Consider the following 58,873-nt stretch of genomic DNA (forward strand, 5'->3'; position numbering starts at 1 on the left):
CAACATTTTGGTTTTTGCAAGAATCGTCCTTTTGGTCTTTACTGGATCACTGTGTTTGATCCAAAGTAGAGTCATGATGATCATTGAAGTCCAAAATTGGCTGCTTTTGCCAAACAAGAAAGTAATTGTTTTTTTTCGAAATAATTGAATAACTTATAATGAATTTTTTTCTTGAATATGAATTTTCTGTTAACTTCTCAAAAATAATTGGTTTTCAAAAATTGGTTAAGGCTTGGACTTTGCCTAGATAATTGCCTTGTGTACGTAACTATGAACCTAATATTATCGCGTATAACTTGGCTAATTTTGGCCCTCCAAGTTAAGCTTAAACATTCCTCTAGACTTAGCTTGCTTCTGTAGTAGACTCAATGTGATTCCATGACTGAGGGATGACAATCGTCAGGGAGCCCCAGCACTTGTGCCGCTGGTGCTGCTTCCCATCCTTGGGGAGGATGGCGACAGGGACTCCCGGTCCTGAGAAGCCAGGAATGGGCAGGGGTGATAAGGGGGCGCAACAACAGTCGCGCGCAGGTGAGAAGAACCGGTCTTGGGCGGATGTGGCGACGGGTCACTCGAAGATGCCGACCTGGTCCAACCATCAAATCTCATCCGCGGAGCTGGAGAGCCTGAAACGGCGATTCACGGACGTGGTCGACATCCCGTCGGAGAAGATGGAGCTGGCTAGGGCGGCTTGGCGTGATACCGCGGTTATCATGCATAGCCTGGGGCGCCGGGTTCCGGTGGAATGGATCAGCCGAGAGCTTCGGACGGTAGGGAAACTCGACTACGACGTCGAGGATTTCACGATGGCGGAAGAGACGTTTGCCTTCCGGTTTCGGTGCGAGAAGGACCGGGAGGCTGCCATGGAGGCCGGTCCTTGGCTGGTGGCAGGGCAACTCCTGGCGATGGAGCGATGGCAGCCTAACTTCGTGCCGGGGGCCAACAGGCTGAGGCGGGCGGTTATTTGGCTACGGCTTCCGAGCTTGCCGATGGAATATTGGAGGAAGGAACTGATTTGGAGCATTGCGGAGAAGGCAGGCCGGCCTCTGGCGCTGGACAAGGTCACCGACCAAGGCCGGAAACTGGGGTTTGCCCGTGTTAAGGTTGAAATGGATGTCGGCGAACCATTCCGGCCAGGGACCTTCATCCAGGTTGGTGCAGATTCTCATTGGCAGGCGTTTCGCTATGAGAATCTGCCTGGGTTCTGCTACAGGTGTGCCAGGCTTGGGCACGGAGAGGGTGTTTGCCCGTTTCCTCCCACAACTCCGGCGATGTCCGGCGAACAGGGAGATTCCCTCCCCCAGGATCAAGGGGCGGAGTTGAAGGAGGGGGACAGGCTGGGAGGAGTCCGGGTTGAACTCGGTGTCTGATCTAATGGGCCGAGCGGAACCTAGGCGGGTTGAGGCGGTCGGGCCGGATCCAGGCCCATCAGCGAACCCTAAGGACGGATTGGGTCAGGCGAGAGTGGGCCAGGCTAGTGCTATTGGGTTGGCCCGTGGAAAGGGGCCAAGCCCAATGAAGCGGACTCGCAGCCCGACCAAGTCGTCCAGGGGCCCGGGGGCGCGACGGAATGCACCGGATCATCTCCCTCGGTCAATATCGTCGTCTTCCTTCGACGATCCGAAGCTCCGACGAAGGGAGGAAGGAATAAGGCACTTCCGGAGTGCCTCCTTGCCGCCGGTGAGGCCCCCAAGCCGGCCGGCCACGAAGGGTGGCCCTGTAGTTGCGGAAGCTACGGGGCCAGCGGCGGTCACCTCTACGTCGATCAGCTCCGGGTCGGTGGTGGTGGAATTGGTTCCTCAGCCGAGGGAGGCTGTGGCTGGTGGCGGTGAAAAGACACCGGCTACAGGGAAGTCCCTGGAGGTTGGGTCGATGGAGGGGCTGTTGGCACCGACTGTGTAGAGTGGAGCAGCCGCGGGTCTGCTAACAGAGGGGTTGTCAGCTACGGGTGAAGTGGACTTCTCTGTGCCGATGGAGCCCTCCCTTGGTGCATCAGCGAAGGTGGTGATGAGAGGCATCCCAAGCAGCTCTGGTCAGGGCTCTGGCTCCCCGATTCATACCCACGGGATGGTGGTGGACCTGCTGCGCGCGGTGATTCAGGGTGGTGGGATGGAGTCCGTGGAAGACACAAGGGGTTCACAGAGTGAGGTTAGCCCAAGTCAGGGGCGAGCCTCATCCTTAAACCATATTGATAAATGAAAATCCTAGCTTGGAACTGTAGGGGGGCGGCCAAGCCTTCATTCTTGACGACGTTCAAGAGATTAGTTCAACTTCATTGTCCCGAGGTTTGTTTTATTTGTGAAACACGAATTTCTGGAGAAGGGTTGCGCCGGGTGTTGCGGAGGTTGGCTGTTGATTGGGAGTCCTTTGTGATCGAGTCTCAGGGCTTGTCTGGAGGTATTGTGATGCTGTGGAGACGTGGAGTAGCCTCAATTGATGTCTTTTGCAACTGCCAGCAGCAGGTTGTGATGGTCATCTTGGAACCGAATGAACCCCCATGGGTCCTATGTGGGGTCTATGCCAGTACTGATACCGTACCAGGAGAGTCCTCTGGGGTGAGCTGACATATTTGTTGGCCCAGGGGGTGCCGACTATGGTAGTGGGAGACTTCAACTGCATCCTTGGCCCCTCTGAGAAACGAGGAGGCAGAGTCTATTCTGATTCAGTGGACAGGAGGGAGTTTCGAGAGTTTCTGGATGCGTCTGGCTTAGTGGATCTTGGGTTTGCCGGACCGCGATTCACATGGTGTAACAATCAAACTGGACGACCGAGAGTATGGGAGCGGCTTGACAGGGCCATTGCCTCCCCGGACTGGATTCAGCGGTTCTCCTCCTACCAGGTTAGCCATCTTGCTCGGATTGCATCAGATCACTGTCCTCTTTTGATCTCTACAGCTTCAAGTTCTAGTTATCATAGTCCTTTTCGCTTTGAGAAATTGTGGTTGTCTTATCCCCAATCTTGGAGAATAGTTAGAGAGGCTTGGGGCTTACCAGTACAGGGAGATGCCATGCAGAGGGTGTCGCGGAGATTGGAGCTCACCAAGCGCCGTCTTCGCAGATGGAACAGGGAGGTAGTGGGTAACATATTCAGGAGACTAGAGGAGGTGGAGGGTATGATTGCAGATCTTCAGGGGAGGGAGGACCGTGAGGGGGAGCTGGAGGAGGGTGAGATGGCGGACTTGCGACGCTATTTGGCGTCACATCATTCCTTGCTGCATCAGCAGGAGACAATTTGGCGGCAGAAGTCGAGGGTCCAGTGGGTCAAGGAGGGTGATAGGAACACTAGCTTCTTCCATCGATCGGCGGTTATTAGAAGGCAAAGGAATATGATTCGGTCGTTGAGGGTGGGGGCGGGCCAGCGGGTGGTGGAGGACAGTGCAGTGAGACAGGCTCTGGTTGAGTTTTTCAGATCCAGGTGGACGGAGGTAGAGGGGCCCTATGTGATGGATCAGCTTCCCAGGCCGGCAGTCCGGGTTGAGGAGTCAGAAAATGCAGCATTAATCCAGCCAGTGTTAGATAGAGAAGTGCAGGAGGCAGTTTGGGCCCTGGGGGAGGACAAGGCACCAGGTCCGGATGGATATCCGCCCTTCTTCTTTCGGAGGTATTGAAGTATCATTCGGAGGTCAGTGGTGGAGGCAGTGCAGTTATACTTCTCTCGAGCAATGATGGCAGATGACTGGCAGGTCACTTATATCACCCTGATTCCGAAGCGTCAGGATGCGGCGGAGCCGGGCCACTATAGGCCCATTAGTTTGTGTACTACTCTGTACAAGGTAGTAGCGAAGATCATGGTTGAGAGAATGAGGGCCTTGTTGCCTAGCATGATTAGTATGGAGCAGGGGGCGTTTGTGGGGGGGACGGAGTATATCGGATAATATCTTGCTAGCACAGGAGATGATGGGAGACTTGCAGCGTGCTTCTAGGAGGCGGTGTTTGATGGCTGTGAAATTGGATATGGAGCGTGCTTATGATCGGATCCGCTGGGACTTCCTCAGGCGTGCATTGGAGAGCTTTGGATTCCATCAGACCTGGATTGACTGGGTCCTTGGCTGTGTGCAAGGGCCTAGTTTCTCCATCTTAGTCAATGGTACTCCATCCCCCTTCTTTCGAGCCACTATGGGGCTTCACCAGGGATGTCCTCTGTCCCCATACCTGTTCATTATTTGCTCTGATGTACTTTCTCGTTGCCTACATGTAGCTTGCGAGGACCAGGGGTTGGCTGCCTATAGTCCAGCCCCTGGTGCCCGGTCCATTTCTCACTTGTTGTTTGCAGACGATTGCCTGCTGCTTGCCAGGGCGAGAGCGAGGGATGCCCGGACCTTTCAGAGAGTGTTGACTAAGTACTGTGCGGCATCTGGACAGAGGATTAATCTCCAAAAGTCGTCTATACATTTTAGTCCGAGCACGGAGCGGAGGGTGCGACGGGAGATCAGGGGGATATTGGGGATGCGAGAGCTGGAGGGGGCATTGGACTATCTTGGAGTCCCGATTACTGGGAGGAGGCTGCGGGTGACAGAGTGCTCCTCATTGGTGCAGAGAGTTCAGAGTAGGCTTGAGGGTTGGAGGGCCTCATCGCTTTCTATGATGGGCAGGCTGACGCTGGTCAGGTCAGTGCTCTGCTCCATGCCGGTTTACATTATGGCTCACACAGTTGTGCCGAAGACGGTGCTGGTGGGGATTGAGCGGCTTATGCGTAGCTTCTTGTGGGGCTCCTTGGGGAGGGGCCACGGGGTGCATCTGGTAGCCTGGGAGAGAGTTTGTCTGCCTCTGAGCGAGGGTGGCCTGGGGGTACAGTCACTTCTGGCGAGGCGAGAGGCACTCCTGGCGAGGCGGGCGGTGCAGTTTGTGCTGGAGCCACAGGGTCTCTGGAGTCAGGTCATGATGGCGAGATATGGTCGAGCAGGCTTCGTGGGCCAGGTGGCGGGTAGTCGGAGGAGCTCCTTCATGTGGCGGGTGGTTGGGAGGTATCTGCCTATGGCTCAGGCACACTCCAGGTGGTTGATTGGCGACGGTCGGACTATTGATGTGATGGAGGACCCATGGGTGGATGCCCTCCCGCTGAGCTTGTGGCCGACGATGATCAGAGGTGAGAGGGCTGCGGGGCTCCGGGTATGCGATCTCCTCGTGCCAGGGGAGATGGAGTGGGACGAGGACAGACTGGGCCAGTTATTTGGGGAGCACTTAGCGGAGCGGGTTCGGGCTCTTCCCGTTCCTGGATCAGCAGGTCCAGATGTCAGGGTCTGGAGCACTACATGAAGGACCAGAGTTAGAGTGGGTGATGTTGCTCGGGTTTTTCTGCAGGAGTCTGAGCTGGGTAGGGACTGTGGTTGGATATGGAGGTTTGGTCTACACCAGAGGGTGGCACTATTCCTCTAAAAGGTGGCCTGGGACCGACTGCCGACTAGTTCAGAGCTGAGCCGACGGGGTGTTGGCATTTCCCCCCTGTGCACGCTCTGTGAGGTGGAGGAGTCAGTGGATCATGTACTCTTTCAGTGTGGTTGGGCGAGGAGGACTTGGAGACTGTCAGGACTACCAGCGGGCGCTTGGAGCCGGAGGGAGTGCTTCCTGGAGGAGGTTCGGAGCTGGTCTAGCTCCCCACAGACGCGCTTTGCGGCTATCAGAGCGTCATGCATAGCTTATCAGGTTTGGTTGGCCAGGAACGTCCGTATTTTTGGTGATATCAGTCTGTCCCCGTGGTTTGTGATGGAGCGGGCCCGAGCACAGGCTGCGGACTTCTTCTACGCAGACATGGACCATGGACCTTTGACAGTTCGGGACACCTGGGGCTCCCACTCTGCTTCGGCAGCTCCTCATGTGGTGTTTTTCACCTGGGAGCCCCCACCCCCGAGCTTCCTCAAGGTTAATTTTGATGGTTCAGTCCAGGAGGGTGGTAGGAGGGGTGGAGCCGGGTTTGTCATCAGGAGCCCGGAGTCCAGCATGGTGGCAGCAGGAGGCTGTCAGATCTTCGACAGCTCGGTTCCAGGAGCAGAGCTGCGTGCGGCTTGGATGGGGTTGCGATTTGCGCGACTTGTTCTTCGGGCGAGCTCCATCATCTTGGAGGGAGACTCGGCCACGGTGATCAGCTGGATCCGGAAGGGCTCTCACAGCGAGAGGGGAGTTCATCCATTGCTCCGGGATATATGGTTGATGCTGAGGGAGGGGGTACTATGTCGAGCTGTGCATGTATACCGAGAGGCCAATGGGGCGGCGGACTGGGTGGCGGCGTATGTTGCGAGCCACTCAGGCGGCTCCCTATGGGTTGGTGAGGATGATTTGCCTGGTGCATTTCGGGACATTTTGTATGCAGACTCTTCTAGGTGCATTCGTACCTGTGTAGTATGAATCACCGTTTTTAGCAAAAAAAAAAAAAAAAGGGATGACAATCTCATATTCAAGGAAAGCCCAACAAAGCGGCCCAAAAGCCTCAATTCTATCACTGCTTTCCTTAGCAAAGCTGACCTCTCGATGCAACCAACCTCTCTTCGAGGACATGGCCATTTTTTTTTATCATTAATTGTGCAACTCTAACCTCCATCTAGTTCACCAAAATAATTCATTTAAACTAGAAAAATAACTAGATTGTTTTGGTACGTCGGATATACCATACAATCCTGGTATACATCTACTTGAGTTTGCATACAATATATCGCAAAGGTGGCGAGCAGAAGAGAGAACGCGAAAGAACATGCCCTTATGGTTTGTGACAAAAGATGCAACCTAGTATACTGCACCATTAAATTCTCAGTAAATATGAGTCGATGATTGTAAATAAAAATTTTGAAATGTCACTTTGAAGTAGATAAGGGTCATTAACTATGGAGTTGGTTATCCAATTAATCATAAAGAATATGTCACTCGAAGAATTTGTTGTAACCACTGGACCAGTATGGTATCATGCAGTTAGTATCAATGTTTTTTGCTTGTTTTTCTTCAATAAACCGAGCTCAATGTACTCATCCTTTGTCCGGCCTCTGCTAAGGTAAGTATAAAGATTCGCAATATTAATGAAAACGAAGAATTTTTGAAGTACCTGGCCTCAGTTTTATCCTTGTTGTTTGCCTTTTGTTTGAGTTCAGATCATCATCCCAAAATTCGACCTTTTCTTGTAGCTCCTCTTGCCCAGCTTCTGTTAAGGTTAATAAATGTATTAAAAGATTACGAAAGTAAAGAAATTTTCTAAAGTACCTAACTTTGATCTTGTCTTTGTCATCTACTTTCTGTTTGAGTCTAGGTCATCGCGAGGAACTTTGACCTTCCATTGTAGTTCTTTTTGGCTCATATTTTGCTGAGGTCAATGTACACACTAAAAGATAATAATAACAGAAAGGAACTTCCAAAGTACCTGACTTCGGCCTTTACTTGCTTTTGACCACTTCTTGATTTGAGCATGGGTTGTCTTGCCAAGCTCTTCCCCTTGGGAGGCTTTAGCCTATCTTGGGCTCGGTCGGATCCTTTCAGGGTTCAGGTCCCAAAAATTCTAAGTGAGCTCAGCTGAAGGAAATCTCAAGTCGGCTTGGGGTGTCTCCTTTGTTGCAGCCCCGACATCCCTAGATTGAGATCCAGAAGAGATTCTAAGTGGGCCCAGTTTTCTACTAGGGTCGTTTCTATTTTAGAAAGGTCGGTTGGCACACCAAGTCTTCGGCGGCAGCCAATCTCCTGCTTGGGCTATTTACGACCAGAAGAGGTCGAGTGGCACACCAAGCCTTCACATGGGGGTCAGTCTTTTGCTTAGGCCATTTATGACCTGGTGATGTCGAGTGGCAAGCCAAGCCTTCGACGTGGGGGTCGGCTTTCAGCTTAGGCTATTTACGACCTAGGGAGATTGAGTGGCAAGCCAAGCCTTTGGTGCGGGAGCCGATCTTCTACTTGGGGTATTTACGACTTGGAGAGGTCGAGTGGTAGGACAAGCCTTCAGCGTGGGGACCGGTCTTCTTCTTGGGTCATTTATGATCTAGGGAGGTCAACCAGTAAGCTAAGCCTTCAGAGCGGGGACTAGCCTTCTGCTTGGGCCATTTACGACTTAGGGAGGTCGAGTGGCAAGCCAAGCCTTCAGCGCAGGGGTCGGTCTTCTGCTTGGGCCATTTATGATCTAGAGAGGTCGAGTGGCAAGCCAAGCCTTCAGCGCAGGGGTCGGTCTTCTGCTTGGGCCACTTATGATCTAGAGAGGTCGAGTGGCAAGCCAAGCCTTCGGTTCAGGGGCCGGTCTTCTGCTTAGACCATTAACGACCTGGGGAGATTGAGTGGCAAGCCAAGCCTTCGGCGTGAGGTTGGTCTTCTATTTGGGCCATTTACGACCTGAGGATGTCGAGTGGCAAGCCAAGCTTTTGGCATGAGGGCCGGTCTTGAGGGGGCCTCGGGCATCCCCGGGTGCCTTCTTTGTTGTGGGCCACACATCCCCAGCATGACTCAAGTCGAATACATTTGTTGTAGTCGTCCGATCTGAAAGACAGAAAAATGACAAAAAGATTTTTTTATTAGAGATAAGTTTGGAATACAAAGGTCCTCACTCATAAAAGGCACGAGGGTTGTCGGAGTTTTAGGCCCGTGGGATCAGAATGTTATCGAGGTGCCCCAACTTGTATGCTGAAAACCTTCAGTTGCTGGATTTCAAGCTTCTTTGAAGACTTAAGTCCTCTGATGAGCACCTCGTGCTTAGTTTTGTTGCCTTAGGTAGAGAATTTGAATTGAGGAGCGTACTCCATGATTACTTTGTCAGGGCTGATGAGTATGGGACCGGTCCCACTGCCCCTAGGCCCGACGACCCACCCATGTGCGGGGTCCATGGCCACTCGGTAGTCATCCTTTTGAGGAGCTCGATAATCTGAGGCACTTGGGGCCTCGACAAGTCCGCCAACAATGGTGTTGATGATGCCTACTGTCGTGCGATTGTCGATTGGCTCCGAGGGTGGTAGATCGAAGGTTGAAGCAGGTGCTTTTCAGTCCCATTGAGGGTGCACATATTGGTCAAGCCACCCGCACCAAATGAGTGCTTTAATTTCATCCTTGAGCTGAGCGCACTCCTTGATATCATGGTCGTGGTCTCGACGGAAGTGGTAGTACTTCTTTTGACCTCTCTTGGTCATCAGACCTTTCATTGGATGTGGAGGGCGTAGATAGCCTCGACCTTTGATTTTCATGAGGATTTAGGCCCTCGGAGCAGTGAGAGGAGTGTACTTTCAAAACTTCTGACGAGGGCTCTTGGGAACCCTCACTGCAAGCCCTTCTCATGTCGAGGTGAGACACTCCTCGGTTCTCTACGCTCCTCACATCCCCCCTTTCCTCCTCCGAGGGATCTTCTGTCTCCAGACTCGCGATGGGAGCCTATGGCTTTCTCCGCATTGGCGTACTTATCGGCCCGCACTAGCATTTCAGCAAAGTTGATGGAGAAGCGCTTTTTCAAGAAGAAAAGGATGCTTGACAACCACATGCCACTCTTCATCGCTAACATCGCAACCAACTTATCTAGGTTGCGGACCTCCAGGATCACCACATTGAAGCAGCTAACATAGTCTATGAGGGACTCTTTCTTCTTCTGCTTGATATAGAGCATTGCGTCCAAGCTGCGGTGCTATCTTCGGTTGCAGTCGAAGTGTGTCACGAAGAGGTAGAAGAGATACTTGAAGGAGTGCATGGAATTGGGCTGAAGCCCAAAGAACCAAAATCGAGCCGTCTTGCAAAGGGTCAGGAAACGCCATGCAAAGCACGGTGTCGGTGGCTCCATACAACATCATGAGAGCCTTAAAAATCTCAAGGTGGTTTAAGCGATTCGAGGCGCCATCATACATCTCTATCCGAGGCATCTTGAAATAAGGTAGAATCGGTTCCTCCATGATCCGCCTGGCAAAAGGGGGTTCCGAGGAGAGGTTGAGGTCGTTATTGGCCCTCGGAGCCTGTCCCATGACGGCCCGAATCTGCTAGCCCATTTTATCGATTCTCCGATCGAGGTCGGTATCCCGCCAGAATGGAGACTCAACACGGTAAATAGGAAAGAGTCACTAGAGGGAGCCCTCGCCGAAATGGAGGCTCAAAGTACGATATTTTTCATTCCGGCCAGGACTACTCCGCAGAGTACACTGACTTTGGTGAGACCGCTCCGAATCTCAGTGTTGAGAGTAGTGGCTGACTAGGCACATGTTGCATGCTGGCAACCGAGAGCGGTGGCTAGGCTGGCCAGATTTCGGCTGGACCGGCTCCAGTCGTGTTGCTGCCTGCTGCATGCCCTAGACTGTCATGGCCAGGGTTTACACCTATTGAATGAACTGGTCAAATTGCTTATTACCCACAGGTGCAACAGGCCGTTCTAGTGGAGTAAGCTCCGAGCTTTGCAACGACCCTCGAGAGGTCAGAGCGTGGCGTTGCGAAGCAGGCGATGTGCCGCGAGCTCCTCGTGTCTTCATGCTGGTTGTCTCTCCCTTCGATGGGTATCAATGTTGCTGGGAGATGGTGACCCTTCCTCTAGTGCCAATCTATTGTCACTAAAACCGGGTTGAGGTCGGAGACAGCTTGGACAATCTTGAGGTCGGCTGGAGACGAAACTGAGCATGCTGATTGAGGTACGGAGGGTGGTTCTCCTCTATGTGTGACTTACAAAAAGTCCACTTGCCGAAGAGTTTCCGGCGAGGACCCTCTAATGGCTAAGTCAGAAGCGGAAGGCAACAGTGTGGAAGAAAGAGAATTTCAACGGAATCTAAGCTCTATGAGTAATATTGCATGCATATCTGAGGTTCTCCGGGCTGCCCCTTATATAAAAGAGCCTATTTTGTCATTACTTGGTCTGACATGGCATGCAATGATGGACAAGTAACTACTGATGGTACGATCGAGGTGCGAGTGCTAGTTCGCATGGGTGGCGAGCAGCGCCGGTGGGGCACAGGCCGTGGTGCTGCCGCGACTATGGGCTGCCAGAGCTGTCGGTTGTTAGAATTGTCGATCTCATCAACACATATATTAATTGTTCTCCTTAGCTGATCGGCTCCTTGGCTTGGGCCGAAGTCGCTCACCTAGATTGGTAAAAGCCGATCGGCTCCTCGGTCGGGGCCGAAGTCGCTCACCTCGGTTGGTCGGCTACTTGGCTCGGGTTGAAACCGTTCTCATTGGTTTAAGTTCGGGGTCAAGAGGGCAGATCTGGCCCGAGGTCGAGGTGTTCAATATTTCTCCCAACAGAAAGGTTTTTGTTGGTACTTAGAATCTGGAGATAGAAAGAGAGGAGAAGAGACAAAGTACCAACTTCAAGAAAGTACCTCGTCTTGGAGTGGAGAAGGCCTGGTCGCAGTTGTGGTGGATGAGGACGTACGAGGAGGCAGTTCCTGACCTGGGAGGAGGAGAGCTTGGTGAAGCGGATGATTTCTTGAAGGGAGAGGGTCCTGTGGTGGAAGAGGCAGCTACAAACCTTCAGTGGAGAAGAGGAACGTGCGTTAGGAGAGAGGAGAGAGGGGGATGATGGGCGGGGAGAAAGGAGGTGGGGGCTTACGGCTTCAGGATCCGAAGTGGGCGGTGATGAGGTTGACGGCGTGTTCGAGGCTATGTTGACCTGCCATCGTTTCTTATGGAGACGTAGGTTCCACTTTAGGCCGCGGGTCAAATGAGCGCGAACGGAGCTGGGGACGAAGGGCTTAATACTCAAGATTAGCATGGTGTCCGGCAGTTTTCTGCAGATTTATATCTTAATAGAAGAAGATAAATTAGTAATTTCCCGGCCATTATAATTTTGAGATTCCAATTAAAAAAAATAGAATTTTTAATATATAATTGTAAATCGCAAAAGGGATTGTTGTGCTGAAATTAGGCGAGGTCGGAGCACAGTTCGGACAACCCTAAGGTCGGCGGGAGAAGAAGCTGAGCAGGCCGACCGTGGTGCAGGGGGTGGTTCTCCTTAGTGTATAGCCTGCAAAAAATCTACTTGCCGGAGAGATTCCGGCTAGAGGTCCTCTGATAACTAAGTCAGAATCAAGAGGCAACAATGTGTAAGGAAAAGGATTTCAATATAGTATAGACTCTATGAGTAATATTGCATGCATAACTGAGGTTTCCCAAGCTGCCCCTTTATATAGAGGAGCTCATTTTGTCATTATCTAGCCTGACGTGGCATACAATGATGGTCAGGTAAATGCTAGTAGTACAACCGAGGTGTGGATGCCAGTTCGTGTGGACGGTGGTCAACATCGGTGGGGCTAGGCCATGGTGCCGCCGCGACTGCGGACCTCTAGAGCTATCGGTTGTTAGGACTGTCAGTTCTTGTCGACACATATTGATTGTTCTTCTCGGTTGATCGGCTTTTCAGTCAGGGTCGAAGTCGCTTATTTTGGTTAGTCGGCTACTCGGCCGGGACCGAGGCCGTTCTCCTCTGTTTATGTCCAGGGTCGAAGGTATCAACATTTTTTCCAACAGGGATGTTTTTATAATTTATTTATTTATTTTCCTTCCAGGCGCCCAGTCCAAAAATTTAGACCAAGCAAAGGTTCAAAAATACTTTTGCAAAAATTAGTCTAAAATTCATTCAGGCCAATCTGGATAAAACTATTTAAGCTAAAATTCTAGGCTCGATCAAAAATTGATCTGAGTGACCCAAAATTCTTAGCTAGCTTGGTCCAAAGTACACCTGAAAGACTAGCGGCAGAATATCTTAATAGTAAATACTAAATAATCTTAATCAAAATCTAAGCATGAAAACATAGCTATAACTTGTGGATTAATTTTAAAGAAAACATTGTTGATAAATGAAGCACGACAAGGGAGAGTTTAGGCCCTGGTGAGGCCAGGTTCCAAGCCCGGGTTTCGAGCCAGACGTCAGTCTTGGACCCTGGTCGGGCCAAGAATTAAACCAGGCCCGGTCCAACATCGGGTCCAAAAGTTCAAGTTCGACCAAACAATCTCAGGCCTGGTCCAAGACCCGATACGAAGCCAGCCTGGCCCGACCAGTTTTGGACTGGCTTGGGCCATTTTCAGCCCAATTGAAGATGTAATAAAAAATAGATAGAATAGCCAATGCTGTGACTCACGGCTTGGCTGGTTGGCCCACTACAGTGATTTTACTTGTTTGAGTTGTGAGGGTTTTTTATATGAGTTATTATTGTCTTAATGTTGCCGTTCATAGAGTGCGAATATAATAAGTTGAGTGTTTGTTATTAGACCACATGGATGGAGGATTATTTTTATATGTTTTGTTGTCCTAATGTTGCATTCACAGAGTTCCAATGATAGGTATCCAATTGACATGGTCATCCAACTACATGTGGTGTTTTGCTGTTGGAAATTTACAGCTAAATTTCAGGGAAACGGATGGTGTGCGATACTTCTGAAGAGAGGCAAAGAAACATCCACTTTCTCCATTTTTTTTAAGGAAATAAATAGAAAAGAAAATTATAACTATTAAGTGGAATAACTAATAAATAGAGAGAAGTAGATGATATTTGGGAGGTTGTTTGAATAGCAGCAGGCATGAGCCATGCATATATCTGATATAAGGGTTATAGTGTTTGATGAATGGCTGTGATATTTTATGATTTAATACAAATCTTTATTACTATTTCTCTAGCAGACAGAGAGCATGCTAGACAAAGAACAAACAAAGAGTAAACTAATCAGTAGAAATGGTTGCATAAGGATTTTCTGGGTCAAATAGAGAATTGACATTGTATCAGCAAAGAATGAAGCATATAAGACTGAAAATATCAATATCCTTATATGATCATAATTCATAGCAGAACATCATGAGTAAATGAAATAAGCAATGATAAGTGAGATAACTATCCAACAGTTTGCCTGCTGAATTATTTCAGGTAATGACAATGTTGCTGTTCAAGCTTCGAAGAAAATAAACCTAATTATCAACATTATTTCAGGTAGTCTTTTGAGCTGATTCATTTTCTCATTAAGACATCTCCTGTAGCTGTGACTCCCTGTAAGCCATGCCCATGCCCGGGCAGAAAAGAATATAACCTAACATCACTGGCCAGTTTCTTCCCTCTGGAAGATTTAAGCGAATCTAGATAAGGAAGCCAAAAGCAAAAGATACAAAAAAGCCTAGTCTTTTTCCCCTACTATATATTTTAGCAGAGTTAGGATCGCCAGTCCCCAATTGTTCTAAACACCACAGTCAGAATTAATCAATTTTAACAAGAGCACCTTTAAAAATCAAAAAAGAAAGAACAGAGATCTCTGTCACAGTGAACATATTGAATGGTATGATGAATGTAGCTAGGTAATGACTTACAATGGCTCAATATAACATCCACATTGTACACATAATTAACCTTTTCTTTTTGGTAATACACATCAGTATACTTTCATAATAATATTTATTTTGATACTTTCTGAATATATCAAATAACATTATTTGGTAACAGCTAATAGAGTGTGCTGCAATAGCTATAATTATAATTCATCACTACCGTCATAACAAGTCATAATGGTTTTGGGCATTAGCCATTATTTGTGCACAACTTGTAAGATTGGAACCACAATAAATAGAGGCAAATAACATCATGATTGCTCCTGGCCAAAAATGGTTTGCAATTGGCCCCATGGGATTGTTTGGTACTGTATGTGTTCATAATTCATGAATTCATGCAGCCTTCAACATTACCCCTGAACAGGTTGAGACTGCTATCCGTTTTTGAGGCAAACCTGCCATATATCTGAAATTGAATCAGCTTCTGGACATCTTACGGCAATAGACGGATCCAATTGCCAGTATATCCACTTGATCTGATTTTATCTAGTATATCATGTACACTGCTGGTGACGTGAGAAGTTCAGTTTTGAGTGCTTGAAACAGTATGATGCAATGACATGGCACTGCTTCTAATTATACCATAGAATGAAATATATCAAATATTACTAACAGCTAGGTGTTACCATTGAGCAGTTTCCCTGTAGGCATCAAACTAATTATAATAAATTATTTGGAAAAATAATAATAAAGGGTTCTTGACATTCTCTTTGATACAATAACCATGATGAGCACAAGTTTTTATGTGGCTAATCAAACTGTGTCAGATTAGAAGAGGTATTAAGATGCATGCCCGCAGTCATCTGTCCACTTAATCTTGGCTAGTATACAAAATCGATGAGCATTAGAAGCCTTGGTGAAATAACACTGCCTCTCATCACTTGAGCCCTTCACCGAGGCCTGGTGGCATTCCTAGACTTTGGGCAAGGTTGCTCATCCTCTCTTTCACGGCCTGAAAGGAATTTGCATGCAATTTTTTAGCCTAACGCACGTAAGAAACTCAAATCTTGGATATTGGATTACAAGGCCATAGGTCTTACCTGGACACTTTTTTGGTGCGCATCCTTGTATGCTTCAGTTACTAACAAAGAGAGCTTCTGCAGGAGATAATATAAAGGATGAGAATTCTGGGTTCTTAAATTACACTGATAGAAGAATATCTAAGAAAATGTTTCACAGTGAATATTGATAACATTAAATTGTATAAAAATTTTGAACGAACATGTCTTTCAAATTGGTGTCAATTCATGTCCTGGATGACATGCTCCAGCTTGAAACTAGATCATATATATACTGAAAAAAATTATATGTTCATTTCATCCAAAGTCTGCAGTACTGGAACCGGCACTCGTGTGAGTAGGCCGGCAGTATGGTATGGAACGGTATCGTGCCATCCCGTCCCTACATGTACCGAAAAAGGAAACCAGAAAGGGAGAAGGAGAGAAAGGAAAAGAGAGGAGGAAGAGAGAGAAGAGAGGGAGGGGAAGAGAGATGCAGGGAGAGGGAAAGGGACAGGGACAGAGAGAGAGAGAGATGCAGGGAGAGGGGGCTTGGAAGCCCTCCTCTCCTCCTCCGGTCATCTGTTGGGCAGAGCCGAGCGGATCTAAGCCCTATTTCGAACGAAACAGGGGCTCGACCTGTTTTTAAATTTTTTTCGCTTCTTTAAGTTAAAGGGAATCTCTTTCTCTCACAACCTTGCTCTCCTTCTCCCTCTCTCCCACCCTCCCTCTCTCTTTTCCCCTCTCTCCTTCTCCCTCTCCCCCTTCATCATCGGTTTCTCATTTTGGTTGCTAGTACCGTCCCAGTCCACCGCTAGTATGGCTCAGCATGCCCCAAACCAGGTGGTTCGAGACGGTTCCACCATCCTTGATTTCATTAATGATATAATGTTAAATTAGTTATAAAAATTAAGAATGCCAGACAAATAAAGACCTGGCTTTAAAGACATAAATGTTGAGAAAAGGTAGTTGATCATATAAAAGAAGGATGGTGCTATTTTACAAATGGTGGTGCACATAAGGATGCATAATCCACTGCTTGTTCCTCATGCCATCACTGTCACGGGCTCACTGACAGGCTGGTGGAAGCAAAGAAATGAGAAAAAATGCATCAGGAAATGGCTCTAAACCGCTTGTGCCCTATGGCAGAAAATGTATTCCTGCACCAGAACAGTGAGTCATTATCATCTTATAAGTCTTCTCCCATCAAAATGGAGTCAGTTATGGAATATGAAGCATTAAATTAAGAACACTGTTGTGTAAAGTCTTAGTGATGGCTGTCAACCAGGTGTCAACCCTTTCTACAGTTTTCCTCATAGTAGTTCACATGCTACTTGATAAACATGATATAATAGAAATTTGGCAATTATATGTGTGATGAGATGCTCATTTCTGAGACTAGTATAGGCAATGTGATAACAAAACCTATCCATAAATAAATAAGCATGCATATCACCATCAGAACCATAATAAGCATCAGCAGGTTCTAGTACATCAGCGTGGAAGCAAGATGCTTGAAGAATTTCAGGTGAGAGGCACATCAAGGAATATGATTAGAACAATAATAAAACATCATAAAAACAATAAAAACTGCTCATATAGTTGTTGCACCGCTTAAAGAGTAGGATGCTCCATAGATTCTCAAAAAATGACAAAATAATGAATGCCACATTTCTTATTGAACAAGAATGATTCTAACATGATAGTGTGAGATAATTTTTGTTTTACAAAAAGGTCACGATGCTAGGAAGTGGGGGTGGGAGTAGGAACATGTTTGAGAGTAAGACCGGAAAACAAGCGCAGCACCCAAGGTAGAATATTCCAACCAAGGTCTGTTGAATCGGTCGGAACCGACCGGTTCAGCTTGTACCGTACTAGTTCTGGCCAGCACCGGTACGGTACAGTCACAGAATTCGGTTCGAAGGGCTTCTTGCCCGTACCGGTGCGGTTTGCACCAGTACAAGCCTGGTACCGGCATCGGGGAAAAAGAAGAGGAAAGAAGAGGAAGAAAGAAGAGGAAGAAAGAAAAAGAAAGAAGAGGAAGAAGAGAGAGGAGAAGAAGAAGAAGCCTACCTCCTCCCAAAGGCCCGACCTCCTTTCTTGGGCCGACGAGGATCACCCGTTCTCTGATGCGGCTCCTACTCCTTTGCTCGCTGGAGAAGGGGGGAAAGAGAGGAAAAGAGAGGAGAGAGGGGAAGAAAGGAGAGGATGAGAGAGTTCGGGAAGGAGAGGAGGAGAAGGGTCGGGAAGATGAACAGGAGAAGGAAAAAAAAAAGAAGAGCAGTCCCGCGCGCGGGGCAGTGCGCCCCCGCTTGAGGACACGGGCGCGAGTGGGCAAACGCGTCCCCGACTCGCATTCTCCACTCGTGCCTACGCCATTTTTTTTGGTACGATCTGCGGTCCCCGCACAGGGAATCGCATGCGCGCGATCCCCCCTGCGGGCTTTCCGCGCGGGGCCGCGAGCCCATTTAATGCCACAGCTGTGGCATAACGCGCCCGCGCGTTTTTTTTTTTTAGCAGAACCGGTGGTACCCGTACCGGTCTTCACCGGTACGCCGGTTCGATCGGTTCCGCGTACCTTGATTCCAACCATTAAGGATACTGGAATGACTATGAAATGAACCAAACAATTAAAGTATTCTTATCCAGAATGTCCCTAATAAGTTCAACAAGTACCAATTGGGAAAAAATTGCACTCTACAATGTCCTTAGTCCTTGCCGAGACAAAATGAAAGTTCTAAATATTAATCCAAGACTAAATTAAAATTCACAAACTTGCAAAATTGGCAAATGGGTCAGCACTCGAAAATTGTTTGAATGTTTAAACCTTATACACTAAATAAGCATATTGATAAGCTATAACATACCAAAAATTTATAACCAGAACATGGGATAATCAAGTTTTCGATATCAAAGTATGACTTGACCACAATTAAGATTTCTCTAAAACAACATCACAACATATGGTCAAAATTGAAGCTGAGATCATTTATTTGAATACACACAACTATATCTGATAGTATCAAAATTCCCATAGCCATTGGAAGGTGTTGCAAAATCAGAACTTACTTCAGGCCCCAACTCCATTGCAGCCTCCGTTATTTCAGTGCGTAGAGGTTGCTGGCTTCCAGAAACTGTTACCTGAAAAATCATTAGTTAAAGTTAAACAGAGAACCTATAGAGAACCTTTTTCATACTAATATGGGAATGCACTATTGGTATGCAGCTGCAAAGCATGGAATGATAGTGGACACTGAACTCAAAATAGAAATAAGACCTACATTCTCTACTACAGATGCTAACATGATTACATTCTATTACATTGATTTGACTTTATAAACATATCCCTGTGGACAATTTCAGAGGTACCAATGCTCGGTCATCCATTAGTTGCATACCTGATTGAACTACAAATGCTATATATAAACTATAAGTAACTTTATGGACAAGGCAATGGCAGTTATTTTGACAGAGGTATGAGTCGTATGACATAGATTCTCAAAGAGACCTGGACTGGATCTGAGCTAGCTACAAAGATGTGCACATGCACATTTGCTAAAGATGAAAACATGTACAACAATTACACTATCAACAAATAGTGAATTGATAGCATTTACGATAAACAGGATGTGAAACCAGGAACATGGAAAGGAGAATAGAAACACTAAGCTTGTGTCATTATTGCCGATAATGACCTTATATGCATGTAATGATACAATGTGTATAATAGATATGCATAATGACAAAAATGTGAAACAGGTTTCAATGCATTAGCATAATTGCATTGTTGTTTTAATATAGGCATGTATTACCATGCATATCTGCAGAGAAAATGGGAACTTCAAGTGTACACAGGAAGCCCCGAAAGACAGCGGACTAATCAAAAGTGGCAGCATGGTGAAACATTAAAAATTATAAGAAATTAAGGATAAAAAAGAAATGGGAACAGAAGGTTAAGTTTAAGAAAGGTTTATAAAATAACAGTCACTAGTACAATGTTTCATTGAGGCACCAAGCATATTGATGCTGATAGCTATTTATGGGAAAATGGTGATCAAAAAGAGATCTCATCTCCTTACATCATGTTCCAAGGAACATCTTCACCAAGGCAATAAGTCATGGCTAGCATGATTCTTAAAGGCACAAAGAGGAGATATAAGAGAGAATGCAGACTAAAGAATGCTAAAAGATCTCGAATGGGCCATTGACCTATAAATTAATTTAACAAAGATAACATAAATTGTATCAATGTGAGTGATCGATGTAAGGCATGGCACGAACATCTTACAATATAGAATGGTAAATTTTCCATCTTAAACGCTGAAAATGACTCTACACTTCATTTTTTCAGATCTTTAAATTGATAAAGCTTTAGCGCTTGGTAGAATGGTAAGGTACCTCTAGGCACTACACAAGAGTTAATTAAGTATATGTAGTTTCCAAACTTGTCATAGAATTTTGAAAAGGACACCTATACTGAAGTGCCAGTATTTGAGTTGTCAAGTATTGAAGTGACACAGCCCACACCTTTTCTTCGTTTCTTTTTTGAGTTAACATCAAGTGAAACACATTCCTTTTTTTCCAAACAAGATTGCCATTGACCAGCAAATGTAGTTAATTATATTTCAGGACATCACGCCCGCGCGTCTCATGACTGTAATGGTTGGGGTTGGCTCTGCTCGCCGGTTGTGCTGCGTGAGCCTCCAGATGCCTCCAAGCAAGCGAAGGTTTGATGAATCCTGGCTATTTAAGCCCACATATAGACGTGCATATAATTAGAATTAATAATTCATTTTTAGAAAATTGTCTTCATATCAGACTTGTCGGGAGTTTGTCCTGTTAGACATTCAAGACACCTAGACATTAAAATCCTGGAGCATAAAAGCTTACGGTATATCTTTTGCAGACTAACTATATTTAACGTATAGTCCTAGATAAAAAAAATTCCTGAGTGTGCACAGTTGTGAACAATTTAAAAGAAAACTCCTGAGGCATGTCAAACAATATAAGAGAACACATGCTGCAATTTACCCATTGTATTAGGTTAGCATGGTTCAATTTTCAGTCATGATCAAAATAAACAGCAGGTGTTGGCAGACATACCTTGATCAACTCACCTTCGCAATAACCATCAAATTCTGCTCTGTGAGACAAAGAGGGATCAAAGTGAAGCCATATTCCCATGAAAAATAATGGAAAAACATTATTCAGTAACTGATAACTAATGCATACGATGCAAGCTCCTTTTGTACACGGACAGCCTCGACTTGGACCACCATTTGAGCCTTCTTAACAGTCTCGTACATATTTTGCATGTTTCCTAACATCCCTGCCTAAAGTACATGGAGCAGATGAATATAGTGAGTTTAACTTTTAAAAAGAAAGACCATAGACAGAGAAAATGATGGTATCCATATTATCGATAGGTAAAAGTTCAGAGTATGGATGCTTAAGTTACAAATACATTGATAAACATCAAGACAACAACAGAGGATATGGTGTTACCTAACTACTATTTGAGTTAGGATGGTATTCTCAAAGTCAGAACCTAAAAGCTGTCAATTTTCTATCTTCAGATCATCTTCCAAAGTACTGATCTAGACTAGCATCAAATCTTATTCACAAGTGTTGGTCCCATGTGAAAACCCAATTGTAACAACTGAGACAGAAATCAACAGAAAAAGGCCAAGAGAATTACAGGGAATAAAATTTTTTGAGTTATCTAGAATGTATCAAGGAAAGATAGTTCTTTATGTCTTGATCCGATATCTCATCATAGAATTAATACCTTACCGATAATCAGAAATGTTATTTGATTACAGCCAGTTTATGATTTTTTTTTGCAATTAATTTCTACCAAGGGCTGAATTTATTAACACAGCCAGTTTTTCTTATTCACTGCTGTGGTATATTTGGGCTTCCTGACATATTTCACAATCCCTTCAAGATAAATCCAAGATCTAGTGCCCCTTAGACCCTGGTTACACTAGTTCATTCCATCTCAATTCAACTCCTGAACACTATAATTAATTGGTTCAACTGCCCATCCACTCTTATGTGCTCACTTCTTACACCGTATGGCATTATGTTACAATTCATGAGCACAAACAGTGACAAGTGTTCCATCTGGTATCAATATTGAACATCAAGGTCTAAGCATATAAAAGAAAAGGTAGCCAGTACTCAAGGTCAGTGAGACATCCATCTGTCTCAAAAAATGGACAAGAAAGTAAGGTCCATGGGGTTGGGATTAGTCTCAGGTTTTCTCAATTTGTACCACACCATGACTTGGCATAAGTAATCAGAGGGCACACGGTAACATATATAAGGTAATTGAACTAAGCTATAGACCAAAACTATAGGAAATTGAAAGAGCAATTAAATGGATAAAAACTATATTTAGTTAGGAAACAATTAACATATACACAAAATTCTTATGTGACATAAAGATGTATAGATTTGATAACTAAAAGAACGTTCATTTTCCTTTTTCTGAATTTTTGCTCCAAAAAGACCCAATTATATTTTCCTCTTGCCAACTTATCCAAGTGACACTCTTTTCTCAACAAGGAGCAAAGCAACTTTTTATAGGTGTGCCTGCCAGTGAATATTTCCAGTAATTGTATGATACATGCGCTTTTAAGTTGTTTTCCTCCTATCATCCAGTCTTAAATTCTATAAGTTCTGGATCCATTTCCCACTTAAAACAAGCAGAAACAAAATTATCAGAAAGCAAAGAAGAAATGTATGAAGCAGCTTTGGCAAACCACTGAACTAAAACAAATAATTGAAGTAACTAACAGAATCACAATGAATTACAAATTGCATCACTCCTTAAATCACAATTCAAGTTTCAACTGAATTCCCAAAACATTTAAATTGAAGTAACTAACAGATTCAAAATCAGGGTGGGTTTGGATCTATCATCAAAACTAGCTTATGTGCCTAAATATATTATAGACAAGTTAGTTTCATCATTTCTTCATTATATGAGTTCTGGAAAGCATTTTCTCAAGATTAAACTCAAGACTTTGTGAGATTCGAGAAATTCTAGGAGTATCCTGATACTGGGTTAGGGAGCAATATCGTGGAAGTATAAGATAGGTTTGGCCATCTAAAGCTCAGACTTGTCAGCATGTAGATTGTCATGTGTTAGAGATCAAATAAAGAGTTGTATTTTTCTACTGAACTCTGTATTTTTTTTAAAATTACCTTTGTTGATTTAGCACAAAAATGTTAAACCCATAAGCATAGAAACATAATATTCCCTAAGTGATGTCTAATTTATTATTTTTTAGCATTTTCATATTTTCCTTCATTTTATTCTGGAGTTCAATTTTTATGAATATTTTTGATATTCCCGGCATAGCTGGATCCATGAGTACCAAAACTAGAATTTGTTTGGTTTGACAAATATCCAAACCAAGCTTTTCGATTTTAACATAAATACCTGCATATGAAGGCGTCAAAATCCTTAAAACGCTTAATTATAATGTCATAAAATTTAATTGACTTGATAACCATTCAATATAAGGATCTTGAGAATGTGGACCACTCAAAGGACAACATACGGTACAGGAATTTCGTCCTTGAGTTATGAGCTAACCCATTACTATATTCTTGGGCAGTGATCGTCCATGTGATATCTTTATACCATAATATGGACACATTACAATCAACAAGGAATTATAGTCACCTAAACAGCTGAACTAAATATTGATTTCCTATAATGCAGCATAGCACTTTGGTCCAAGTAATCTTTTGTCCCTTATGCATGATTTGTCTAGACCACCAAATCATGAGTTCCTATTTGATCATACAATAGTGGCCAGCCAGTAGGATATATGACCGATGAAGGCTCCACATCCAATGAGATTTGATTAATGTGAAGCATCCAATAAAGAATGTGATGAAACATTGTTCAATCACCATGACATTTTCATGATCATGGAACCAAGCCAATGAAGTTTTCTTCTTATTGTCATGCTGGGCTCTTGGACAAGCTCAAATGATGTTCCTTGAGATGCCACCATCAACAACAAGGTCAGAATTAAGATTGGAGGAAACTCCTACATCTATAATTATGCCTACTTCTTTTTGCCATAGATGTCGCTCTTCTCATGCTTCAAATACTCTTTAATGTAGAAATGTCTCTCGTCATTGACAAATAGATGCCGCTCTTCTAATGTTTCAAATATTCTCTTAATGTAGAAATGTCTTGGCATCATCAACATAAGTAACCTCATCCACTCTTTTGCTTGGATATCTTTTTCTTCCTTACTGAGGGTCACATGTTTCCTAAATCAGATTGTATCGACATCCACTAACTTAGTAAAAACGTGTACAAAATCTTCCAAAGAAAGCAACAAAAATCAAAGTTCTTTTGGTGCCCCACTTGTGTCATCGTGTTTGGAAGAGATCATACATTTCATCAATTTGTCGTGTAAAGGATAGACCTTTTTAACTATATGAAGCTAGCAAGCCACTACATCATTTAAATCTGTAGATTAAATCTGGTTTTGTTTTAAACTCTGAGTATATCCTCAGATTATGCGGTCTTCGTCCATGCAACTAGTTCAGAAACTTCTACCTACTGAACTCATCAAGTTATTTCCTTCTTGCAGTTGCTAAAAGCATTAAGCCTCTAATTTAAGCATTATGTGTTTCATTTTAAGCATTTTCTCAAATTGACTAACATGGTCATAGCCCCATCAGTCAATCCTTACAACTTTTTTGCACAGTTCTACCCCACCTGAGCTTCTCCCCTTGCCCTTGCACGATTTGATTGGTTTGGGCCAATATAAATTCTTCAAGAAGGATGACCTCAAATTTACCTTCGAATAACCATCAGATGAGACCCTCTAAACTGTCTTTGACAGGTATTAGGTCATTGAAACTTTTTAAAGTATAAGTAGAACATATGTTTCCATAGTACACTTCAAAATTTAAATGTTGAAACTTTCTTATGAATAGAAGGCAATGCATTTTTTGACATGGCAAAGGTGTGTTGACTCATCTGGGGACTTGAATATGTGGAAGGAGTTCATAATAATATACAAGGAAGCATATGGCTAGATCTATCATAGGCTACGGAAGGAAGTTTCAAAGGATATAACTTTTGTTATTCCCATTGATAGCTTGATGCATCGAACGTTAATTAGATATATCAAATGATGGATTAGTTGTGATCCCAAACATGTTGGACATTTGGACACTTTCATAATGAGCCACTGCATATTGTCAAATCGTGATGTGCCACCTTTCCATGTCAGCTCCTCACCTCTAAAAACTTATATTGTGTTTAAAGTCAGGCTAGTGTTCTGAGGCACTAGGCTCATTTGGTGATATGATCATAAATTTGTAAAATTTTGAAGATGCCATGATGTCAAGTTTTTTTAAGAATATCGAGCCAAGTTGGAACGGACACCTTAATGGACAACCTTCAATATATTTTGGGGGAAATATATATGATCTATTCAAGAACTAAGCTTGGGTATTGCTTTATGATTGAAGCATCCTTGATTAAACAAATGATGCACTGACCTATCCACCTATCTCATGGAAATGAAGTTGCTCTCATAGTTCTCCACCATACCAAGTAAGATGCTCATCTTTTTGAGTTGCTTTTTTTTATCTCTCTCTCTATAGAAAATTAGTCCTTCAGCAAATAGCATTCATGATGGAGATCGAGAACATGACATGGTGCATTGAAGGGCTCCAACATGGGATTTTTCTTAGATTTATAGTTATCAATTTTCTATTTTTTCTGTTATTTCCAGTTATTGTTTTGATTTAATAGGACTTTTAAAATCAAAGGCCAAGATTAAAAGATTTCAAATTTTAACTGTTGTCTTGATGAGACCTATTTACTATTCCATACTGTTTATGGTACTGTTCATGCTACAGTGACAACGAACAATAGCTATGCCTTATTAGGAGCAATTTTGGGATTTTAAAAAAGAGCCAAATTAGGGTTTCTGTTTTGTTATAAGAAGGGAGTATTATGGTTTGATGAATCAGATTTTACATAGATTATGAATTAAAGAATGGAGTCTTTGGTTTTCTTTACTCTCGTGGTGTGATTCTACAATGGAGTTGTGAGGTCTTCAAACCCTAGATGTGATCTATAGGTCTCGGAGCAAGTACCATGTTATCCTTCCTCTCCTTTTACCACTTTCTACTGCCTTCAGTTCTGCTTCTATTCTTTATTTTCTATAGCCTGGTTGTTCTTGCGGTTGCTGCTATGAACTAATGTGCAGCAGAAACATACTAGACCCTTATAGCATGCAGACCTAATAACAGAGAAAGCTATTTCCTCGCCATTGTGCCACTGCTAGCCATCTGTGGAAGGCAAACAACCACCTGTCGGGATCTTTTTTTCTGGTCAGATCAGGGCTGGTGTCACAGTAGACCTTGTTCTGATATTGTAGTAGAGAGCATAATGGATTTCCATCACAGCCCATGGTTGATCTCTGCAAACCCTGACCTTGCTGCCTCTAACACCGATAGTGTCTTGAACCTGTAGTACTGCAGAATCAAATCTATTGCTACCATCTTTTTTATTTCTCCTTGAATCCATCCTTATAATCCACTAACAGTCCCCTCTTTCTAGCCAAAAGCACAGCAGATCGCTTTGCTATATTTAAAACCCTAAACTTACAAATAAGCTGGAATCTCCGGCAACCTAAAGGTTTAAGCCTTGCTTGCCTAGACCCTATAGACCCCTAAGGTCTAGACAGTCCTACATCAATTTGTATTTAACTTAAGCTACTTAAATACTCCATGTGACATCTTACTTGGTTAAAAGAAAGAAATGAAAAGGATATTTCCTCTGAACTACCTTGCTATGGGCAAGACAGGCATGAGAACAAAATTAAAAAAGAAGAGCAGGACTGCTTATTCAGGAATAAACATGCGGAATCCTCTGAGCAAAAGTCAACAACCCAACTTCAAAATTTGTTGCCTTAAAACACCACTTATGTAAAGGCATAGGAAGTCAATTAAAAGTTAACCTCAAATTAAACGGATAAATTCAAGCATAGGCACCTTAAGTATGACTCTAGTGGATACAAAACAAGAATTCAAAAATTTTCTATGAATTCAAAGTCTCCTATAAAGTTAAAACTTTACAAGTAATAAATAAAGAAAATTAATTTACCAATCCATTACAATCTTTTTATTTGTATTTTTATCACCTATTCACCTCAACATTCATTGTGCATGAAACTTCTTCAGTACCAATTAACACCAATTAACAGAACCCCAACATAAAACCACTCAATAGCCTTTTTATCTTATTCTTATCCATAATCCTGAGTTTCCAGTATCTATACATTGAATAAAGGCACTTTAGTAACCCCTTCAGAGTAACTATCAAACATGAGAAACAGTCTACGATAAATAAAAGTCTTGTAAAAAGTGCAAGTCTTTAAACAGTTGTCATCTAGATGACCCTATCTCCTAGAGCAGCATTGGAAGGTGGGATGACAACCAAATTTTGTGCAATAAGGAGATGGGAATTGTTTCTGACTTTTGTTATAGGAAATGTATGTACTACCTATCAGCACTCAATAGATAAGCAAAAGAAGGCATCAGCAGTTACACAAAGAAACAGGTTCATAATGATCTAGTAGAAGAGGACTTTGTTCCTTTTTGTTGTATGGTGGTCCATCTAGAGGAAAAAAATAGTCAGATTGCTGAAATCACAATAGAACCAGAGTGCATTCTTGATAGAGAATGAGGATTTTTTTATTTTAAGTTAGTTTTCTAGCAGTGATATGATGGTCTTTATATCCTTCCATGGATTTTCTTGTTTTTCAACATTCCATGTCATGGGCAAGATTGCTCTCAAAAGCATCATCTTGCTTATCTCCATATCTTGCAATAATGTCAACAGATAAAAGGGAAGAACATGTGAGTATTAAAAAACTATTTTTATGTTATATGTGTTTAAAAGAGTCTATATGAAGGTTTCAACATTCACTTGTTATTTATTGGAGGAATAGAAGTTTCATAGTCTATGTTTAAATCATTCCAATTAGTAAAGCTAGCAGACCATGACCGAAAAGCATCATAAAGTTCAACGGAATATGAATGGGGCAACAAATGGTTGGCTTGCTTACCTTTGATGGAGCATCATCACTATTCTCACTCTTCCCTTTTCCTCCAAATAAACCATATACACGAAGAGACTTCGATAAGTGTGTTCTTCTGTTAAGGGGCCATGATAAAATTGGAGCACCATTTGCTTTAAGTTTATGACCTAAAATGGAGCATGCACAAATTGGTCATAGGTGAAATTTAGAATGCCCAAAAACAAGAACATAAAGGTTTTCTTATGTGTTTCTACAAACAATATCACCAGTAGTTATTAGCTTTCAGACGCACAAGGTGCCATGAAGATCATGTGGTAAACTGTCCATATCATTAAAGAATGGGATGTCACATGAATCTATACTTATTTAGTAGTTAATCCAAATATCTATGAAAAGTTCCAGGATTCGTTATATGCATGAATGAGGAGCATGCTCCCTTACACATATACATAAGCAGAGATATACAAAAGCAATTGTAATTTTTAAGAAGATGCACAAAGCTGCAAGAAAACCACCACATGATAGCACATTGTTATTGGATTACAATTGCTATCTTACCTTAGACCATCTAAATAGTGCAGAGCATTTACTAGCTACCTCTATTATAAGCCTAAAACATTTTCCATTTGGAATCCAACTAGGATGAGTTGGAAGGAACGGTAAGGAAACAATCTTATAGTCAAATGACTAGGCAAAGTTGACAAGCGACAACTGGACTTGTCCTAACCTAGTGATGGTTCATGAACATCAAGAGGCATGGATAAATAGCTAAGGACTCTACTTTACCAACCAACTTGGATATTTTTTGCATGCATCATAATTAAATTATTGAAACACGAAAACTCTAAATCATATGGAGCTTTCCAGCTATAACTTTAAGCAATTCAGCTTAGTCACCTTAATCAGTGTTTTCTTCTAACAAATAACAGGTATTCAAATTTCAATTCTAAAATGTTTCACTCTCGTTTAAGACAGATGCATAGCTCAAAGGTCAAGGTGGAAAGCCCAGCATTAACAATATGGTTTTAACAGAATTACTATAGAAGTTATTGCAGTACCACATAAGGTCCAGCATTAACACTAAATTGCAAATGTAGATACCTTAATTCTTTTGATTATCTCATTGAAGCTTAAACTTGAACGAAACTGGTAATTCAAGCTAACCAAAATCAGTTCATCGAAATCTCATGAGATCAGGGAAATTCCATACTTTCTAACACAATAACCACTCAGAAAGAAGAATCCGCCAACAACAACACTAAGCCTAAGAGAAAAAGCCCATAGCCTGCTAGATCTTTTTATCATATCAGGAATCCAGTACACGCCTAACTGCCAGAAAACAACAAAATCTTGTTCAATGGAGCATCTCTGAAACCTATTTTTCCCTCGAAGCAGCTAGAATTTTATGCTAAAGAAGCTTATATTCTTCGATAATTTGCAAGAGAGAGAAGTTAGAAAACCTATCGAACAAAGAATCCAGCGTCAAATACAAATCACGGAATCGATTTACTTTCCATAGCAGAACCAATCGAAGGAATCGAATGCCGGGGAAGAAAAAACCTAGGAAGCGGTGATGGGGCCGAGATGCGAGTACTCACAGAAGGGAGAGGAGGGGAAGGCGGAGGCTATCCGGTCCGTCGGTCTGAGCAGGCTGCCGGTTGAAGCGCTTACGGACGCCATTGGAGAGAGCCCAGAGGAAATGAGAGAGGAGGAGGAGGAGGAGGAGGGGGGAGGGGGGAAGGGGGAGGGGTAAGGGAAGCGTGGAAGAAATCGATCTTTTCCTTGAGGCTAGATATCGCTCCGGATTTCCAGTACCGCCTCAAGTCCGGGTAGTTCTATATACACCCCCCCTATTGCTCAGGACACCCCCCAAAAACCAAAAAAAAAATACCCAAACTAACCTTTAGTGTAATTACCATATTGCCCTTGAAATTTTCTCATACACCCCCCCCCCCCCTCCTCCTCCTCCTCCGTTTCGTTTTGAAAAGGAAAAAAAAACCCCCCCTCAAACTCCCCTTAAACCCCTCGATCCATTTACATCGTTTAGGCGATCTTTGAAGGAGATTTAAGCCCCATTCGAAGCATGGACAAGCAACTAGTGATTTGGGACGAAGAATCGGCCGCAAAGGTACGTGTTCCACCTTGTTTCGAAATTTTTTTTTTTTCACGGTTCGTGCTCCGTTCGGCACTGGATCGCCGAACAAAAGGCTTCTGTTCGGCTGACCAGTGCCGAACAGAAGCCTTCTGTTCGGCAACCCTCAACCGAACAGAAGGGTTCTGTTCGGCTGCACGGTGCCGAACAGAAGCCTTCTGTTCGGCACTGTGCAGCCGAACAGAAGGCTTCTGGTGCCAAATCGCGTGCCGTGCTGAAATTTTGTGCCGAACAGATCCTCTGATTCATTAATTCTTGGTGATAAATTATTTTATATGTAGGGCTATGCTACAACCGAATCGAGTATAATTGGATCAGAATTTGTACTGGATTACACAAGCGAATTTACAACTTACGAGGTATTATAATGTATTGTGCAATTTTGTATTAGTTTAGCGAGCTATTTTTGCAACTGTGTACTTACATAAATTGTTTAATGTATAGATCTTCAAGAGTAGAGAGGACTTGTGTAATTGGTGTCGTGAAGCTGGGAGGCGAAATGGTTTTGTTGTTGTAATCAAATCATCTGATGCAGGTACCATTTCTAAGAAACCCAGAATTACGTTAGGTTGTGAGAGGGGTGGGACGTACCGAACCAAAAAAGAAAAGCGAATAAAGACTGCCTGTGGGACAAAGAAGTGTGGATGCCCTTTTGCATTAAGAGGAAAGAAATTGGATACTGCGGATGATTGGATATTACTGGTCGTATGTGGAGTGCACAATCATCCCGCTGCAGAGAATCTGGAGGGGCACTCATATGCAGGGAGATTATCTGAGCAGGAGACGGAATTGTTAGTGGATATGTCGAAGAGTTTGGTTCGTCCAAAGGACATATTATCCACATTGAAGGAAAGAGATGCCCTCAATGTTACGACTATCAAGACTATCTACAATGTACGTCAACGGTTTAAGGTTGCAGAGAAAGCCGGGAGGTCTGAAATGCAACATCTATTAGGTAAATTATCAGAGGCTAAATATATTGAGTGGCATAGGAATTGTACTAATACGGATGTTGTGCATGACTTATTTTGGGCACACCCTGGCAGCATTGATTTGTTCCGTGCATTTCCCCGTGTGTTGATAATGGATTGCACGTACAAGACGAATAGGTATCGTCTTCCGCTCTTAGAGATTGTGGGGGTGACATCTACTGACATGACATTTTCAGTTGCTTTTGTATACTTAAATTCTGAGGGGGAAGAAAGCTATACTTGGGCATTAGAGAGATTGCGCAGTGTCATAGCTGATGATGTTTTGCCTGAGTTGATTGTTACAGATAGAGACTTGGCTTTGATGAATGCAATTCATAGAGTATTTCCTACTGCTAGACATTTATTATGTAGATGGCATATTAGTAGGAATGTTTTGGCCAAGTGCAAAAAAATTTTCGAATTGAAGGAGAAATGGGATAAATTTATTATGAGTTGGAATGTACTAGTGCTGTCCTCCACGGAAGACAAGTATAATGATCGCTGGAGTGCACTGCAGAAAGAGTTCGGTACCTATCCAGATGCACTACAGTATGTGTCAGATACTTGGCTGAGCAAATACAAGGAAAGATTTGTTGCGGCGTGGACGGATACATGCAGGCACTACGGAAATGTGACGACAAATAGGTATCACAAATAAAGACTCATTTAATTTTAATTTGCCTCAGTTCTTATATCTAACTTTCATTTGTTTACTAGGGTCGAGAGTGCACATGCAAAGCTCAAAAAGCAGCTTGGATCAAGCCAAGGAAGTTTCGAGTCATCTTGGACTAGAATACATGGATTGATTGAGTTGCAGCACAGCTCCGTTAAAGCCTCATTGGAGAAGAGTTTATTGGTAGTGCAGCACAACTTCAAGCCAGCTGAATTCAAAGAGTTGCGAGGTTTCATATCTATAAGTGCGTTAAATCATGTCCTCGCCCAATCGAAACGAGCCAATTCAGTTGGGTTTGATGATTCAAATTGTGGGTGCGCTATTCGACGCACACATGGTATACCATGTGCTCATCAGATTGCGCGGTACAGGGTGGAAGGTCGGCCCATTCCTCTCGACTGCATAGATCCTCATTGGAGGAAACTTGATATTCTGCCTACCCCCCCCCCCCCGTGCAGCCAATTCAGTTGAGTTGTGATGCAGAGTTAGATTTGATTGCGCTACGATTCAAGAAGTTAGATGGGGCTTCTCAATTGCAGATGATCAAGAAGTTACGAGAGATTGCAAGTCCAGATAGTACACCTCTTTTAGAGCCTGCAAAACGGAAGACCGGTTCACGTGGGCGCGCTTCAATGAAGGTTGATACGTCTACTCGACGTGACCCGTCTGCGTTTGAGGTGGTTCTATCTGGACAGGATAGTTATTCACCTGGTGTTGCGAAAGTTACCATCCGCAATCCATCTACTCAGATTCAAAAGAGGCGGCCCAAGCAAAAAGTAAGTACCAAATATTTATTTCCTTACAATAGGTATCACAACGTCTACGGGACGGTCCGTGCCGTGCCGGTATGTCATGTGCCGATACGGGACATGTCGGGACGTGCCGTGCCGAGATGTGCCGATACGGGACATGTAGGGACGTGCCGTGCCGAGATGTGCCGATACGGGATGTGCCGTGCCGAGATGTGCCGATACGGGATGTGCCGTGCCGAGATGTGCCGATACGGGACATGTTCTGCCATTGTTACATATTTTCTATCATTTGATATTATTTGCAGGTTTTTCGTACTAGAGCCCAGTCACATACGCCCATTATCTATATTGATGCTATTCCTTCTGCCTTGAGACCATACATCCAGCATATCAAGGATGTAAAAGCTGATGGGAATTGCGGATTTAGGGCAATAGCTGACTTACTGGGATTTGGAGAAGATGACTGGGTGCGTGTTAGGAAGAATTTATTGCAAGAGTTGCAATGTCATTCGGACCACTATCGCACATTATATGGTGTGGAAGGGACGATTGCTGAGATCACTCATGCATTATCATATTATGATGATTGTCCACCATATGACAGATGGATGACTATGCCGGACATGGGTCATCTTATAGCATCCTGCTATAATGTTGTCCTATACCATCTCTCGTTGCAACAATGTCTGACCTTCCTACCTCTCCGTTCTGTGCCAGTACCTCTTCTATCCCGCAAAGATATCGCTATCGGATTCGTAAATGGAAATCATTTTGTTGAGGTACTACGTTCACAACACTTGCGAATATTTAATTTTGCTTATTTAATTTTGCTTATTTATAATTTTGTAGCTATTAATATTTTCTTATTTCTAATTTTGAAGGTGTTCTTGTTGCCGGGACATCCCGTTCCGCCAGTAGCGACCAACTGGCGAAAATATCATCTTCCTTGTGCTACCGGATGGGAAAATTCATATGAAGCACGGATTCAACAGTTCAAAGAGAGCATCTCACCTAATGTTATAATTAGCGAGACAGTAGAGTTAGATTGATTATTTATATATGTACAATTTTTGAAAGTTGTAAATTTTTTTGGGCTCTTAGAGTCATGTACTGTGAAACTCCATCATCAGCTGGGAATACATATGACGACTGTTGTTTCCGTTGAGATTTCAGATGTAAACAGAAACATACTTAAGAGCTGGTGGGAGCAAACAAATCAAACAGGGGAACTAATAGACCTTTCTGATGTACAAGAACTTAACAGTGACAAGCTTGAGCAGATGATTAACACATTTGTTGGAAAAGAGGGCTCTGTGATGTTCTTGGTTAAGAGGTTAATCGGCTGCCCTCTCCTTGCAAGGCCAGGTCTTGCCACTGGCACCCTCTTAGGCTTTGCTGCCTTTTTGGAGGGGAACTTTGTCCAGGGTCAGCTTTGATTGGAACAACATTTGGAGGTACCTCAGGGGGAGGTGGAGGCAGAACATCAGTCGTATCAGATTCAGGGTCAAACCCTCCACGGGACTCCATCTCCTCAGGGGGAGGTGGAGGCAAGACAGTAGAGTTAGATTGATTGTTTATATATGTACAATTTTTGAAACTCCATCATCAATATAAATCAAAAAATATCTGTCTTCGAATTGTTAGATTGATTGTTATGTGCACTGTTATATTTGTGTAAAATAGAACGGGCCAGGCTTTACAAAGATTACACGTAAATGTACCAAAAATATATATTTTTCATTAATATCAAAGGCTTTACAAAGATTACAAAGGCTCCATCATCAATCCCTATGACGCCATCGTCGACGCGTGTACTGCTGTACGTCCGAATGAGAGGGTCCTGGATCCGAATGAGAGGGTGCTGTACTCGGGCCAGGCTCATCACCCAGAAGTACCTGATGCATCTGAGAAATAGCATCATATAGGTGCCCGGCACCTAGTGACGTAGCCTCTGAGGGACCCATCCGTACAATGTCGGTACTGATACCGAGTGCAGCTGCATTACGCCGCCGGTGCATGTCAGCATCATCATGACCTCCCCTAGCTCCAGAATGAGTACTCGAGCGCAGATGAGGAGGCTGAACTGCAACGTGCGTGATACGGAGATACCACTCCATGTATCCCGGTACGCTGTCTGATGGCCGGGTAACTGGGTGGCTCCTGCTCGCCTGGCTCAGCACGTGGTCCTCCCACCGCTCCCAAAGCTGATCCATATAGGAGTAATGTATCCGGTACGAGCCTGCTGTGGAACCTCTGTTGGCTCGCGTAGGGGCTAGTGGCGCTCGAGGGATGGTCTGAATACGACCAAACTGTCTAAGAACCCTTTCTGGATGATAGGGTTCTACGATATCAAGGCACTTGATGGAGCCACTAAAAAATGCGACGGGTATATATGGGCGATCTCCCCGAAGCCGATGATGGGGATCCCAAATAACCTGTAAAACAAAAGGTCCATTTCAGTTTTATACTATATCGCATATTAAATGTACTGACAAACACAAGCAAATGGTAATATGATACGTACCTCATCGATGCTCAAAAGGTCCAATGACTCACGTAGAACCACTAAATGGTCCATCGTGGTACGGGATGGAGTACCGGGCATCCAGCGGTGCACGCGGGGACTGGCATCAATATACTCGAGCGACGGGTGAGGACTGAGTGCTGGAAAATGCTCATAAATCCATGCCTGCAGAAGCGTCATATAACCACTGATCTGTCTCACTGATGACCTCGACGCAATTCCCAACTGCCGATACAAATATGCTAAGGCAGCTGTACCCCAGGCATATGTGCTCACCCTATCCAGATCCCGCAGTAAACACAGATACGCTATTGGCACCCTGGTCCCACTCTTATCAGCAAAGAGTGTGCAGCCTAACAAAAATAACAAATAGGCTCGTGCTGCACACTCTATCCTCTGCTGCCTGTCTCTATCAGATACAGAGTGAAACTGAGTCCTCAGCCACTCCATCCTCACAGACTGACCGCGCGATGACAGTACCTCCTGACGCGCGTCTCCAGCTGACACCCCCAACAACTCCACAAGTAGCTCCTCAGCATCCCGATCACTCATCCTCTCAGGAGAAACTGATACTGAGGAACCTGCGACAGGAATCCCTAAAATGGCGGATACATCATCCAACGTGATAGTGATCTCGCCAAATGGTATATGGAAGGTGTTCGTCTCGGGCTGCCATCTCTCTACGAAGCCCGAAATCAGAATCTTATCGATGAATCGATAAGAGCACTGTACTAACTCTACGAGGCCCGACTGCCTCAATAGTGCTCTGAACCTGGTATTTGGTTGGTTTGAAGACCACCACTTCCATTCACCAACCTTGGCAGTATGGTTCATGCACTTTAGTGGAGCTCGTTCCTGTAATATAAATGTATAATTACTACTACTTTATAAAACATCAATAAACAAAATATAATGCTATAACAAATAAACAATACCTGTTGCCTCCAGATGGAAGCTGCTATATGCGTCCTGAAACTGATCAGGACGGACTCATCCTCTGGACCTCCTGGACATGGTCCAACGGACTCATCGTCTTCGCCCCTAGCGGGCATATCATCATGCTCTGACTCAGGAGAGTCCGATGGCATATGAGCAGGCTCGGGAGAAGCAATCCTAGCACGACGTCTCCTAGCTGACGCCGTAGGTCTAACTCTGGCGGGACGGGGATCCATGTCTGAAAATATAGAAATTCAATGTTAGGCTATATCAAAGAAAATAATTCAATTGCATACATAAATGTTCGGCACAAAATTCAGCACGGCACGCGATTTGGCACCAGAAGCCTTCTGTTCGGCTGCACAGTGCCGAACAGAAGGCTTCTGTTCGGCTGCACAGAGCCGAACAGAAGGCTTCTGTTCGGCTGCACGGTGCCGAACAGAACCCTTCTGTTCGGCACTGTGCAGCCGAACAGAAGGCTTCTGTTCGGCACCGTGCAGCCGAACAGAAGCCTTCTGTTCGGTTGAGGGTTGCCGAACAGAGGGCTTCTGTTCGGCACTGTTCAGCCGAACAGAAGGGTTCTGTTCGGCGATCCAGTGCCGAACGGAGCACTGGAGGCGGGGGGGGGGGGGGGAGCTACCTCGAGGTGGTCGTGGAGGCGCCGGCGAGGTTCTCGTTGCTCGGGAGATGGCCGGGGAGGTGGTTCCGGGAGAAGCCGGCGAGGTGGTCGGAGATCGGGAGAATGCCGGCGACGAGAGGGAGAAGGGGGAACGGGGGGGGTTTTGGGCGTTGGCGAGGTGCACTGCACCGACCGGCGACGAGAGGGAGAAGGGGGAGACGGAGGGGGTTTGGCCGCCGGCGAGGTTTTTTGGGCGGAAGGGTTACGGGTGTTTTGGAGGGGAAGAGCGGGGTGGGGGGGGTTTGGGGGGTGTAGAGAGCAATTTAGGTGAGGGGGTGGGGAGGGTGGGGGGTAATTTAGGTATTTTTAATTTTTTAGGGGTGTCCTTAGCAAATGGGGGGGTGTAGAGAGTATTTATTTTTTTTTTAATTTTTGGGGGGTGTCCTGAGCAATAGGGGGGGTGTATATAGAACCACCCCTCAAGTCCGGCTACTGTGTCTTTTGAATTGACGATACTACCCTCCATATTCTAATAATATTATTATTGCGATACCGTACGAAGGTTATATTGGAAAGTGGAAACCAGACCGGGCCGGGTTCGGTTCATAGTTAACGAGCCAGCCTGTCATGAGTTTTTTTTTTTTTGCTTTCTATATTTTTCTTTTCCTGATTTTATTTTTAAAAGGTAAATGGACTTAACATCTAAAAATTTTGGACATAAGGCAATCCATTAAATTAAATTTTAAATAAATTTAAATTTTTTTATGAAAGAATTATTGTGAGCAAAGTATCATGGATTGCCATATTAATAAGACTAAATTGTTTTAAGGTTTAGAGATTGAGTAAGATAGAAACTGAGAACTCATAGCAATTAAACAAAAAGATTAGTAAAAAGTACCAAAGATAATAAGTTCAGAATTACAATGTACAAACGGATGCCTTTTAGTGATATCAAGAGTATCATGAAAAATAAAAAGTCGAGAAATATTTTTACTTTTATATGGTGTTAGAATAAGATATAATTGTTGTTATAAATATTTATGATGATTTTGGCGGTCTCTCCTTGCATTATGAATATCGATAAAATGAATAAAGATCATTATATGACTGCTACAACATTAAAAAGATCATTATATAATTAAAAAAATGTAGCATTAACATTTTCATTGTTCATCAAAATAAAATATTGCTCTTAAAATTTAAACATATTTCATTCTGTGAGTGGTAATTTAAGAAAATAGTTCCATTTCTGTTCGTTATAGCTATTATTCCATGATAACTATAAAAAAAGGGCATTGCTCGTACTATATGAAGGGTGCTCACAATTTTGGTTTAAGTAAACAATAGTAGGGATATTGCTATTACCAAAAGTTGATCTTAATGTCTTGTTTAAGGGAGGATTGAATTATTTATCAAAATCAAACAAGAAATATTATCTATAATAAACAACATAGAACACATGCATGCATAAAAGTTTGATTACACATAATTCTAAATCTTAGCTGAGCTACAGGTGAATCAAAAATTTTTATTTGATTATAGTAAATCATATGTTCTCTTTTTTTTACTTTCCTTTTCTTCTTTATTTTCTTTTATTTTTTCGTTCTTTTTTATCATCTTAATGAGTTCCAATTTTTTGAGAAAAAACATATTGAAACCTTTAAACTAAATACACAATCTATCCAGTTCGCTACCATGCCTTTCCATCTAATCGGAGAGAAGAAAGATTTTTCTCAACCCACTTAATTTAAATCTCTCAACAGAAATTTAAAAAAAGGTAGAAAAAGTTTGGACATATAAGATTTAGGTCCCTTTTTCTTTCATTGATGATTCAAAAACTGAGGTATATTGCATCTATTTATAATAATAAATTTTACCCTTGCACAATTCAAATTAGATTCTTCTCCTAGTTCGAATAGGACTAGTTTTTCAAAAATAGACATGACTAATAGAAATAAATACGAAAAAGATAAAATCTTACAGAAGGTATCTCAACTCTTATAGTGGCTTCACATACTGTTGCTTCACCTAATTCTTCTCATATTGAAAAAAATTATCTAAATCGAACATTATATGACCAAGTTATAACGAATCTCACATCTAGATCCTGTCCAACTCTATTTGTAGTGGCCAATATAGTCCATATCAAATTTGGAGAGTCTCTTATATCAACATACATTCTATCTGGCTCTGCCAACCAATAAGCAAATTATTATCCTATCCACTATGAGTGATGCTCACAAAAATTTCCCACGTAAGCACACAAAATTATATGCTAGAGTGATACCTTTCTCTCTCTCTCTCTCTCTCTCTCTCTCCCTCTCTCTCATCTTCTAATTGATTGATATTTGCTTGCAATTTATTTTAGCAGTGCTGTTGAGATGTAGTGGTATTCATCCGGATGAACATCCCATCATGAAAGAATTTTTAAGAGTTCTAGGGAAATTTTACCGTCCGGGTTTTAATTGTAGGAGAGGTTGAGCTTGTCTCTAGGGAAATTTGAGCGGTTTGATGACAGGAGAGGAAAGGTATTTAGAATACAACTTAGTTGCATTTGATGTTTTCGGTGGAGGTGGTTTATATCTTTACATCTGTGAGATTTTTTGAATTCTGATATATTTAGAATATTAGGCATCCCTTGTGTGATTATAAGATATCAGAAACTTTTCTGTACAACCTAGATGCGTGGAAGTTTAAATTTGTAATTATGCTAATTCAAGTGGAAATCAGTGATTGTCCGCCTAGCAAAGACAAAGAATGTCTTGAAAGACGAATCGATAAGACTTGGAGGGAGAGAAGGAGATAAAAAGAAGCACTGGATTGGAGCATTTAAAAACCAGCCGGCAGCGTCGAGTCCGGACCTCGGATTACGAAGCCGGCCCCTTCTCTGCTGCCTTTGTCGAACACCTTGTTTGTTTTCTCCCATAAAAGTAGTCCGGTTAGCAAACATGGGAGTGCTGATGTAGAGGCTTCACCTTTTCTTCATTTTTTTTTTTCTTTTTTATCACAAATGCCACTTACATGTTTAACATATTCGATCTTTCTGTAACACTATTTACTTGCGTCTCAAGAATTGATGAGCTACCTGAAAAATTTCTCCTTGAAGCCCCTAATCAATCAACATAGGACACACCCTTTTAGATTCTAAGTTCGGACCTCATTCAAAAACGCTAGTTATAAGATATTATTAAAATTCTTTGACCCCATATAAGTACTTAAGATTGATCTAATGAATAGCCAATATGGGACTAAACACATTTATCCATGGATGCTCATATACTTTCTCTATTTAAGCCTTAGTGTTCTCATCTAGCTAAGGGTTCAAATTTATTTAAATCTAATCACAAGTACCATATTTGACCGGTGCTGCAGTGTAGTCCATAGGCTATAGGTTGGATCTGCTCTGATATCATTTATCACAATCTCAGACCTCATCCAAAAAAGCTAGCCAGAAAATATTATTTAAGTTTTTTGGTCATGTATAAAGCGGTGTGGGACTAAATATATGCTTGCACATATCCTCATACTCTCTCTCTCTCTCTCTCTCTCCCCCGTGTATGTGTGTGGGTGTGGGGTGATTGTTGAGATATTGGTTTAAAGCTTTTATAACATGCAAGAGTAAGTTGACTAAGGAATTTTATATGCTAATTTCATTTTGTAATTGAAACATCGGAAATAAAGTGGTTCATTTATTGTAATATAATTGGAACCTCGAGATTCAAACTGGCTTCACTTTGCGGCTATTCACAATTAATTCAGATTGAGTGGCTAATCAAAGCGACATTTTAGCGATATTGATTGATCGATCAAACTTTCTCCACCATGGAAGGTTGCCACGCTAGAGTTACCTTGTTATTTTCTAGCCAAATATTTTCTCCTTTGGAATTTGTGACGCCTTTGTCGTATGGTTATGGATGAGGATTTGCGTGAAACATAAACTTGTATATTTGCTTGTGAATCGAATTCTTCCACCTTGCGGACCTACACATATCACCATCTAATTGCAGCTAGAAGAACTCTTTAGTTTTATCCAGTTTTCGGGAACTTGAAGAACATGATTTCTTTTTTTTGGAAGTTTAAATGCTGGATTATTATTATTGGAGCAGAAAAAGTGAGTTGCGTCCCACCCAAAGATATTGTTCGCTTTAGAGAAGAGCACTCATCTTTCTAAGGCGGTGTTCCCCCTCACGGCTTTGCCTTTCAAAATGCGCTTATGAGAGAAAGGGGTGTTGCCCCTCCATTTAAGGCACAATTATTTCCATTACTTAACCAACCGATATGGGACTAAAGGTTTGTAGCCCCTTTTACACCCCTAGCAATTATCATTGTCAAAAATAGTTTCTTGAGTTCATACCCTTCCCCATCTAGAGAGATCAATTCAGTTGACGGGAGAGGTGACCAAAAGCTAAATAGGGAGGCCATTAATTTTAGCAATTAATCTTAACATTTTTGGAATGCCAAGGTACTTGCAAATTTACTTCATTTTAAATAGATTAGCATGTTCTATAAATCAGTGTTGTTGGGTAGACTGTATTACACTATGGGCATATTTGGTTGGAAAGAGTTGAGCTCTGAAATGTAAATCTAAATTAGTGACTTCCATTCCAATGGTTTGGTTGAGAAAATTTTCATTCCAATTCCAATGCCGATTCTAAGAGAAAAAGGAATATCTCGATCCTCTAAAATAGAATTTCTATTCGTGATATTTAAATCTTATTTCGATTCTAATTTTAATTCAAGTCATGAACCAAATATTAAAAAATATGACTGTTCTAATTTTTATTTCAATCTATTTCAATTTCGATTCCGATTATGAACCAAATACACTTTATGTTTACTTCTTCTTTTTTTTTCAGCTTTTGATACACATGCAGGTTGGAGAACTATGGCATCACCTGCAAAGCCGGGGTTTGAGCTTTGCTTTTTTTTTTTAACCAGCAATACAGTTGATTGAAACTATAATAATAAGGTAGACAGTTGCTCAAGCCATGTCATGCATCGGCTTGCATGGCTATGATAGGTAACATTTTATGGCCTCATGTTTCGTTATAGAAATGATTCTCTGATAGAAAAACTAATATTAAAAAAGAGGCACCAAGTCTGATGGTGATACTTCCCATGTGTTTTCCACTTGCCAACCACCATTATTATGGTAGACCCACTTGATGGAACTCTCCTACTTTTCAAGGTAGAAGATGTAATTACATTGATATCTAGTTGCTCCTCGCATGCTGCTTGTGTCACCAACAACAGCAATATGGCTCGTAGTGGTTGTGACATAGTGAATAAATGGCGCCTAACTAGAAGTCGAATGATGTCAACCTCTATTGAGCGAAAATATGTAGGTCAACTTACTTCATTTCATAAAGTACATGGCAGAAATAATATATCGAGCAACGCCAACCTCTAGAGCTGAAAGTGGACCAAATAATATCTGTCCTAATATATTTTCATATCTGAATTAGCATCCGACTAATATTCATTATAATTTATATTCTCTGAAGAAAAAAAATAAGAACATGGATAAATAATTATTCAATTCATATCTAAATATTCGATTCTAGTTATAATCTTCTTAAATTTTATAGAATATTTTTATTTTTTAAAAAAAAAAAATCATGCCAGTATATTATTAATTAATTTACCTTCTATTGGTAATACTTTGATTTTATGGCGATACTATTTGTATCTATACTTTCAATATTTGATATATATCTATACCTATTTAAAATAAATATAAATATTTATATTTGATTAATATTTTTATTTTTATTTATATTTTTATATTTAATTAGTATCTGATTCATTTTCAACCTTATAATTCTATTATCAACTTTTTCTCTTTCCTGCATAGATTAGTTAGCAGCATTGCGACAAGAGATTGATTTGATTTTACACAGTTCAAATAACTTGTAACTTCTGATCCATCCATTTCAATTCCTATCAGATCCTCATCCAGCCAGTCAGCTCATAAGACCGTAACCTATTCACTGAAGCTCCAACTTTGCTGTTTTACTCCAAACAGCGGATCACACATCCTTCTTACCCTTTCCTTTTTTTTTTTTTTGATAAGGATTCTTAATCTTTTATTAAAGATTGAAAATGTAATCCCGGAGGAGGCCTTACGTGAGAGGCCACTTTTCCTGCAGATGATACGACAGTGGTTGGCCAATCCTTGGACTTGTTAGGAGGCCATCAAAGCGACTTGCAGCCCATCAAATTTGGCTGGCAAGGAACGCTCGCACCTTCCGCGAACGCAGGATGTCGCCGAGGTTTGTTACGGAGACCGCTCGAGTACAGACGATGGAGTTCAGTCCCACCCTCCCTTCAGATATACCTTTGATAGCTCGGAACATCTGGGGTTCCCTCTCTGCTCAGGCAGCTCATCGGACGACGTTTTTTACCTGAGAGCTTCACCCCCGAGCTTCCTCAATATCAACTTTGACAGGTCGGTGTTGGATGGAGCTACGCGAGGCGGTGCGGGCTTTGTTATACAGGATCCGCACTCCAAGATAGTGGCAGCGGGCGGTTGCTAGTTGTTTGATGCATAAGTTCCGGGGGCAGAGTTGCGAGCTACCTGGGCAGGTTTTCGCTATGCGCGGCAGGTGCTGCAGGACGGTTCGATCATCCTGGAGGGTGACTCGGCCACGATCATTGGGTGGATTCGAAGGGGTCCGAGTAGTGAGAGCACGGACCACCCCCTGATCCGGGATATAGGGATGATGATGAAGGATGGGGTGGCTTTCGAGGCCAAACATATATTCAGAGAGGCCAATGGGCCGACTGAGATGGCTGCCTACATGGCCCACCACTCAGGATACACCCTGTGGTCAGCCTCAAGAGAGGAGGAGCTGCCAGTGGCACTCCATGAGCTTGTATTTTTTGATTTTTTTTATATGTATTCGTATGCGTATTATATGGGAACCGTCAAAGCAAAAAAAAACAAAAAAAACAAAAAAAAACTGAAAATCCTCTCTTTTACCGTAATAGGCCGCTGAAGGAAACGACTAGCGTAAAATGGGCCATCCTGCTGAAGTTCTTGGACAATAAAGGGAGATGGAAGACCCATGGCAGCTTGCCCTTTCACCTAAAAGTGCGGTCCCCCATGGGCCTGAGCTCTGGCCTACCTGCAGGGCCTTTCCTTTCTCCTACCACCGAGGTCTGAGGCGGACGTATTCCCCTCCCTCCCCAACAACCACATCTTTGGAGCGTTGTTCCCAAAACACCCCTGGCGATGATGCTCACCATGCCCTGGCCTTTTTTTTTTTTTTTTTTTTGGTGTTAAGATGATGGATCATAGCAGACGAGTACGGATGCATCTAATAAAATTAAAAAACAAAATATCTCAGAGTACCAGGAGCAACTCCCCATCTCTAGCCCGCAGAGTACTATCCAAGTGACTGGCTACATAAGCAGTCACCCAGTCCGCGGCCCCATTAGCTTCACGAAAGACATGCTTGGCCTGGAAGGCCCCTCCACCCCTCATCATTGTCCAGATATCTCGGAGCAAAGGATAGACACAAACTGTTACCTCTTGAAACCCCCAGATCCAGCTGATGATCGTGGTCGAGTCTCCCTTCAGGACGATGAAACTGGCTCATAAAACATACCAGGCGTGACAAAGGTCCGCCCAAGCGGCCCTTAGCTCTGCACCTGGAACCGATATGTCAAAGAGTTGATTGCCCCCTACAGCCACGACTCTGGCTGACGGGTTCTGAATAATAAAACCCGCGCCGCCCCTCGTATCTCCGTCCAAGACAGACCCATCGAAGTTGACCTTAAGGAAACTCGGGGATGGAAGCTTCCAGGTAAAAAATACCGTACGAGATACTGCCGAAGCAGAATGAAAACCCAGATGTTTTGAGCTGCCAAGCTCCCTTTGACAGGTATGATGTGACTGATCTCCGCCGCTTGTACACGGGCACTCTCTACCATAAATCTCGGCGATATACTGCGTTCGCCCAAAGTTCGAGCGTTCCTAGCCAGCCAAATCTGGTAAGACATGCAAATCGCTCGAGCCGCCTCCTGGCGAAGCAGTGGGACTCCGAACATCGGTGTATAGCTTGTAAAAACTAGTCCCTCCGACTCCGAACCTCCCGCAGGATCCTTGCCAATCGCCAGGTCGTCCTGGCTTATGTGCACTGGAACAAGACATGGTCTACCCCTCATGTCTCTTTTTGGAATAGTATTTTTTCTCTAACATAGATGGTTTGAATATATTTACTAAAATTAAAAAATAATAAGCCACCCAGTTTGTAGTTCCATTTGCCACTCTAAAAATATTTTTGGTCTGAAATGCCACCCATCACTCATCACAATCCAAATATCTCCCAGCAGGAAGAAAAAGACTGTCACTCATGAGTGGATGATTCTGACCACAAATTGGTGCAGCCAGACTTGCCAATTGCCATGAAATGGGTGGTGGTGGTAAATGGTGATGTCTTCTTCTTCTTCTTCTTCTTTTTTGACATCTTAAAATATGGCTTAATTTCAATTGTTGACATCTATTATACCAGCAAATATAGCATCACTTGATCCATAGTTTGATGCTGTGAAACACACAAGATTAAATGTGAAGTAGGGGCATTATGGGAAGTTGACTCCATTATAATTAATAAAGTCTCCTCCCACCATCTCCATCATAGTGTCTTCCCAGCAGCAGCTGCAACATCACAGCACAGCAGCCATCCATCTCCCCTTCTTTCCATCAAATCTTCTCTCTCTTTTCTGATACCCGGGGGAGAAGAAACGGAGAGAGAAAATTTAGAAGAATCCCCACCCTCCAAGGACTTCATCGGCCCAGCTGGACCAGGAGTTTATGTGAGGGAAGGAAAACAAAACCAAAACCAAAAGGAGAAGGGATTGATAGGGTGCCTTGCAGATATGTGCATCGAGCCAACCAAATACCTCTCTCTTTCTCCCACCCAAAGCAAAACTACCACCCCCCAACTTCCCAAAATGCCCCTCTTGAGGCCAGGGAACTCTCCACCTCCCTTCCATCAAGGAAGAAAACTCCTACCACGGCTCCTGTTCCCGTTTTATATGGGGCCTTTGCTGCCCCTTTTTGGTCACGGTCAGACAGAGAAAACAGGGCAAGGAGCCTCTCTCCCCTCTATCTCCTCGCCTCTCTTTTCTTTGTTTCGTTGCAAGTTGGTGTCTTTTTGCCTCCTCCCTTCCTCCTGTGGTTATCTTTTTCTTTGCCCTCTCTCCTCCTCCTCCGCCTTTTTGTCGCTCTGAGGGTGGTGGGTGATGGTGATGAAGAAGGGGAGGAGGGTGGCCGTGGAGTCTTCTCCATCGTCCCGTTTTTCGCTCGGGGAGGAGGCTCGGGCGCGGTACAGGCACCAGAGCCTCTTGCAGGACTATGAGGAGTTGCTAAAGGTGAGAGCTTTGGGCTTTTCATTGTGTCCGTGTTCTGATTATTTGGATGCTGTATCGGATTGGGTTTGATTTAGGGGTTTATTTTGGTGTTGGAATCGAGAGTTTTAAGGAATCCCATGTATGGGGTTCTTCTTGAAGCATTTGATTTTAGGGATTTTTAGGGTTTCACTTTCTCGTTTATGGTGTGTGATTCCTAGGTTTTTAAGGTTATATATTTATGTTTTTTTTTCATTGTTCTAGGGATATGGGCTTTCTGCTATTGTGATTATTTAGAGTGTTCTGACTTCTGAGGTATGGATTGTATGATTGTTATGACCTCAGCCACGTAGGGTTTCAATTTTGTGCAAGGGAATGAAATTAGGATCGATTTCTGATGGGTTTTTCTTATTCTCTTAGATTTCACGGATCTAGGGTTTATCTTCTGTATTGTCCTTGTCCCTTATTCCTTATTGATTTCCATAAACATAGGGATTTCTGTGATAGATCTAGGGCTTATCGATGCTTCCATTCGTGCGAGGGTTTCTCTTAGTTTTTCTTATTTTCTTTTTAGATTTTTGTGCTTAGGTTCTGCTGTTTTATTAAGGCCCTTTATGTTCCCGTTTTAAAAAATTGCCCTCTATTTTTTCACTTAAAAGGGAATCAGACAATCCTTTAAAGGTTTTGGCTTCTCATTGAAATGTTTTAGGCGTTAATTTGGGTTTTTGCTTGATCTCTTTTCTGCCATTGTTGTTATTTGATTTGTTATCTTCTTGCTTCACTAACCTTTTTAAGGTGCTAAACCGTACTTTCTTTCTACAGGAAACTGAAGCAAAGGAGAAGCAATTGCAAAAGGTCAATCAAAAGAAGCTTAAGCTCCTTGCTGAAGTCAAGTACTGCCGCTCTCTTATATTCCTTTTTCTAATCTTTATTTTCCTTGGTTCCATTGACAATTTTTTTGAAGGTTTTAAACGATTAAAGTTCAAAAATTTGCTACGATTAATGGTTCTGGATGCCTCATTTCTATTGCTGTAATGAATTGCTTTGGAAGCACCGAATTCACAAGTGACTTGTTGGTTGTCTGGTCTGGTGTAGATTCTTGCAGAAAAGGTACAAGTGCTTATTGAAGAATCCATTGCAAAAAACCACATATAGACTGAAAAAGGGGTCATGCAAAATCCCATCCTCAGTGCTTTGCCATAGTGAAGCACCAAGTCCAGTGACTCAAAATGAACTCCATAAAAAAGATAGAAGTTACATAGCAAGAGAAGCCATGGTCCCGAGCACTTCTGCAGTATTAGATTTAAACCAGGTTTCCTTACCGGTAACTACTCGAATTGATATGCATATGTATTATACATTATATATTATATTGTCATAATTTGTTCATCATTTGGTTTTGTTAAGTTGCAGAATGGTGAGGAAATGGAGGAGTTTCAAGTGGAATGGGAGACCATGAAGGTTGATAAGTTGAACAAGTGTTCAACAGACGGTGACCCTGCTGCAAATGATCTGAAGCTATTGATCTGCCGAGATGTTGGGAACGGAGCGAACCGTGCTGGAAAGAGGAAAATTACATGGCACGACCAGGTAGCTTTGAAGGTGTAGAACCCTTTTGTGGATACTGGATGAAAAACTCGTCCTGTTATGGCCGCCTCATCATTCACCCATGAAGTTTACCTGTGTTAGAAATCTTTGTATTGTAAAGAAAACTCAATGGTCATTAGGTATAGATGTCTTCCACGTGGATCTTTTTTAAGCAGTAGAGGGGATGTCTGTGCTATGAAGAATCAATTTTTTGTTGTGTTGTTGAAAGACATAATTTTGTTCTCAAGAATTCATGGGCAAGATGCTAAAAGGTAATGCTGATGAGTTTAATAGATTGGTGAATACCTTATTAATACTGTACCTCAATTAACATGATAAAACCATTCATGAATGATGAAGAAGGGAAAGTTCATTGTCAGACTAGAACTACTTGCTCAACTATTCATTTGATTGTGAACTAACTAAAATTGTTTCCATGTCCGAATACTGAACTATTCTTGATGCGTCATTGGACCTTGAAGGCTCCAACTGTATGTTACCGTAGTTGTGCTCTTCTTTTTTATGATAATGTATGATGGATGTTTGCTTGGTCTTCTCTACCTTTATGTGAAGGTTTGGATTCCATATATAACTCTTAAATCTTAATATAATAAATTCTTTGAAAGTGATTAGAATGTGTAGCATAATACAAAAGATTGTATGTCTTAAACTTGAATTTTGAGCAGTCTGGAAGGGGCCTTTTTATTTCAACTGCATGGTTCTCTTTAAATGTCGTCATTTTTGAGCTTTTCTTCTGTTTTCCTTTTATCCACTCCTCGAACTTTATTCATAATTCCATGCTATGGTTGCAGCTGTCTATTCTATTGAGTCTTAGAAGCAAACTTATGTAGCCTAATATTGCAGTGTCATGCAGATGTTGTTAAGAGGAGAGTGCCAGTAAAGTTTTATTCAAAAGGTGTTTCTTTGCTTGGGACATGTTAAGGGTTTCAATGACGGAGGTGTCCTGGCTTTCAATGAGCAAACCTTGATGTGGCATCTCCAATCTTATATCTCGGAAGAGGAGAAATGAAGGAAAACTGCCAATAAACAGCCTAATCTATTTTAGTTTCGAATCGATGGGGGGACAGTTGCAGTATTTATTAGGGTAAAACCCTTGTGCAAGAAGTGTGCCGAAAGAGTTTATGGCAATTGCACCCTAAATTTTTAAAGATAGCAAAGACTCATGGGAATTATTCATATAAATTTTTTTTTCGACAGTAGGTTACTATTTTGTAGTCCGGACTGCAAAAGAATCTTATTGGCCTGTTTCTGGTTTGGTAGTTGAAACTGCCACAAGTTAGACCTGGTCCACTGAACAGTCTAATCTGTTTCTCTGAATTTGGAAATGCAACATTCTAAGACTCCAATATAAAAACTTTAGTTGCTAAGTGAAAAATATGAACACCGGGCAAGTCTCAATTTACAGCAATCTACAGCTAGTTTGGTTCGCAAAATTTTTTCCCTCACTTATATTTGGTTGAGCATCTGATTTTATAAAAAATTATATAAAATATTTATAATACTTTTAATAAAGAAAAAAATTATTTAAAATCTTAAGGACACTTGTGAAAAAAAATATACTCTAATCCACGGTGTGAATTTGATCTTTTCATGATCCATATAATTTTTTTATAAAATATAGAATATAGGAAAAAATTTCATGAAAAAGCTATTTTTCCGTTTTTTTTTTTAAAGTCCAACCTGAGTTATTTCTCAATTATTTTTTGTTGACTATATTTTTTGTTGGATAATCTAAATATGGATTAAATCTGGATCATGCTAAAACTTGAGGTGAGTTGACCTGATTTGAATATGATGGATGCCCTTATGGCAAGCTTGGGCTCTAGCATCCAATTGCGAATGATGCTAAAAATGGTGCTTTTTTTCTTCTTCTTCTTCTTCTTCTTCCTTTTCTTTTTTTTTATTTGCTAACGGATACATTTAATAAAATCAAAAAACAAAATATCTCGGAGTGCCACGGGCAGCTCTCCATCTCCAGTCCACAGGATACTGCCAAAGTGAGTGGCTACATAATCACCTGCCTAGTCCACAGCCCCATTGGCTTTATGGAAAACATGCTTGGCCTGGAAGGCCCCTCCGTCCTTCACCAATATCCAGATGTCTCAGAGCAAAGTGTAGATGCAACTATTACCCCTTGGCCTCTCCCGAATCCAGCTGATGACCGTGACCAAGTCCCCCTCTAGGACAATGGAACTGGCCCGTAAAACACACCGAGCATGATGGAGGCCTGCCCAAGCGGCCCTCAACTCTGCACCCAGAACTGAAATGTCGAAGAGTTAACTGCCCCCTGGAGCCACGATCCTAACAGACGGGTCCTGAACCAAAATGATGCCTTTTGGCCGGACGAGTCTAGCTTAAGAAGGAAGCATAAGAACAAAGAAATACTGAAATACGGAAAAATAATAACCCAAAATCACAATCTAATATCAAAGCTTCACACTCAAGTTATCAGTGATGTGCTCCGCTTCCTCATTTTCCCTTCCTGGTTAGCTCATTTCTTTTTCTCTTTTTATAGTAAATCAATAATATTCAAGTAGGTTACTACATCATACTAATAAATGATACCTATATTTTTGGTCATATAGCATAAAAAACCTAGGCCAAGAGTTTTTTTTGACCATTGCAGTCCCACCACGTTTGTTTAACAAAATAAATCAAAATGTAAAAAAAGAATTATATGGCATTCTAAAATTAATTAATGTTCTTTTTTAGAGAAAAAAAAGAACTAATATGTTATACAAGGATACTTGCTCTATAAAACTAAAACTAATCCATCTCACCAAATCTCTTTTCTCAATTAAAATAAAAAAAAGCAAAATCGAGATAGAACGAATTTTAAAACCCATCCATATGAGAAAAAGGAGAAGAAAAGAAAGAAAAAAAAAGAAGGAAAAAAAGAGAAAAAAGAATAAGAAAAAAAGGGAAAGAAGAAAAAAACAAATAAGGAAAAAAGAGAAAAACAAAATCAAGATAGAATGAATTTTGAAACCTATCCACATGAGAAAAAAAGAAGAAAAGAAAGAAACAAAAAAACAAAAAAAAAAGAAGAAAGGAAAGAAAAAAGAAAAAGAAACAAACAACTCCCATTCTTGTGAGAAAAATAAAATCAAGATAGAACGAATTTTGAAATCCATTCACATGAGAAAAACAAAAGAAAAGACACATAAGAAAGGAAAAAAAGAAGAAGAAGAAAAAGAAACAAACAACGGGCTATTCTGTCCTATTCTTATAAAAAAACAAAATTAAGATAGAACGAATTCTGAAACCCATCCACATGAGAAAAAGAGAAGAAAAGAAAGAAAAAACAAAAAAAAAAAGTAAGAAAAGAAAGAAGAAAAAGAAACAAGCAAAAAAAGAAGACTGTTCTGTCCCATTCTTGAAAAACAAAATCAAGACAGAACAAATTTTGAAACTCATCCATATGAGAAAAAGGAGAAGAAAGAAAGAAAAAAAATCTAAAAAAAAAAGAAAAAATAGGAAGGAAAGAAGGAAGAAAAAGAAACAAACAAAGAAAGATGGAGAATAACACAAAAGAAAGAAAGAAAGGGAGAGAGATGGAGAGTAACATTCCACCTGAATATTTCAGGGTGGAATGCATGGTAGGTTAGCTGGTTTTCCTAATGACCTTACCTTGTTTCTTTGGCGAGAAAAGAGCCTTGCTGTAAATTTCAAGCTGATGCTGAGGGAAATATCCTTGAAAGGTAGTAGGTTTTTTCCCTTGGATGACATAAATAATATGTATTTTCATGTGTTCATGTGTGTGTGTACGTACATGCCTCAGTTTAAAATACTTTGGAGAGAATTAGCCATCACACTTCGCTTATTAAGAAAATTATTTATGGGTTTACATATATTAATCTCCAATCGCATGGTACCCTTGTCCATGAAGTCATCCATATATGCCTTTCCTTGGTTGGACTCCCATATTTTATCCAGACCTGATCTCCCAATTTGGATAGACTTACTTTTCTGTGGGAAGAAAGAATTTAAGATTCTGATTTGTTAAAATAATATATATTGTAACTTTGTAAATTCATTCTCTTGGAATCTTTGCACAAATCAAAACCTTCAGCTTGTGTTCCTCAAAGTTTACTCTGGCCATTGTTGATATTAGACTATGGATCCCCACCTCAAGCTGCATCTCCATTGGATCAAACAAGTGAAGGACAAATGTTGAAATAATATAAACCCTTCCCACCCTACAATTAGGAAAGGTAGGGAGGGTGTAAATTATAAATTATTTACATATTACATCCACAATTGCTGAAAATTCCAAATGAGAGAGACTATGTACATTGTCTTCATGAAGGAAGCCTAGAGAAGATCAGAAGGAGGGAATTGCTCAGATGTAGGGGTTGATGTGGGAAGAGTAGTCCCTGATGCCAGCCCCCTCCCACCCCATCCATTCCTCCCACAAGTCCCAGCTTGCGTCACACATTCCCCTCATTGGCTCGTCCCCATAGCCGTCCTCGCTCCACTCCTGTGATTCCCATTGCTCGCCTCCTTCCTCCTCGGCTTCTCTCAAACTGCTAATCACAATCTGTGGAGATCATTGAAGAGAGGAATTCAGTCAAATATGGTCATAGCTGACAATTACCTAAATCAAGCAGTCAAATTCAAGAGATTTAGGGTAAAACATGTTTTCAGAGAAGCTAATAGAACAACAAACTAGATGGCTTTCTATATGGCCGATAATAATTCTTTTCGAGATACCAATGCCTAATCCTTGTATCTACTCAAGGATTACCGTAATATATATGTATATATGATTTAGAAATTTTTTCATATTTTGCATGAAGAAAATTAAAGGGTATAGCTGAAAGGTATTATCATGTTCAGCACCATGACACAAAATGCAGAATGGAAATGGGAGAAAAATAAGGAAAGATAAATTTTATAATTATTTTATTGTGTTAAGTTTTAGTACCATTTCTGCTCCAGTTTTTTTTTAAAAAAAAGTAAGGTAAAGGTATGGAAGTTTTATTTGTTTTATCCTTACTTACAAAAATGATGGGTATGAACGGATAAAATATCATCTATGGTGAAATCCCAGCCAATGAGAAGCAAAGACCATCCGATCTTAATTTCACGATCCCATATTAAAAGATCGAAAATAAACTTTTTAAGGGGGGAAAAAAGGGAAATGTGGAAAATACTTACATCATAGGCTTCATTAATCCGGTGGAACTGGACACGGCAATTGCCACCTTTGCACACGTCCGGATGGTACTGCAAAACAAAAAAACATTTAATTTATTTTTTAAAAATCCAAAAAAATCTTCTTTTCATACCTTAGATTATTACCCTTTAATTAAACTCATTCTCTCCTATTTCAAAGCAAAAATAAAAAATAAAAAAAATCCTTTTCCATGAACTTTCCAAGAAAGATACCGAAAATAAAAAGAAAAAACAATTAGATTAGAGAAACAATTCCACAAAAATTCCTTCCTTTTCCCATGCAATTTAAAAAAAATAATTCCATAGCCGTTTGACATTAGCCTTACAATAGAACGGCAATGGAAATTAATTTTTTTTGAGAATCTCCCACAATCCATAACATTTATTATACTAATCCTTTAAACGCACTCTCCATTAAAAACAGAGGAAGGAAAGAAAATATGAACACGAACCTGTAGAGCGAGCTGGCGGAAAGCCTTCTTGACCTCCTTCTCGGAGGCGCCGGGCTCAATCCTCAGCGTCCGGTACTGCTCCCTCAAGCTCCCGACGGCAGCGGCGGAGCACCACACCCCCCTCTCCGCCCCCTTCCTCCTCCCCCAGGTAGTCCGCCCCCCTACCCAGCTCGCCGACGAAGAAGCACCGATCGATCCCAACGTCCCCATCGAAATCGCCATGCATCCAAATCCAAACGAACAGCCCAAAGATACTCGAGATACAACACTCGCCCCCTTCCGGTTTGTTTATATAGAGAGAGACAGAGACCAAGGTGGCGGAGAGGTCTTATCGGTTCTCTTAAAACAGAACGGACGACACCCTTGTTCTTATCCCCTTCCTCTCTCTTCCATTTTAACAATTTAGTAACAAGAATAACTTAATTCACCCACTTTACGAATCCATCAAATTCCCACAGTCTACATCCAACGTTGGGCTGGGGCCCACCTTTTACGTGTGGGGTCCGATTTCGGGTGCCTGCAGAAAAAGTGGATGCGCAATTTTTCTTTTAGATTTTGTCCCTGATCGTTTTCCACGTGGGCTTGGGACGAGGGAGCTGGGAGGAATAATATTATAATCCTTATCCCTTTTCCACTTTTTCCGATCCAGTATATCCGGTCGCTGATGGCTACGGATGCCGCGTGAGAGGCCAGTCCTCGCACGTGTCAGACGTTTTCGGTCCCGATTTGTTCTCTGGGTTATTTATTTTCTCATTTATTCTGTTTTTTATTTCTATTTGGATAATGTTCGGACCTTAAATTTCGGATGGAGGATAAGTAGTGGATAAGAGTCATAGCACCGAGCCGTAGAGGTTAACGATGAATAAGTTTTACCGGTTCCGTTTTATCCGGTCCACGTTGATGAAACCCTAACTGAATATTTATATTTATATTTATTTTATTTAATAAATATAAAATTACATATGGATACAAATTAGATAGTAAAAGCTCATGATAATATATTTATTTATTTTTTAAAAAAACTTGTGAGGGCTACTTAAAATTATATAGAATTATATATGGATTAGATAGTATTTTATTTATATTTATATTCATTTTTTTTGGTAAATATGGATAAAAATATGGATATTAATCAGATACTCAAATTTCTATCTATAGATTTAGATATAAAAATGGATCTGGATACATATTAACAAAATTGCTTTCATCATAGATTATACGAAAAAAATCTTAAAAATATTGTTAGTTGTGACTACTAAGTTTGTTATACATTTTTCTAGAAAAAAGAAAAAGTTCAATATGATTCGTTGATATGTAGCTGTCAAGGAATGCATCCTGTATAATTTATTGATAGATAAATGAAGTGAGAGAATTTCTGGTGTCCGCTTGCTTTTCTTCAAGCAAGATACATGTGATTGAATGAAGTGCGTGTAGGTCAAAATATTTGCAGCTAAAAAACCCAAAACGAGATACGGATTCCTATCTTTTAATAAACAAAGATAGGTAAACAAGTAGCTATTGATATGTGAGAGATGGAGTTAGGTAAACAAGTACATATTGATAAATATAAGCTAAACCAACGAGATATAACTTAGGTGTTCGGTTTGTCCATTTTATCCTTAGAAGTAATCCACGTTTTCAGTCCCTTTCACGTCTTCCATCCATGTCCCCATGACTTTTTTACTTACTGAAAGACCGTCCAAAACCATGCACAGACTTCCTAGGGGAGTTTGATGGTATCATTTGGCATATGCCAGAAAGTGATTAAATCAAAAGTAACATACATATTCATTTGAGGATAAGAAATATTCAATGGCTTCCCATGGTTCCATTACTTTTCTTCCATATGTTTGAATTGGCAAATTAATTAGGTAGCATATGATGGTGTCGAATGCTGATGTCAGTGGCAATAAATCTGTTTTTGTTTATTAGTTGGATCGGATCCATCAGCAAAGCAAACTAATCTAACAATGGACCAATGTGTGCAAAGATAAATAAAAAAGAAACAAGAGAAACTATATTTACTTATTGATTGAACCAGTTCCATCAGCAAAGCGAACCAATCCAACAAAGAGAAACTGTTTTTATTTATTGATTGGACCAGATCCATCACCAAAGCGAACCAATCCAACAATGGACCTACGTGTGCAAAGACAAATAAAGAAGAAATAAGAACAATATAGATATATTTGCGCATGCTAGCTCATCATCTTGGTCCAACTAAAAATTTCATGAAGGAGATATGTGATCAAAGTGCTGAGGAAATTTAAATATTAGGGAGACTAGATCTCTCTGTCTCACAACCAACAAACACGTTATTAGGTGGAAACTTCCCAAGTTTCTCTTCTAGTAACCCTTCTCTTTCTTGGAAGGCCGTCTCACTGCTTTAATTATCCCTGCATGCAATTAAGAATAGGTCAATCAACACCACGCCACATCTCAATTGCTGGTGCTCATGTGGCTTCTTCCATAAATTATTCACCATAATTTCCGAGCGTCATGTTATGTTTGATGGTGAAGTTGACTCGGCTCCATAAGCATATGTCTCTACTTTATTACAATAATACGAGTGCATCCAAGCCCTCTTAAACCTAGGAGTTCCACTTGGTTTCTTAAGCCCAGAGTTTCTTTTAGAGGGTGAAAAATAGTCGCATGAGCTATTTAATTCACGGTCCCTGCGGTGTAATAAGAACCCTCTCTTGCCCATGGACTTGTATTTTCGGTCCAAGGATCAAAAGTTAAGAAGCGATTTGCCTGAGGACCGGATGTTATAGAACCGGTCTATAGGTATAACAATTAGGGCACGGTCCAAGAATCGACCGATCATTAAAATTTTTTAATTAATTTTAGATTATAAATTTTGAATTTGAGATGGAGATTCATTTAGGCCCAGATGTTTGGGCTCTAGATGGTCCTCTAACAACTCGTTGGTTTCTTCTTTTCTTTTTTCTGATTTCTCCTTCTCCTTTCTCATAACCCTCCTTTGTCTCATTAAATCCAGTGGCTTGCCAATGTTTTTCTTAGCTAAGAAAATGGTAAAGCACAAACTCTAGGCCCAAAAGGATTTATAGAATAATAAGTATAGGGCCCAATTTGTCCATAGAACTGGTTGCCTCGCCCTCCTCCCATCTCCTCCTCAAGCATGCCATAGATTCCATTCATCTTTTTTCTATTCTTCCTTCCTCTAGTTGTCTTTTTTTTTTTGCTTCTTCTTCTTTCCTCCCTTTCTTCCTTCTCTCCTTTATTCTTTCTTTCCCTTCTTCCATCTTTCCTTCCTTTCTATTTTTCTTCTCCATCCCTTCATTTCTTTCTTTCTTTTCTTTCTTTCTTTCCTTCTTTGTTTTCTCCTTTTTTTTTTCTTCCTTCTTTTTTTATTTTCTCTTTCAAAATCCCACACCCCATCCTAATTCCATTTTCCATATAAATGGGATGGGACGGCGAAAATATTAAGGGCGAAGATACTGCTGAGGAAGATAAAGAATCATGTCACTTTAGGTTGTTGTGATAAGGGACAAGGATCAAATATTAGAGCCTTCCCTTAGCTCACGCTATTGTTCTCCTATGGCTGCTTCTGGTTCCTCACCGTCTTCCGCTGCTTTTCCTCTTCCCCACTCTACTCAGATAGTTTCCATCAAGCTTGATGGTTCTAATTATCCGGCATGGGTTTTCTCAATTGCTTCCTATATTTTGGAGCTATGGTTTAATGGAAGCGTGGATGGCTCCAATTCTTGTTCCCCTCGATTCACCAGTGATGATAACAAGGCCAAAGGTGTTCTTAATCCTGCGCGCCTATATGTTTTAGCAGTATAAAGATTAGACGGTGCTCAGCTGGATTGTTTCTTCTTTATCTCCTTCTGTGGTTTCTACAGTTTATGGTCTGGAGACCTCAAGGCGTGCTTGGCAGGCCCTTGCCTCTCGCTTTGCTGCTCAATCCAAGTCCCGGATTTTTCGCATTAAGAAACAACTTTAGTCTCTCCAGCAAGCTACAATGTCTTGTCAAGAGTTTCTTTCTCACGTAAAGTCTCTTGCATATCAATTGTTTGTAGTTGGCAAGCCCGTGGATGATGAGGATTTAATCACTTTTGTCCTCAACGGTCTTACTACTGTATTTCAGTCATTTGTTACTTCTTACATGTTGGTCACCCAAGAGAAGTCTATGACTTTCTCTGATTTTCAAGCCGAGCTCCTCAATTATGACCTCATGCTGCAATTTCACAACCATTCCATTCAGCCTGCGATAGGTTCCTACGCCCTGTATACTCACAGATCCCAGTCCAAGCAAGTCTCTCGCCAAAACAAGGCTCGTTCCTAACCCGAACGCAGTATGCCTTGCTCTTCCTCTCACAATTTCGGCATCCTCTACCACATTTACCAACAGCCAAGTCCTCTCCTCCACCCTCTGATAATCGATCTAAATTTTCTCGTCAGATATGCAGGAAGGACAATCACCAGACCCTTGACTGTTTCAATCGCATGCATGAACTAGCATTTCAGGGCCACCATCTGCCTGTGAATTAGCAGCTATGGTTACTGAGGCCAACACCACCTACTTGAATCAACACCGGTGGTTTGCTGTCAGCGGTGCCAATGTTCACATTACCTCTCGGATGTTGCCAATCTCACGACCTCGCAGCCCTATGAAGGTGATGACACCGTGGGTGTAGGTAATGGGGCCGGTTTGAGCGTCTCACGCACTAGCACTGCAGGCATTCAAACTCCTTCTACTACTCTTGCTTTGTGCGATAATACTTATTGTCCTCAAGCATCTGATCATCTTCTTTTTATCAATAAATTTTGCAATGATAGCAAACGTTTTGTTTGAACTCCGATATTCTGTGAATTACATCAAGGCACGGGCCACGCTACTGACTGGGCCAAGTAAAAATGGATTGGTGCCCGCTCAATCTTCGACAACTGTCTCACTCCAAGTTCAATGCATTCACCGTGACCGTTGGCGTTAAGGCCTCTCAAAACAGTTTTTTTTACTTCTTTCACAAAGACCTCTATCCCGTTTCCTCAGGATCTGAAACCTTGATCAAGCATAATTTCACGGCCAGCAACCTAACATCAACCCTTGGCATGCCAAGTTCCAAAGCTAGGAAGAAGCCCACAATTCACGAGAAAGTCATTCGCCAAAGTTTATGATCCAAACTACTAATAAAGCCCTACCCAGCAATCTCAGCAGCACTTTTTCTTATTATACCACCATTCCTTCTGACCAGTGATGCACCATTATCCTGTTCCTTTATGTTACTTCTCCGCCAGCTGCCGCCTCCAAATTATTCAGCTCAGTAGTCTCACAGCATCTTTCTCCAGAGCTTCCTCCACAGCATCTTTCTCTTCCTTCTCCACATCATTCTTAACAGCCTCTGTCGCCAAACCTTTCCCTACTTCCTCTTTCGAGTTTCGTCATGGTGGTTTTCACAGGCTCTCTGATCTTTCTTCGACACCCCCCCCCCCCCCCCATCTGAGAATTATGTCTCCTACCGCCGAAATGAGCAGCCATTGCGAGGGTGCTGTGGCACATTGCAGCGCCCCAACAGCAGAAATTTCTTCTTTGCAGCACCTCGTGCATTTCACCATCTACTTAGCAAAATTTTTTTTCTCCCAGTGTCTTCGTCCCATCGGTAGTTGCACCTTCTTCCTTGGTAGTAACTGCAGTCTTTAGCTCAAGAAAAGTGCCACCACTGTTATCGGCCCATGTCTCGCTGACCTCAAGCTTTTCTAGCTTGGCCTCGTGTTTCTTCCCTCACTGGCTGCAGTCAAATGTCAGAGAGCACGGCTCTGTTCCTTCTGGGGCTTTGGGAGATTGCCGGCTCCTGCATTTGCCTCTGGTTTCCTCTCGGTACCAGAAGGCTTTATAAAGTTGAATAGAGCAATCAGAGACGAATCGCCATTCACTAATTTAGAATTAATGTGCTATTTATTGAAATGTTCCAAATAATTAAATGTTCTAAATAATTATCTATGGTGATTATTTTGATCAACAATACACTAATACTATGCATCTCTTCTTGTTCAACCATTTCTGAATAAAAGAAGTTTTAGCGAGAAGTTTGTAAACCAAAATTGCGAACATGTTGGAAATTATAAAGAATGCGAGAGCTTCAATTTTTAGCAATTCCACTCTACCTCCAACTTGCTGACTCCTCCCCAGGTGTTATTGTTAATTAAGTCATACCTACAACACAATCAACATTCATACCTTGTGTATCGTCATCCAACAAAGTTTGACATCCTCCCTGTAGTGGAGTATTATAACATACCAATCACGAATTAGAATAGTTCGTTGTCTCGGCACAAAATTTTGGCCAAACCGGCGTGAACAGGTA

The 58,873-nt window shown here is 42.0% G+C and overlaps 4 protein-coding genes across 6 annotated transcripts; 2 read left to right on the forward strand and 2 right to left on the reverse strand.

Annotated features, from left to right (window-relative positions):
* The first annotated feature begins 2,593 nt into the window (after positions 1–2,593).
* Positions 2,594–3,607, forward strand: LOC120111405. Its single transcript, XM_039128456.1, has one exon. The coding sequence runs from the start codon at positions 2,594–2,596 to the stop codon at positions 3,605–3,607; it is 1,014 nt and encodes a 337-aa protein (XP_038984384.1).
* An 11,250-nt stretch (positions 3,608–14,857) lies between these two features.
* LOC103711014 (nucleoid-associated protein At2g24020, chloroplastic-like) lies at positions 14,858–29,076 on the reverse strand. Of its 2 annotated transcripts, none has more exons than XM_008796981.4 (7): positions 28,921–29,074; positions 27,350–27,489; positions 20,460–20,560; positions 20,331–20,370; positions 18,297–18,368; positions 15,270–15,326; positions 14,858–15,181 (listed from the first exon to the last, which is right to left on the reverse strand). In XM_008796981.4, exons 1-7 carry the CDS (start codon positions 29,000–29,002, stop codon positions 15,107–15,109), a joined length of 567 nt encoding a protein of 188 aa, XP_008795203.2. In that variant the 5' UTR covers positions 29,003–29,074; the 3' UTR covers positions 14,858–15,106. The 2 variants fall into 2 exon arrangements, 1 of the variants encoding a protein (XP_008795203.2); XR_005512559.1 differs by lacking the exon at positions 14,858–15,181 and adding an exon at positions 16,231–16,387 and having other exon boundaries at positions 28,921–29,076.
* Positions 29,077–44,613: 15,537 nt separating this feature from the next.
* LOC103711015 lies at positions 44,614–47,269 on the forward strand. Of its 2 annotated transcripts, none has more exons than XM_008796982.4 (4): positions 44,614–45,327; positions 46,126–46,196; positions 46,399–46,627; positions 46,711–47,269. In XM_008796982.4, exons 1-4 carry the CDS (start codon positions 45,199–45,201, stop codon positions 46,909–46,911), a joined length of 630 nt encoding a protein of 209 aa, XP_008795204.1. In that variant the 5' UTR covers positions 44,614–45,198; the 3' UTR covers positions 46,912–47,269. The 2 variants fall into 2 exon arrangements, with proteins under 2 accessions (XP_008795204.1, XP_008795205.1); XM_008796983.4 differs by having other exon boundaries at positions 44,622–45,327; positions 46,717–47,269.
* Positions 47,270–51,021: 3,752 nt separating this feature from the next.
* On the reverse strand, positions 51,022–52,904 carry LOC103711017 (chaperone protein dnaJ 8, chloroplastic-like). The gene is made up of 3 exons (XM_008796984.4): positions 52,542–52,904; positions 52,072–52,140; positions 51,022–51,451 (listed from the first exon to the last, which is right to left on the reverse strand). The coding sequence occupies exons 1-3, from the start codon at positions 52,761–52,763 to the stop codon at positions 51,254–51,256; spliced, it is 489 nt and encodes a 162-aa protein (XP_008795206.1). The 5' UTR covers positions 52,764–52,904; the 3' UTR covers positions 51,022–51,253.
* Positions 52,905–58,873: the final 5,969 nt, after the last annotated feature.

The sequence above is a fragment of the Phoenix dactylifera genome, chromosome 7 (genome assembly GCF_009389715.1).
Source record: "Phoenix dactylifera cultivar Barhee BC4 chromosome 7, palm_55x_up_171113_PBpolish2nd_filt_p, whole genome shotgun sequence".
NCBI classification, from domain to species: domain Eukaryota; kingdom Viridiplantae; phylum Streptophyta; class Magnoliopsida; order Arecales; family Arecaceae; genus Phoenix; species Phoenix dactylifera.

Bases quoted from the DNA above. Each gene is read 5' to 3' on its own strand.
- LOC120111405 (XM_039128456.1), top strand. From the start codon at position 2,594: ATGGTAGTGGGAGACTTCAACTGCATCCTTGGCCCCTCTGAGAAACGA.
- LOC103711014 (XM_008796981.4), bottom strand. From the start codon at position 29,002: ATGGCGTCCGTAAGCGCTTCAACCGGCAGCCTGCTCAGACCGACGGAC. The intron at 27,490-28,920 runs GTGAGTACTCGC...GCTCCATTTTAG, and splicing joins CTTCCCCTCCTCTCCCTTCT to GTCATAAACTTAAAGCAAAT. The intron at 15,182-15,269 runs GTAAGACCTATG...AATTCCTTTCAG, and splicing joins CGCACCAAAAAAGTGTCCAG to GCCGTGAAAGAGAGGATGAG.
- LOC103711015 (XM_008796982.4), top strand. From the start codon at position 45,199: ATGGTGATGAAGAAGGGGAGGAGGGTGGCCGTGGAGTCTTCTCCATCG. The intron at 45,328-46,125 runs GTGAGAGCTTTG...TTCTTTCTACAG, and splicing joins ACTATGAGGAGTTGCTAAAG to GAAACTGAAGCAAAGGAGAA. The intron at 46,197-46,398 runs GTACTGCCGCTC...GGTCTGGTGTAG, and splicing joins AAGCTCCTTGCTGAAGTCAA to ATTCTTGCAGAAAAGGTACA.
- LOC103711017 (XM_008796984.4), bottom strand. From the start codon at position 52,763: ATGGCGATTTCGATGGGGACGTTGGGATCGATCGGTGCTTCTTCGTCG. The intron at 52,141-52,541 runs GTTCGTGTTCAT...TTTGTTTTGCAG, and splicing joins TCCGCCAGCTCGCTCTACAG to TACCATCCGGACGTGTGCAA. The intron at 51,452-52,071 runs GTAAGTATTTTC...TGATCTCCACAG, and splicing joins GGATTAATGAAGCCTATGAT to ATTGTGATTAGCAGTTTGAG.